Source organism: Manis javanica, chromosome 3 (assembly GCF_040802235.1).
Source record: "Manis javanica isolate MJ-LG chromosome 3, MJ_LKY, whole genome shotgun sequence".
NCBI lineage: Eukaryota > Metazoa > Chordata > Mammalia > Pholidota > Manidae > Manis > Manis javanica.
The window spans coordinates 214,294,840-214,366,928 of NC_133158.1; the positions used below are offsets into that span (position 1 = coordinate 214,294,840).

General features: G+C 40.5%; 2 long non-coding RNA genes across 4 annotated transcripts; both read right to left on the minus strand.

Annotated features, from left to right (window-relative positions):
- Positions 1 to 15,922: 15,922 nt before the first annotated feature.
- LOC118968463 (uncharacterized) lies at positions 15,923 to 28,404 on the minus strand. 3 transcript variants are annotated; one of them, XR_005056119.2, is made up of 4 exons: positions 28,320 to 28,404; positions 27,088 to 27,174; positions 25,850 to 26,089; positions 15,923 to 16,500 (listed from the first exon to the last, which is right to left on the minus strand). It is a non-coding gene; the product is annotated as an uncharacterized lncRNA (long non-coding RNA). The 3 variants fall into 3 exon arrangements; XR_005056118.2 differs by lacking the exon at positions 15,923 to 16,500 and having other exon boundaries at positions 25,135 to 26,089; XR_005056120.2 differs by lacking the exons at positions 15,923 to 16,500; positions 28,320 to 28,404 and adding an exon at positions 27,272 to 27,384 and having other exon boundaries at positions 25,135 to 26,089.
- A 14,510-nt stretch (positions 28,405 to 42,914) lies between these two features.
- On the minus strand, positions 42,915 to 47,816 carry LOC140848260 (uncharacterized). The gene is made up of 3 exons (XR_012128831.1): positions 47,748 to 47,816; positions 47,153 to 47,245; positions 42,915 to 45,838 (listed from the first exon to the last, which is right to left on the minus strand). It is a non-coding gene; the product is annotated as an uncharacterized lncRNA (long non-coding RNA).
- Between the last annotated feature and the right edge of the window lie 24,273 nt (positions 47,817 to 72,089).

Sequence of the window (72,089 nt, forward strand, 5' to 3'; positions counted from 1 at the left end):
GGAGTTAATGATAAAGAATGTTAGGTTCTCATGAACTCCCTTCTTTTCATTTTCCCCTTATCCTGAGACTGCCATGCGGGCACAAGAGTCCAGGCACACCCGCACTGTTCGGTCAAGGACTGTGGCAATGAAACTCTTCCCTGCGACTGTCAGCGGACTGTGCTGTCCCTTGAGGTCCTCCTCAGATGCCGGCACTCCTAGTTTTGTCACTGAATGTGGAGACTATAACCGTTAAGGCTGATGGAGGATAATGAGGTACAAGTCTGTGGCTGCAGCACCTCCCCTAGATCAGGTAGATGGAAGTCACCCACAGAGAGTCCTTCACTGGACAGGCAACGGTCTTGTAGGTCCTATTTGCAAGGAAACCCTACAGCTTAGGAAAACATGACAGACAAATATGAAAGCACAAAGGTGCACAATGATTTATACAGATAGAAACATGCTTCTGGGGGTGCGTGCATGCCTGCGTGTCTCTGATGCTATGTTTGACCTATGTGTGGGCCTCATTAGAAGGCCTTGCAAACATCAAGATGTGTCACAGAGTGAAATCCCTCTCCCTGTTCGGCAGTTCCAGACGGGACCAGAAATCATGCCGTCAGACTGTACTTTGGCTGCTTTTTAAAGAGGATCAACAATTGTTTAATACAAAAAGGAAAAACGCTCCACCACATGGTAGTGGTCCCTTTAAGACCTCCCACATGGCTCCTCTGACTGACAGGGCTGACATCCCGCATATTCCCACAGCATTCCAGCTAATTACTTAGAAACAGATAAACCCACCCAAAGCCAACCAGTAAGTAGGAACGCATGTGGGGAGTGATCTCATCCTGGGTTTCTCCAGGAGACAACACAGACATGGAAAAAAGAGAGGCAAAAATAGTAATTGATGCTTTTTATTCCATCCACTCTCCTTCCCCCTCGCCTGCCCCTCCGTTTTGATCTTATGTATTTCACAGTAAATGCACACTCGAGGGATGCTCTTAGTGCACACTCACTGTACAGGTATTTGATTTTATGATATCACTGACCTTCATCAGCAAACTAAAGCATCAAAATTTTAATAGGCATTATCCTGGGATGATATTTATACCATTGGGAATGTGTCTGGAAAACTAAAAATTCTTAATTGTTGGCAGTTGTTTAGGGAAAGGGTTTCTAAAGGCAATGAGCGATGGATTTTGAGACCTCTTAACAAAGAATCTTAAAAAAGATGATCAACCCTTCTCTCTTTCTGTGTCTTCAGAAATTCCTATCTACATGTGGCATAAAAATGGTATTATATTATCTTAAAATTCTGAGCTTTGCTTTCTCACATTTATGTATTCATAATTTAGAATTCCTTTTTGTCTGTAGCATGATACCCTTTTATTTTTGCAATGGGAAAGGAGGTGGTCTCGTCGGCATCACTGCTCCAGTGGTGTCTCGTGTTACAGCCAGTGATGTCCCCACATACACATGGTTCTACGTCTGAGCCCCTAAGCGTGCTAAATATGTACCTGGAGGCAGATGAGCAGAATTCGCATTTCAGCACCGCTCTTACCAATGGTGGGATCGGCTGCCTGTGGTAGCTTCCAGGGTTCTTCAGTGGGGAAAATCATGACTAGCCTCCTGGGTTTTGTGTTTACAGGCTGAGTGCCGCTGGTGGAGCCTTCGGGGAGCCCAGTCATGGGCCCCTGTCTTCAGCCTTTTCAAGAGCAGATGGACCCTTTGAGCATCTGTTGGGCCCTTTCTGATTTAACCCTTGAGGCGCTGCAGGGAACCTCAGCTCTTGGGGGGGAGCATCTCCTGGGATGCTGTCTATTCTCCATCACCTCAGTTACAAAGATGTGCCTACTGTTCACATCCTCTTTCCCAAGTTCGCATTTAGATTTCCCTGCTTGTTTCTAGAATGTCTCCCATAGCTGTTTTTTATTTTTATATTTTGACTATGCATTGTATGGCTCTACCCTCATAGATATCCCACGGTCTCCCGCATTTTTGGAGGTCAGAATGAAATGAAGTTGCTGTATCTTGCCTGTCTGGGCTTACATTTAAGACTACATCTCGCATCTTAAGGTTGCCATCAACAAACTGAACAAATCTGTTTTTATACCCATGGAAAGAGACGTGCTCCCATGGATCAAACTCTGTCCCTACACGTGAAAAATAAAAGTCCACGCAGCTGAGACCTAATTCTGCCATAAAAATGTCTTCATTTTGCTTGCTCCAGGTTTCATGCATTTTATATATATTTTCACACTTTTGTCAAAGTGTGCTCTATCGGGGCACTTTTAAAGATGGACAATAAATGTTTTTTTTCTTGCCTGGCAGTGAGAAGGGTCAGGAGACCCATTTGCTGACTATATTTACCAGTATCCACATATTTTCCACAACATATGGAAAAAATATTTAAAAAACAGCAAATATAAGTAGTCATTATCCTCTTCTTAGTATTTGGCTAGTTTTGGCCTATTTGCTAACCTGATTAAGAGCTTGCGGTTGTTACTTATTTTGTGTTGTTTTGGGGATGGTTATCTACCTCTTCTGAAGATTTGTTTCCTTATCTCTCAAATGGTGAGTGAGTTAATATATAAAGAATTTATCAATGCCAGAATTGCCATATAATTGATCATTAAAAATGGGAAGGTATTAGTAGTAGTAGCATTATAGTTTACCATTTTGCTGCAAATATTAAGATTTGAAGCTTCTGTATATTATACTCATATAGTTGCACTAGCTATTTATTTAGTGAGAAATATTTATGAATATCATATGGACATTTTATTATTTTAAATTTTTAAACATTAGGAGTCCAATATGTCTTAGTCATATTTTCTCTACCAAGTCTTTGAGTTAATAATCATGATATTGATTTTTTTAACAAGCAAATTGCTTAGAATAGCTACACTTTTTAATAACTGAAGTTGACCGAAAATTTTCATGCAGTAAGTAAGAACAGGGTAGGGTTGAAAGGGGGAAGTTTGGAGAAAGACTAAAGTAATGTTCTATTTGATTATATCTCACAAAAACATAATATTGGTTTGGTTTCCGAAAAATATCCAGGAAGGAATTCATGTATTCTTAAATACTAATTGGGGAGATGAGTTTGCTATTAACCCTCACTCATCCTGAGTGTTTTATAAGTAAAACAACAATACTATCTTGCTGACTTTGCAAAGGGCAAATAGGAGGGGGCTCTTTCCAGGACTTTCCCTTCTGCTGTGTAAATGTATACTTTCTCCTCTGAAGTAGAACTCATGCGTCATCTTGTAACAGGGCAAAACTGGGTTAAGATCAGAAGTAAGGAAAAGATAAGCTTGTTCAAAGACCAATGTTTCAATGAGCCTAGAAGGCTATCCTGAGGTTCTTTAAAATTGCAAAGAAATATGACTTTTTTGGTGAAGAACACTTGGGGAACATGGAAAGACAGAAACGTATCAGAAGCTGTGGAATGCTTCTAGAAACTGGGCTTCCTACAATAATCCCAATTTAGCATTCAGTAGCAGCCCAAATGGCTTGGTCCTTTGTTTCCTTGCAGGAGGGGGCCCCTGTAACTTTCTGCTACTGTCTTTCTAGCCTCTTGTATGTGGACCTTATGTTTTTACTCCCCCCAAGATGAGGGGCTTTCAGAGGAGCAGCAGAGAGAGCAAAGAGAAGCAAGTAACCTATGTAAGCAGAGACCAAAAGATTCCAACAAAATTGTACATTGCCTTTCCTCACCCTGAAAGAGCAAAGACAGAGAAGAAACTTGGATAGGAGAGAATACACATAAACGTGAGTGGCAGAAGGCAAGTCCTCATCAATGCCAGACCCAAGGAGACTGACTATAACTAGGTGACCATGAAGGTACGCTTGAGGAGGTAGCCAAGGAAAACCTGAGGAGAAAAATGGTGGAAAGATATGAACCATGTCTGGTGGGAATGGAGAGCTGGTGGTCATTAGGAGGTGGGAACATGTTGACCTGTCCTATCAGACCAGGTAGAGTACCTCACGGTGATGCTGCAAAGGCACGTGAATGTCCAGCCTCTCCGGAGCTGCCTTTGGATAAGCCAGTCCGAAGGATGGGACTGCAAATGGAAACTGAGAATTTCATGAATGGTCTAAAAGAGCTACCGCATCGTCACTCGGAGCTACGTGCTTTAAATTACTCAGCTTATCACTTCTTAACTAAAAAGAGGTGCAATGAGGCTACTGTGTTGCTGAAAAGGAAATGTATTAGAAGAGATTTTGGAAAGAGGCCTGTCTGATCTCAGCTAAGCCAAAGAGAAAGGAGAAAGCTGTGCTGATGAAACACCAGATAACCCTGCTTTGTTCTGCGACATTTTCTTCCAACTTTCTATTGGCGTCGTCTAGAAAGAAGCTCAGGATATTGGACTTTGAGTGAGACACAGAGATCTGTAGGGAAGAATGGGGAGCAGAGAGAAGCAAGAAACTTCAGCAGAGCCAAACATAGTCAAATAAATTTTGCATCAACTTTTTTTTACCCCCAATGGTAGGAAAGGACAAACTTAAAGGTAAAATTGAACGGTGCGAATCAGGTCTTCAATGCCAGAGGCTGAGGGGCTGAGCGCAACTGGTGACCACAAACATACGGTTGGAAAGGAAGAAGAGAAGAATTGGGGAGGAATAAGTTAGAGGAGTCATGGGCAACGTCCGAAGGGAAGGCATAGCCAGACGGCATTGATTTTAATAAATGTTCCGTGTCTTTAGTCCACATCAAACAAATTCCTAAATATTGTTTTTTGTGACTAGAAATAGAGCAACTTAATATAGGAATCTTTGTTTCCAGTTTGGACAGCTTCTGCTCTAGTTACGGGAAAACTTCCCACCACTTAGTTTTGTAGATTTTCATGGAAGTTGTTTTTCTTTAGACGACTCTTCAGTGCTGACCTCAACAAATGCCCCCGGCACAGTTTGTTTGTTTTTCATGAGAAAAACCATGTTGCTGTACATACACAAACCACTTTCTAATGTTCTTTACCCTTATGCCACTTGGACTTGGACTCCAAAGAGAGATATGTTGGTAAGTGACCCATCACCATCACAGAGGGGCAGAGTGTCTTTGCTTTTACCATAACCACTGAACCCCTCGCTAGACGTCCCTGGAGTTTGTACTGACAGAACGACCTGGAAGCTTTTCAGCAAACGGCAACCCCAAACCAGTGCGAGTTCCAGCCCTCCATCATCCAAGCCCAGCTCCCAGCAGACACTGTTTACACTGTGGTAATCAACAGGGTAAATTTAGAATATCCTAGAATAAATTATGATAAATTTCCTGCTTCAGAATGATAACTTAATGGAGCAGACAGCGACTATCTCCTAGAGAGAAAGTGAACTGATGAACCTTCTCCTCAGTGAACAATTGGAACTCTTTGCAGTTTATGAAATTCATATTCCATTATTTTCAACTCGTTTGCCTACATTTCGCCTCTTTTATTCTGAGTTCATGTTTTAAAAGGATCATTTAAGATAATTATTCTTTTAAATAATTTTAAGAGAGCGTTTAAAAAGAATAATTTTGGCCGCTTGTAGGTCGAGGAATAAACTGTTTACAGCAGGGAAGCAGCAAGGTCTTCGTGGGAGACGGTTCTTCCTGGTCCTCCTCCCCCCAGAGTGACCCCCTGATCTCCAGGAAGCACCCCTGAAGACTGCGCCAGATACGCAATTTCTCAACAGCCTTTTTTTCTCTCTACAGTTAGGGTGACTGGCTAATATCCCCCGGATCTATCAAAGCAATGTTTTCTATGTCCTCCTGGGGATTTCATTGCTGCACGTGAGGCCCAGTAGTCGGGACGGGTTTCGCAGCTCACCTCTGACCTCCCAGCCAGCGCCTGCAGCCCCTGGGGAGCCGCAGAGCCGCACGGCAGGGATCCAGCCCAGCCCCCTTCCCGTCCACCTCCCGCCTGGTTCAGTTCCCATCACTGCAGCTTAGCAATGTCATTTTTCACTCCGAGGCCTCTATCCATTTGAGCAGAGGTTACATTTCCCAAAATGTACGTTTTCTCCAACTGTGTTTTTTTTTCTAAGATGGAGATCATGGAACAATGCTGTTTTTAGTTTCAGTGCTTAGTACCCGCAATTCTGGTGTTGGAATGGAAGCTAAAGGCATAAAATCAAAGCTGGATGTATGTTCTGTGATGACGTGCACGGTCCTCTACTTCGGAGCTACCTGGCCCCTCTCCTCCCTCTGTGGCTCCACGGCGCAGGCGGGTCCCTGTGAGCGGGCGGCGCGCCTGACACGAGGCTTAGACAATTCGATTCGGGACTCGGGTCCACCAGTGTGGTCTTAGCATCTCTAAACCATTATCTATTGCATGGGATTAATAGCACTGACCTGGAACAAATGCTTGAAATGTAAATAAGAACAATGAATTTAAAGGAATTTGGTGGTTCTTGTTAGACTGGCCATCATAAAAAAGACAAGAGATAAAAAAATGCGAGCTGATGTGGATAAAATGGAAGACGGTTGGCGGGATTGTGAGCTGGTAGAGCCACTAGGCACCGTCACTAGGCACTAGTATGGAGGCATCTCAGCAATTAAAAACAGAGCTACTACATGAACCATTCCACTTCTGGAAATACATTTGAAAGAACCAAAACGCTAATGTGAAATGATATCTGTGCCCCCATGTTCACAGCAGCATTATTTACAACAGCTAAGGTGAGGACACAACACGTCTACACATGGATGAATGGATTACAAAGTTGTGATATATATTGTATACATATATGTATATAATATGTAATACATATATTTAATATCCAATGGAATATTATTCAGCCATAAAAGTGCAGAAATCCTCCACTTGTAACAACACAGGTAGACCTTGAGAGTAGTGATGCTGAGCAAAGCAAGTGAGACAGAGAAAGACAAATACTGTATCATCTCACTTACACATGGAATCTAAAACAACACCCTTACCCCTGAACACCGGATGGTCAAATGGTCTCCCTTGTTCTGTGAAGCGGGACGAGCCTGCATCCAGACCTGACAAGCCTCCTCCACATTAAAGACATTTTATTTGTTGAAAAACTGATAGTAATGAAAATTTCTCAGGGTACAAAAATCCCTGTTGAGCAACTCGATAAATACATGAAGCAACTCAAAAAACACATTAAGAAAATTGGCACATTAAGAGCTGCCAATACAGTGAATTAGAGCTATATTTCACAATTATGTGAAAAGGTGCAATATTCAACTGATGAAAAATTTAATTGCTGAAAGTGGAAATTTTTCTTCAATCCAATATAAAATACGTTTTAACTTGTAGGTCAGAAAACAAGTTAAATGAAGATCATTTTATGTACTGAGCTTCAATCACAGTAGAAATTTGATACATATTTCTTGACTCCTGTCTTGTTACTATTTACCAAGTACCATCACTTCATCAACTCACCGGATAATTACCATGTATGTGTAAATCGCACTCTTTCTTAGCTTGCTTTCCATACATTCTGTAATTGTGGAATGAGGGATCATATTTAATTGGATTTCAACATAATGCCTCAAATTTACTTTGCAGTTTCCTCACTCTTTCCCTGAGACCACTTTGTCTATTATGCACATTTGGTACTTAAAACTGTAACTTTTAAAAATACTGCAATATTTCCTAAAAGATCTGGAGCTTATTTCTCTCTGAGGCGAGTGGCAAATAAAACATGAACTCCATCGAAATGTAAGGGCTGTTTGCTGAGAGGTGTGGGCAGGTCCACTCCAGTGGTTCTTAACGTTTGGGGATCACTGAAACTTTTGGGAATCTACTGAAAGTTATGCATCCTTTGCCTTAGAAAGATCCACGTGCACACGCCCTTCTAAACATGTGCTGTTTGTGGAGCAGTCTGAGTAGTGCCTTGGGTCTGATCCACCTTGAGCCCTTCTGAGGTTTCCCTCTACATTTTGGAGAAAGTCTTTGAGACCTTCTTCCCAACCCCAAGCAATTTCGTAATCCTGGGTTAATCCTCAGGCACCCACTCTTTCCATCTATCTATTCATCTATTCATTCTGCACGTTAGATGAGTAACTCCATTGTGAGAAGTCCTGTAGCAAGCGTTACATGTTCTGAAAAAGTCATTCATTCGGTGACAGCGTTATTATATGCCGTACACTTTGTCAAAAAATTCAGTATGTCACAACTTGAGAGGAGAACTACGTGAGTATCAGGCCTCCTTAGGAAGTCAGATGGGAGGAGAGGAAGACAATGTTGCGGATGCCTACAAGCTCCCAGACACCACCCTAGGGATCTCACCTACATTTTCGATCTCAGTCCTACAACAGCTTTGGGAGGTGGTCACTGTTTTCACCATGTCTCAGTGAGTAGATTGAGTTTCGTGGAGGTTAAGTAACTTGCTTACAGTTGCAGGTGGCAGGGCCAGGACACCAATCCAACCATTTGAATTTCTAAATCCCAGGATACTCGGTTGCCTGCCTGGGTAACATAAATTTAGGTCTACTCAATGACAGAGAAAAGTCAAAGTTCTCTGTCTGGTTTTGTTGAATGCATCCATTTTTTATATTTTTAAAAAGATCAGGTTTATTACAGTGAGAGAGAGAGAGGCCAGAGGAAAATACACTGGCCCAACAATCAAGGAACCTCAGATCAAGTTCTAGTGTTGCCACTGCATGACTCTGATGATTAATCGAGCCTCTGAGGGCTTTGGTTTCAGATCTGTAATTGGTGTTGAAATAGATGATCGTTTATATATTTTGAGCTTAAAACTTTTGTGATAGATCTACCCAGGTCATCAAATTATTAATAAACTTCAATAATTTGAAGGCTGATTAGTAGATTCCATCTGTGTGCCCACTTTTTTCTCAGCCTAGTTAATTAAAAAGAAAACCCTTTAATGTCAGTGGAATGAGACATATTGAAAACCCTCAAGAAAGAGGAGAGACCAAGAGGCTACTCACATACAGATCGTCAGGTTCCTGGTGAAAGCCCCGCCTGGAAGCCTCTAGCACGTAATAAAGGGATCACTTAGGGGTCTTTAGTATTTAATAAAGGAACTACTACCATACCAAAAAAGGTTATATTTTCTAGCCAGAAACATTAACAGGAAAACAATCTAGTTATTTTTAAGTAGAATGATCAGTAGATCAGAAAGATAAAGACTTAAAAATCATTTTGTCCAGTTTTCTGTCCTTACAAATGAAAAGATTAAGTGTTGAAGAGCATAAAAGATTGGTGCAAATTTACAGGGTAGTTATACAGACCCTTAGATGGAGCCTCAGCCCAAAGCCTGCCCCCAGACGCGCCGTTTACAGACGCGCTTTGCTCGGCCACCGCCCGGCTCTAGAGCTTTTCTCTTTCAGCCTTGCTGTGCTGAACAGAGCCTCACCTCAACTTCAAATTACCTTCCTCCGAACTTAACTTTCCTATCTCCACCCTACTGCCTGAACCTCAAATGCCCTTCATTGCCCACAGAATGCAATTTAAGTATGTTATATTTTAAATATCTTACATTTAAAGCCTACCTGGTCTGGCTCTAACTATCTTCTTCTGTTGGGGTATCTCTTTTTCATCTCTAGTCCCACACAAAACCTGGCTTCAAGACCTGGCCAACATGCCTCCTCCTCTAGGAAGCCTTCCTGGACTTCCCATGCAGTTGTGTCCATGCTTGGGAATGCCCCAGCATTGCAACCCCTATGAACAACTCTCATTTTTACCTTGTTACTACAGTGATGGGTGTGCTTTTAAATTTCTTTTACCAGCATGCAGGCTTAGTGGGTATGGTGTCAAGGAGAAAGCAAAGAGAGTTAGTAAATATGAATTCTTCTCAAACACATTCTTTGCCACACACACTTCCCATGTCTCAGACAGGAAGAGCCCGGTAGACTCTGCTTTTCCTGAATGTGATGCAGCCAGTGGGCCTAGCAGCAAGCACACCTCTAGACTCCAGCCTCCGGGCCTGGTGCTGCGCCGTCCTTCTCTGCTGCCTGCCCCTGGCCCGTGTCCGCTGGCTTCTAGAATCAACTCAGACCCTGGCTCCTGGCCATCCACGTGCCCACGCCCCGCTGCCGTCTCCCTTCCTCTGAAGCCTGCCGGCGTCTACGGTCTGTTGGAGCGCATTGACATTTGCTCTGGGGTTGCAGAATCTGCTTTTGGGAAATCCTCATTTGTCCGGTCTCTCTAGATTTAAGGCCTGTGGGCTGCCTTACACTTCTTGTGCTTTTGACGATGTCTTCACATCTCGAATGAGTCATAATGAATGAGTGTAGAATATTTTAACAATGCTTTTGAGCCTACTACTGTGTAGTAACAGTCTGAGACAACTTCCTGGTCTCCTGAAATGGTTATTAAAGCTCCCCAAAGCTGCTTGGTTTCTCTTTGTATGTGAAAAAGAAAGGTGCAATTTCATTTTCTCTTCATTTTAATTTCATTTCTCTGCATTTATTGAAACCCTACGTATGAGGCACTGGAAACCGCCATGTAGTAGGAGAAAGAGACGTGCATCTCCCTGCCAGGACCCCATTCTCTCCATCTTCCCAGAGCTGTGTCCCTTCCAGACAGGCGGAGAATTTATTTCTGTCCTGACACAGGACTGGACACTGTGAAGCCAGGGCATGGGCCTCCCCACAGGATTCTAAATCTGTGCTAAGTCGCGGCCCTCTTCTACCAGTAGGATAAGCAAAATTGAAAGGAGCAGGCGGCCTTCCAGGGCTACTTTTACTCCTAATTTGATTTGGCCAGAAATTCTCCTTCTAGGAGCTTTTCCCCTTCAGGGTCTTCAAGATGGAAAAAACTGACTTGGAAAGAAATGATGAAAGGAAAATATCTTTCTATATGGTTTGGGAGCCATAGACAACATTGGCAGGTCGGCGATGGTACGGAGCACGTGTGGGGGGTGGGCCGGCAAAAGAGTAAGAAATCTTGGCAAAAAGAAGTTGTTTTATGACTGCATAAAGCTGAGAACACAAGATTTTTAGCTGCAGTTATGAAGCTAATTATTACCAGGAAATCCTAGCTGCAGTCTCTCATTCAGGCCTCGAGGGGTGGATTAGTTTGTATTTTTTTGTTCCCTTTTTACATGAAGAATTAGCACTGATTCATTGTTTGTCTCTTTCCTCTTTCAGTAAAACGTTTTTTCATTTCTCTGCTACAATTTTCACACAGACACATTCATAAAAAAGTCATTTAGCCCATCTTTTGTCATATTTTAATCCGTGCACTGGTAATATGGGCATTTGTGGTCAAAGAGGTAATGACTCAGGCCTGATTTTTGTGTGTAATTGATAATTTGGGAAGATCCCAACAAATATGTGGCTACTATCATTGCAAGTTAGTCTCCCTCAGATAAATCAACATATTAAACATTTTTAAAGGCTCACATTCTTATGTGGTGCAATTTAGAAAGTATCGCCATTAGTTGAAAATGATTCAGGAGTGTCTGTCTGTCTGTCTATCTACCTGTCCACATATATCTCCTAAAGTTTACTCTTGCTGTTATTTTTTCCATTCTACATACTAAGGAAAAAATTATAATGGAGTACCCGCATATGTGAGGGAGAATTTTCCTAGTGGGAAAGTCTTCCACTGTTGAAACCCTCCCAAGGCCGAGCTGGGCAGTTTACGTTCAGAGAAGGGGTGGTTGTCATTTGCATGCACCACTCCAGCTTGCCACATTCCAAATAAAATTAATGGCTAAAATATTCGACTTGACTTTAAAACTAAACCTGAAATACTAAAACCTGATCTTTATCAGGCCATTAGAGCAGAAAACAACATCTCTGTGACAACTGCATGTATCTATTCATAAAAGAAAGGAGTTGGACTTTGACAGTTCTATCACAGACCAATAAAATGCCAATTTTAGCCACTCCGCAGACAATGTCATCTGCATTACTGCATTAGGCCATGACATGAAAAGGATGAAAATACGTGCCTGTTCACGTGCGTGCTGGCCTGGAGCATCAGATGGGAGTTACGCCGGGTGTATCCGCAGGGACTCTTCACGAGCACGTTTTCACGGCGCTGCTGCAGCTGGTTAAATCTCTTCCATTGGTTTCTTATTTCAGTGAATTGCTGGACATTTAGGACGGGAAACCGAAGCAGTTTCCACAGTGATAACAACAAACCACTCAATTTCTAAAATTAGGACTTAATTATCCAAGCAGAAAAGCCTTGAGCACATCCAGTATGTTATCCAAACTCGATTGTTTTATATGAAGTGTTTTTTAAAAAGCAGGGGAAAAAACCTAGTAGTACTATTTTAAGTAAATGCCAGTGAAATAAGCTTGACAGATATTATTTTTGTCTGATCAGGGATTTATACCTCTTAAATATTTATACTGACCCAAATTAATAATGAAATCATTTTTTCAAAGCAAATACATGTTCCCATATATACACAAACTATTATGCTCATAAGTATGACTCTTTAATATGTGAATTTTTGATATTTGCATGTATAGATTAGTTTATATGACAGTGGACTGATGTAAAAAACGCTGAGAAATTCTCTGAAAAGTGTTATAATTACGTTTTCCCTTTCAGAGTTTGTTCCAACCTGTACAACTGTTACAATGTTCAAACGCAGGTCCATTTCAAAATTAGACACTAGGTGGCGATGCAAACCCCCCAAACTGGACCCGCTGTTACCTTTGTCTTTTGCCCTTAAGTTTGAAATCCAGTCTCTCGCTGATGGCTTTTGAGTTTCACATAAAAATCAGAAACAGAAAAACGGCACTCTTCCCGTTACTTGTCTGTCACTGTAATGGTTTCTTTCTTTCTTCTTGATGCAGGATTATATTTCAGGGGGACCAAAATATTTCATGTCTTTTGACACAGGACTTGGAAAATCACTTCAGTACCTTTATTCATTTAGTTGTCGTATGTGTACTTAGTTGTGACGAAGCATTGAAGAGGGCACACTTGTTCGCAAGTACTAAGAAAAGTATTAACATTTTATTGTACCAAGATAAGATGTGTGCTTTATGCTTGCGTCTGTGTGTGTGGACATAACATGCACTTATAAAAAATATTTTTAAATCGAGGTACATACAAATCTTGGCATACAGCTTGACTGATTTTGACGTGGGTATGCACGTTGCTCTGATCAAGATACCAAACCTTCTCTCTTCTTCTTTCCTCTTCACCTATTAAAATATCTTGGTAGTGGTGATCTGGATACCCTTTACAGCACTTCATTTCTAATAAAGTGAAGACTTTCTCCCCAGGGGCATGATAAACAGTAAGCTTATGGTCAATAAAGATGAGCTTTTTGAAAAACATGTTAACTGTGAAGAAGAGAAGTATTCTGATAAAGAACATAAATTCAGTGCAATAATGTTCTTTAGTAATAGTCATGAAAGTGCTGTAAAAATAAATTCAAATTCTTGTGTAAAATGACATTCAGGGTTTCTGTGAGAAGGAAGGGCAGAATGTTTGATCAGTGAGGTTCCAATGAAATGAGTGTTTATTTTGTGGGTCAGCTCTGCTGGGTCTTCGCCAGCACATTTACCTTGTGGTGCATTACCTGGGCTGACTACCCATTGAGTTCTGGGGTCAGTTTAACCTGCTCAAAACCACAGATGGGGTGTGCGTGGCGTGAGCACCTGGCTGCTTTCACATCTGCTTCTCATATTCTTTCCCTCACAGCAGCTGAGTGGGCTGAATTTGAAAGGAATTTTTCTAGTGAAGTGATCAGGGGAAAAAAAAAATTAAAGTTAGGTACAAGGCCAGGTTTTTAAGGTTGATTTCACGATTATTTGCTGTCAGTATTAGTTGATGATACTTGAGAGACTGAGTAATCTTGAAAATATGAATTTTCACTTTATCAAATTGAAAACATTTCAGATTAAGGCAGTCTAGATATATGGCAATTAAATATGATGCCTAATACCTGCTTAGATCCTGGATCAAAACAAATTAGAGCATTGAGGACTGTATATTAGCATAAATTTAAAGGAGAAATAAAGTTCTTGGGTATGTTACACTATTATAGTTTTGTTGGAGAATGTTATTGCTCTTAGGTGATGTATTTTGAAGTATTTAGGGTTGAAATGTTACACTGACAGTAACTAGCTTGCAAATGAATAAGCAGAAAAAGTGTATACTTATACACACACACACACTTACATATATGTATATATAATATAAATATTTATAGGCACACAAAAAGAATGAGGAGGAAAGTAAAAGTAAATGAGGCAAAATATTTAAAAAGGGTGAATCAAAGATGTATTGGTGTTCATGCTAATATTCTTTTAACTATTCCTGTAGGCTTCATAGTTCTCCAAATAAAGAGTTGGAAAAAGTCAGTCAACTTCATCTCCGGAAATACACAATAAATAATTAATTTCACTATTCTTTTCAACTTGCCCAGAATGAATATCCCATTTTCTCTAGATGACCTGTCATCCAGACAGTCTAAGGTTACTATGTACTCAATTTCTTCTGACGAAAAGTTTTGTCTTATGGATAAGATAGGAATGTTACTTGTTCCTTAAAGAGATTGCAGGAATAAACATAGAAAAACACAGTATTTTATAAAAAAATTTCCCTCCTCTATGACACCGTCAGCCGCCCTGGGCTGAATCCCTGGAGTTCAGCGCACAATATGCCATTGGAGGCTGAGTCATCCTCGCTGCAAATGGAAATTGTGGCTCTAAAAAAGAGTTTTCTAATCCAAACCAGAGCGTCTGCCTCCTAAGTGATGTCGTTTTTATAGTGTTATCAGTCTAAAAACTTTCCTCACAGAATGTATGTTTATAATAACTTCAATGTCAATAATCCACTTGAAGGAAAAAGAAATTTGGAAATACAGAATACAGAATGCTGATGGCCATACTTTGCTATTGAAAATTTAAACTGGCTTCTGGGAGATCAGGTAAAGAAAACAGCTGGTAACTGCTATAATTTTAGTCAGCAAAACAGCTGTTAAATGTTCTTTGCATACATGTACTCTACCTTTATCAAAGAAGAACATGAGGCAAAACACTCAATCAGGGTGAATATTTAAGATATGAATGGGTGAAAAAAAGAAATTATATCCATTTGTTACATTTGCACATGTTGGGGCATAAAAAGAAATCTAAATCTGTGTGTCAGGCTTTTAACAAATGAATAGAAATTCAGTGTCAGTATCTCTCACATGTCTTCTGAATGGAGAAATAGAAATAAAAATTATATACACTTAAGCTTCATTTGTTATGAAGAACACATTTAAAAATAATCGATGTGTTTTGTTTTCATTACACGTTTCTTAGCATACACCCACAAATGGAGCAATTTTTAAATTAATTTGACTTGAAGTCTCATCTACCTTTTGAGCCATTTAAAGAATATGGGACTTTATCTCAGATAAATAACCATTTTGCCAGCATAAGAACTTACTAAACTACCTTTCTCAAGCCCTGGTATTCTTAGATGCATTTTTTCACGACTTTATTTCTATTAATTAGGTTTCAGAAAAATTGAAGACAGCGCCCTCGTTTCCAAGTACCCCCACATCATCGGCTTTCCTGCGGCTTTAAATCTCCTTCTGAACGTGGACAGGGTGTGTCTACTTACTCACATTTGGATCTACTTGAAGAAAACATTTTTATGAGCTAAACATATATATCTATTTTAATATCAGCTGCACAGGTTATCATGTTATAAAGGACATAAGTGAAAAGTTTAAAAGCAGAACAAAGCTTTAGGATAGAACTTTAAATAATTTTAAGGAGATGTTTTCAATCATATTTATAAGTGGGCATAAAAGGAATTGAGAAAAAAAAACCTTTAGCATTTTACAAACCACAGTGTGTATCTTACATCCTAAAGCTCATTCATTCACACAGTCCCACTATGCAAAAGGGAGGGAGAGGAGAGGGGGAAATCCTATTACCTCTAAGGCAAAAAAAGAAATCAGAACAACACACTGTTTTATAGTTGGCTGCTTACTAAGCAAAGAGAAGGGGTCTAATTTCTATGCCTTCCTGATGAAAAGAAAAAAAGTCCAAGGGAGAGCAGTTAATTTTTTATTCTTCTCTCCTTAAATCATCTTCTGGTTTTCTGGATCTTGCACCTATGTGTTAGACTGGAGGATGTACAATGTTTGCTTCTTGCCAATTTTAGGTTGGCTGCTCTGTCCTCTGTGGTCAGAGAGCAGAGCACCCCTGTCCCCCACATCCCCACGGTCCAGCTGCTGGTCCCTGTCATGTTTGCTGCAAGACCGGGAGCTGTGCTCCCTCCCCGAGGCCCTGCCCAAGAGGGGCGGCACACTGACATCCTCCTGGAGCTCCCAGACGTGGGGCTGAGCTGCTGGATCCTCAGAGATCGGGCAGAAAATGGTGCATTTTAGTTGTTAGCGGACCCAGACTTAGCTCCGCCCTTTGTCTTGATAACATAGGATTTATTTTCTGAACTCAACAGCCAGTTCAATAGAGAGCATGGAGTCCCACAGGTAAGGGCTGGATTCTCTGGAATAAGCCGTTTCTTGTTTCCTGTGGCGGCCCCAGCCTGCAGATCTCCATGCAGCGCACCCCGGCCTTCCCCATGTGCTCCGGTCTTCCTAGTTCAAGAGCAAAAGCAAACTTTCCTGTATTCAGAGAAAAAAGGAAAGAAAAAGAGAATTTGACTCACTTGTTAAAAGCCTGAATTCTTTTCTATCATTTCAAATTGCTCATCAGGCTGAAAGATAGTGACAGCAGATAACAAGACCGGAAGGGGCCCCTGGGAAGCTGTAGCATGAGGCGTAGTGCTGAGGAGTGAGGTCTGGGTATGGCTATGCCCGTTTAGCTCTTTATTTTCCTATTTCGGTGTTCACCTGGTTTCTAGGTTTGTCCCTTCTGCCTACCGTGTATTGTGCTTTTACTATCTGCACACTTATAAGACATTCTGGGCCATGTTTCGTAAAGCAGCCATCTGTCTGACCTTCCTTGAATTGTCTACACTACCAAAGAGTTTCCATATTAAATGCGTTGTGTGGACCCTTCTCCAGGGAGAAAAATACACTGACATCCATTTTACTTAGGATCATGGTGCCAGTCTAAAAAGTAGAAAGTTAAGACAACACGATATGGGGTGATAACTATCATTGGCCAAGCCAAAATTCCAGTTTTCTTCAAAAGAAATACACAGAAAGCATTTGATCAAGCCCCTCCCACCTTTCAATTTTGACTAAGGAAAGACAAATTATTAACTAGTCAAAAATCACTGGGTCTTTATTCCAAGTCTTTAATTGTTCTTGATTAGAGAATCCTCTTCTATCATTGTTAGTAACTGGACAGTAAGAAAAGCATTTTTTTTAAAGAACACGTCTTTAAATCAATACTCTCCTTGGGGATGTGCTTCTCCAACTGGTTGAAGCGAAAAGCTTCCCAGAAGTTGTGATGTTCTTCAAAGCGCACCAGGAAAGAGCGCCTCAGACAAAGTAGGAACCGCCTTTCCTAACAGAATATCTGACCATAGATGAATTACACAATTACAGCCTGGAGTTAGGAGTCCATGGAAACAAGAGGTGTGCTATGTTTTTAAGCTAATGGTTTCATTCTGGTTTTTTATTTTGTCCTTCGCCGGCAGTTGCTAGCAGACAGACAGTTGTGTGTTTTAAAAGTTTAAAAAAGATTTATGGGTATAAAATTTGAAATTGAAAACATATTATCCATGAGAAATATGTCCTTGAGAAAGGGACAAAGACTGCAGCGTTTTATCAGTAGGAAACCTGTGTGGCCCTTGGGGAAGTCGGCGTCCTGCGGGTATTCTGGGGAACTGCTCGCGTGGGTGGTTAGGGTGTGGAAGAGGGAGGCACCCGCGTCCCCCCAATGCGGAGGCTCTCTGCTGCTCCTTATATACTTGCACCCCTCGTTTTCTTTGCATCAATTGTTTTGAAGATATATTTTTGCAATGAAAGAAATCAGTATAATTTCTTCTCCTGTCATGTTTCTTATTGTCTTCCTTATTAATTTCAGTCTTTTTTTATTTGGTCTTTGGTTTTACTTGGATGCTTCACATCGAAGAAATGGGGAGAAAAAAATCACATTTTCAACAGATGGCAAATGAAGTGAAATGAACAGCAGTGCCTCAGGTATGTATCAGGAAACATTTTATTTTTCTTCAAACTGCTTTCAACTCCACTCTGTATGCAGTTATCTTACATTTCTTTTTGCATAGTTATTCCTTTCTCGGTATCATCCCGGGGACCCACTCAACGCCTGCTCAGATGTCACCCGTTATCACAACCTAGGCTGTTAAACAAAAATTGCAATATAGAATGTTCTGTCGGCTTCTTCTCTGACATGCGGTTCCCATTCCTCTACCTCATAACCAGCGGTCCATTCCACCTTTTTAAAAGGCTATGGATATTTTAGTAAAACTCAGTGAAAAGCCTGACCTTTCCATCAGTGGCCAAGCGCGGCTGTCAGCTTTCACCTTTTGCTCAGGAAATACTGAGCGCGCTGAGGGCCCAGGTTGGGCTTCAAACCCCGTGGAAAAGCTCCACCTGCCTGTTTGCAGAAGCTCTGCTGAAAGCAGTAGCCGGACCACTGCCAAGGAAGGTAATGAGTCCCTGACCAGAAAGGATTCGAGAATGTTAAGAAATGAGCTTTACTTTAAAAGACAATAAAAGTAGGATAGATGGATGTTGCAGGTGAGGGAGGAAATGGCCAAGGAAGGGAAATATTTCCACTTTTATACCTTTTAATGCTATGTCTTACCCTATTAATCATTATTATCACTCAGATTTTTGACATATTTTCCCCTTTTAATTTCACTAGGAACCTTCTATCGTTCCACATTGGAAGCATTTACAATTGAAAAAAAAAATCCAACAAATAATTTTAAGTGAAAATGGAATTAAGAGTGGAATCTAATATGTACCGTGGCTGAAGACTGATTCACTTCCCACACACTTCCCGTCCTGTCATTTTGTTTCACTTTATCTTTTTTATGGTGTCTTTTGATTTTATGAAGACTGTCCTTCAAGCCCAACTTTCCAGTTCATTCTGTCACCAACTGAAAACTTTTCAAGAATCAGCTGTTGTAAGAAAATGACTTCCATAGCCTTTCAGTTTTTATTTTGTACCTAAAGAGAGAGAAATGAAGGAAGACAAAACAACCTAGATTCATTCACAGAATTCTAATTTGCTCACCTTAATGGTAAAGAAAAGAAAAGCAATTATTTTGCTTGTCTTGATAACCTTCCAAGGAATTTCCTTCTCTGTAATTGAGGATGTTGTGTATGTTTTGGGTCTGGAGACTTCCCAGAGCAGCTGTGGTATCTAAATTCCCCATCCCAAGGAACAGGCGTGCAGCTTGAGAGATGCCTTTGGAAAATCATTGCAGTGAGTGATCCAGTATTCGTTCTCTTACGGGCATGGTGAGATTTGCATCGGTTGGGTATCTGTCTGCCTTAGTGTTTGAGAAATAAGCCCACTCTTGCATCAGTTCCACATCTAAGATGTGCATTTTAGCATTGGATGAAGTACCCAGAGAGTTCAAAAAACAACCAAGTTCTGCAAATGGTTGACGTCCTTCGCAAGACAGAAGGAAAGGGAAGGACATGATTCCCCAGAGAGATTCAGCAGAGGTGAGCGCTCACATGTATGTGGGGTAAGTCTACTACAAAATAAGAAAACTTTAAAAGAAAATTTCATGCCAGGAAAGCATGGCGCTTCGTTCACAGTATGACTTTTTCTGGATGACTATGGTTTATAGCGCATTTATGGCCAAATAAGGCAGATAGGGCCTCAGTTTATTATCAGAGACCATCAACAAAGTAAGTTAAAGATGCATTGATTGAATGTGATGAAAAAGCATCCCCACTTAATAGATAAAGATTGGCCCAGAGAAGGAGGACATTGGGTATGTGGGCCTGAAATTAGAAATAAGCTTGCTGGACTTTAATTCATGAATGTTGCAGCCATAAACATGACTTTTGATCTGAGCAGAGCATACTTATCTTTTGAGTTTGGCTTGAGAGGTCACGTTCCCTTAGAATAAGCTAATATACAATGTTACAATGTTAATATACATCATTCAAATCATCACGAATTTTTCTTAGTCTTTTACAGGTACAGGTTGTATGGTGCTTAGCAAATAATTGCACAGTTATTTTCCACTGTTCCCACAGAAAATAAAAATATTTCATCTTTCTTGAGAAATCTTCATCAATCTAGGCATTCCCTGGAGACACTAAACCTCTGATAAGACCTTTGATGAATGTGGGGAACACGAGCATTGAAGATTTCAAATGCATACAATGCTCTCAATCATTTTCTTAATTATCATTAGTGTTTTTTCTTTCAGGTTTATAAAACTGCCTCTGTAGCATGATTCTGTAATATTGCATATTATTAGCATATGTGACATCCTAGTATTTGCTAAATGAATCACCATAAGTGACAATATTTGTCAACCTGAAATATGGATTTTATTTATGCCTTTAGAAAAAAACAAATGTTAGACTTGCAGAACATTGTGGGAACCACTTTCTGGGAAGCAGTGTAGACGGATGAAGCCAGTCTGTTTTTGATATCTGTCTGTGGGGCTTTCCCTAAAATGTGATTTGCCAAAGAGCTCTGTGGGTGGGTGGCATCAACTTATTTTATTTAACATGTAACATGGAAACTAGTAACACAAATGATAGGGGGAAGATGTTTTAAACAGCAGTTCCTTACTCAAATCTATTACCGACATTTTAATATCCAAGCCTCAAAATAAGGGCATAAATGAATATGCAAAGCCTGCCAAATCTTAAACATTTCAAAAAATAAATGCCCAATTGCATTGAATCAGTAATTATCCAATAAATGTGCAAAAGGAGAGAAACCAATTGATAACATTTTAATGTCTTAACCAGTGAAAAATATATACCACTTGTTGCTTTGTTTTGTAACTTAAAAAATGACCAAAATCAAGCTGGGAAACTCTTTAAAGGAAAATGATAAAAATATTCCTTAAAAACACAGGGTAAAAGCTGACATGTCAGATTCACAAGAAAGTTGTATTTGGCAAGAGCCTACACTCATTATGAGTTAGTTATGTTTAACTCTGCTTTAATTTTTTTTTTTTAACAAATGTCTAAACCTGTACCTTGCATTTCTTGGGCCAAGACATCATCTTTTATGACACATTTCTACACAAACATACTCCCACCAAGGTCATCCCTCACCTTCTTAAACACCAGGGGAGCACAAGCCAACATTTTCATTTGCAGAGCAAATTCATACGCGGCGCTGCGACCGAGGGCTGCGCTAAACACCAGGAACATATGGAGCAGCTTGGGTCGGGTGGGGGGCCTTTTTCACATTTTGCCCATGTGTGCACACTCACATTCTTACTCCCTTTTAACCTTTTTTTCTCTTTGTAACAGTTGTAACCAGTGCTGCCACACTGCTTGAAAACGCACAGGTGTGGTTCAAAAAAGAAAGTGCTGGAATCATGGGTCCCTGCTGCACGTGAAGCCGGAAGGGAAATCATAAGGAATGAGAGAAAATGAGTTCCTTTTAATTAGCACACTGCACCCAGAGTCTGTTCTATAGACTGAGCTCTATATCCAGACGTGTGACCCCGTGAAGTTGGGAAGAAGACAACCTTTACAGCTCCTTGTTTGTTTAATTAGTACCTCTTTATCGCCTTCAGCTATTCCGCCCATTCCTCTGTGGCAACTACCAGTGTGTTCTCTGTGTTTATGAGTCTATTTCTGTTTCGTTTGTTCATTTGGTTTGTTTGTTAGATTCCATATATTAGCAAAATTGCCTGGTATTTGTCTCTGATTTATTTCACAGCGTAATGCCCTCTGGGTCCAACCATGTTGTCACAAATGAAATGGAAAGACTTCGTTCATTTTTATGTCTGAGTAATATTCCACTATATATATACCACTTCTTTATCCACTCATCTACCAATGGGCACTTAGGTTGTTTCCATATTTTGGTTATAGTAAATAATGCTTCAGTAAACATAGGAGTGCATGCATATGTCTTTTCAAATCGTGAATATTTCTGGGAGTAGCTTTAGGCTACATATAGTTTTTCACTTCTAATGTCCATCTGGATGTCTCTTTCACCAGAAATATCTTTGATCCATTTCCCTATTTTTCTGATTTCTTCTTTTTATAATCTCTTTAAATCTCATTTTTCTTTTTTAAGTGTATTTTTTTATTGAATTATAGTTGATACACAATATATTATATTGGTTTTAAGTATAGAACACAATGGTTCAGCAGTTACAGACATTATTAAATCCTCACCCCAACTAGTGCAGTTACTATCTGTCAACATACAAAGATTTTACAGGATCATTGGCTGTATTCTCCATGCTGTTCTAGCATCCCTGTGACCAATTTATATTACGCTTGAGATTTTTTTGTGATCCCTTAACCCCTTTCCCATCCCCACCTACCCATTCCAACTCCTCCCCAATGTTAACCACCAGTCACTTCTCAGTGTCTACAAGTCTGTTACTGTTTCATTCATTTTGTTTTGTTTTGGTTTTAGATTCCTCTTGTAGGTGGAATCATATGGTATTTGTCTTTCTCCATCTGGCTTATTTCACAGAGTTTCCTTCCATCCATGTTGTTGCAAACAGCAGGGTTTCCTTCTTTTTATGGCTGAATAGTATTCCACTGTGTATATGTACCACATCTTCTTTATTCATTCATCTTTTGATGGACACTTAGGTTGCTTCCATATTTTGGCTATTGCAAATAATTGTGGCAATAAGCACAGGGGTGCATATATCTTTTCGAGTCACAGATTTTGTTTTCTTTGGATAAATTCCTAGCAGTGGTCATATAGTAAGCACCACATTTTCTTAGTAAGACAAGAAAGGCCAAGTTGAGAAATAACCAAAATAGGTTTTGAAGGAAAAACAGGGGGGAGAGCAGAGAATAAAAGGATTGTGGAGGAATGAAGAAAGAGATATACTAGGAAAAAAATATGTCACAAGCCACATGACCAAGTGTCTTTGCTCATTCCTTTTTCTTTTCTATCAGTCCTGTCTAAAATAAATTTGACATATTTGTGACTGAATAATCCAAAACCATATAAAAATCTCTCCATATGACATAGGTTTTCCTGCTCTCAGCAATTTCATAGACAGAGTGAAAATATTCAAATGTTTTCCAGTAGAGTAAGGACATTTGTTTTCAAAACTCTAGATGCTTGAGATTGGTGTGCCTGTATGTGTGTGTGCATGTGTGCATGTGCACACACGTGTGATCTCTATTCCCTAGGGTCTGGTCCCTTGGGTCTGTAGTGGTGTCCCTTCCACAAATTGTCCCCCTTCTTCTTGCTCTGAGTTTCTTTCTGTTCCTTCATCAGGTATTTGTTAAACAAATGGATAGTCTTTAAAAATTTTTTGCATAAGTAAATTAATTTTAATAGAGGCACCAACATTTTGAAGTGTATAAGTGTTTTGTCATTTATTCTCCCTTCCTTTCTATGACTCTGATTCTCCATAGGAAGAGGAAAAGAAACACCGATACATTTTTCTTTAAACAGAGCAACTGGCTCATATTCATCTATTGATTAGTCAACACGGATTAGCTGAGTCTCTACAAGTAACTGGGCCTGGTTCTCGCCTCTGGCCTGGAGAAGTTAATTTCATTAGTGTCTCTATTAAAATGCTGTCCTTTGGCTTAAAGGTTCCTCTCGATAGTCTGATATTTGTGTTAACTTGTTCTCAACTTTTATGTGCTTCCTCATTCTGTCTGGTCTTTTTTTTTTTAAAGGCAGGATTTTCTAAACCATGGTCTGTTGAACACCAGTGACTGGTGAGATGTTAATGGATTGAAATAAATCTCTTGTAGCAAAACGCACTCTGGCGTGGCTGTGTATTCTGCACCCTCCTAGGAGATACACAGCGATACTGCGATAGACAATGTTCTGAGAAGTTGTGCAGCAGAGCAGCCAGTTTAACGGTCTCATCTAGAGTTCGACAAACGTTTTTGATTGCAGTTCTGTTTTCAGAGGACATCTATTCATACCTCGCTGGACACCTGGGTTCAGCAAAGCTGCTTTTTAACATGAGTGCCAGCGAGTTCACACTAAGTGTAACACCGCATGTGACAATTATTATGAGAAGACATTGTTAGACAGAAAGTGAGTGGGTAGCAGGCTGATGACATATATGAAGTTGAGTGTGGCCCCGCTGTCTCTGCTGTCACTACTTTCAGCACACTGCAGCCTTAGACATTTGAAAGAGCCAGATTTAGAAATAAACAGTGAAAGGCAAAAATCTATTAAAATTATTCTTTGAGTCACAACTATGCCTCATTGGCAAGAACCTACTCTCTTTGATCCTATTTTCTCACTTTTAAAAGGAGAATCTTAACCAATTTGTAAGGTCTTTGGAAGATCAACTAGGGAAATGTATCTTTTTTAATCCTCTAGTATAGTGCTTGGCTTATTGAAACTGTTCACTAAAATATCATATTCTTTCCTTCCTTCTGGCCTGGTTTCCTGCTTCCCTGTTGGCAACACAAATAACAATGGCATAATCTTTTCCCTTCAGGGAAACTTGGGGAGAAAGGAATCAAAATATGGAAAGTTAAATTTCAACAAAAGAGATTTATTTTATTTAACAAATATCTATGCTGTTCTTATGTACCACGCAATATTCTCAGTACTTTAGAAAGAAAAGTAGCTCATTTAACTCTTCTAACAATCCTATGAAAAAGGCTCCATTTATTATTCCCATTTTACGGATGAGGCAACTGATAATGTCATTTGCAGGGAACCAGGTAAGAGATGCAGCCAGGAAACTGTTACTGTAGAAACATGCAGTTTGGGGGCACATCTATATTGGTTAAAATTTTTTTTAATTTAAAATTTTTTATTTTTTTATTTTTTGAGAGGGCACCTCTCATATTTATTGATCAAATGGTTGTTTATAACAATAAAATTCTGTATAGGGGAGTCAATGCACAATCATTAATCAACCCCAAGCCTAATTCTCAACAGTCTCCAATCTTCTGAAGCATAACAAACAAATTCTTACATGGTGGACAGGGCAAGGGCAGTCATCACAGAAATTTTCGGTTCTGATCACGCATCATGAACTATAAACAATCAAGTCAGATATGATTATTCATTCGATCTTTATACTTGATTTATATGTGAATCCCACATTTCTCCCTTATTTTTTTTTAAATAAAAATGCTGAAGTGGTAGGTAGATGCAAGATAAAGATAGAAAGCATACTTTAGTGCTGTAAGAGGGCAAATGTAGATGATCAGGTGTGTGCCTGTGGACTAAGTATTAATCCAGGCTAGACAAGGGCAGCAAAACATCCACGGATGCAGAAGATTTCTCTCAAAACAGGGGGGGTGAGGTTCTAAGCCTCACCTCCGTTGATCCCCAATTTCTCACCCGATGGCCCCCCTGCGACTGTGCCTGTCTTAGGTTGTTCCTCCCTTGAGGAATCTTACCCGTCTCTGGCTAACCAGCCGTCTTCCGGGGCCATACAGGGAAATGTAAATTTGGTAATATATTGGTTAAAATCTGAATGCAAGTGTCAAATTATAAGGACCTGGACTCTAAACACGTCTCCAGAAGGGGGAGCCGAGGAGAGCCAGTGACCCATGGCCTGTTCGCGGGTGCGCGTGCCCCGGTCCTTCGGCGCGGAATGCCCAGCACGTGGCCAGGGCCTCACGCATCGTTCTCAGCATGACTTCGCGGTGCGGCTCGGTTTCCGGGAGGCGTCGCGCGCGGAGGCTGTCTTCCCCCCATTTCACTCTCTTTTATTTCTCCCCCAGAATTTCCTTCAGCTCCTCCAGCCATTCTCTTGTTGATTGAGACCTGCTGGTGGCTGAGTTGGTGGCTGTGACCCCCCGCCCGGGAAGGGGTACAGCCAGGAGTCTGCACCCACGCACGTGTGGTTAAGCAGCTGGGCGAGCGCACGGCTCCCCTCCGGGCCCTGGATTCCGGCTCTGGGGGCGCACTCACCCGGGGCGCTTGCCTGCAGTCCGAGGGGAAGTACCGAGATGGGCGGCGGGCCTTCAGCCCAGCGGGCATGAGAGATGCGGTGTCTGCCCTCCGCGCTGTGGGAGGGACACGGAAACCCAGAGAGGCGAAACCTCGCCGGCACCAGAAGCCGTGTCTCTTGTCCAGGTTCAGGGCCGTTAGTTCTGCGTTGCTGTGAGTTTTGGATTGACTTCTATGAAGCCAAATAGTAAAATGTTCCACCTACATAATACAAATTTACCACGTAAATTTGCATCTATTTTTAAAAGTCAGAGAAGGCATTAATTAACTGAAAATGCTGGCCTCCAATTTTGGTAATTTGAAGGGTACCGACCATGCCTCTGTATGTCCTGCAGAATTCAGAATGCTCTCACGCTCAGTACATGAACCGTCTGACCTGCCCCGACGGTAAACCGTGGGACCAATTTGAGCCACGTTCCAAGTAGACAGAGAGCCTGGTGATTACGATAATGTGCATAACAGAGGTTCTATGATAGGTAATCTCAGACCGTCATATATCCGGATGCCAGCCGCTCACATGACGTGGCGGCTCTCCTTTCTGCCTTTTCTTTCCTCCTCAATTTAACATCATCTAAATTCAAAGACTGTCTTCTGTGTTTGAAATGTACTAAAAGGCCCAGGAAACCTAGATGAACAACTTAACCCTCTTCCATTGAACACTTGGGTAAAATGCGTTTTCACCAGGAGAATTTTGTGGATAAAATGTGAAGCTGGGCTTAGTAGTCCTGACTTTAATTTAGGATTTGCAGAAGTATCAGTTGTAGTAACTGTGTTTCTGTAGTGTTGGGAAGCCCCTGTGGGAAGGATTCATAGCATTGTCAATACATGCGGCTAAGGACCCCTCGTTTCTGACAGTCTGTGGTCGCAAGCTGCTTCTCTAAGAGCCGCTCGGCTGGCACTTTCCTATTATAGCTTTTCTCCTCTGTGGGCTCTTAAGTGTCCCAAACACATGTGAAAGCAAATGCAAACGTACTTTTCAAACATTTCCTTTTTGGATATCCTTCATTACATAATAGATCTTATTCGTTTGGTTATGAAACATTGCCTACCGTCAATACTTCAAGTAGAAATTAATGAAAACCCTGAGTTTAAGTCCTAGCTCTCATCATTATGAGCTGTGTTGTTTTGATCATTTACTTTCCCTTACTGAGACATTTCAATTGATCAAAAACAGGGGTAGAAGATTAAGTGAGACCCACCTGCTAGAGCTGTGAGGCCTGGGTGAGCAATGGAGATTTGGTGCAGGTCCGCTCTGAGCTGGTCTCCCACAAATACAAATTTTCCACCTGAAAAGAGAGAACAGTGAAATGATTCAAGCAAAACCAAACAATACACAGACCTGTATGGATACTTCACAGAGGTGGTTATCCAAGTAGACAGCACCCATATGAAGAGCTGTACAGTCTCCTTGGCCATCATAAAACTCATGTGCTGTGTACACCACTCTGTCCCCATTAAAGTGGCTAAAATGAGAAAGGCAGCTTCAAGTGGGAGAGAAGATACACGGCAACTGGACGTCTCATAAACCGCAGGTGGGAGTGTCATTTCGCAGGATCACTTGGAAAACTGCTGGGTGCTCTCTACTCAAGTCAAAAATGAGCCTGCCTTACGACCAGAAATCCCATTTCCAGGAATACTCACAACAGAAAAGCATATAACAAGCACAATTATATTTAGGATAGCATTCATTGCTTGTGATAGCTGGAAATGACCCAAATGTCCATCAGCAATAAAATGGACATGTACAGTCAGTCACACAGTTAATTTGTGAATTTACACAGTTGAAAACTATATAACAATGAAAAAGAGCAAGGATCCATGATGTGCAGGACCCCCTATAAATCTCACAAACGTGACATTGAGGGAAAGAAGACAGACACAAAAGGTACACGCTACCTGATGCCATTCATATAGGCTTCCCAATTTACAGTGTTTGAAGAGGATGGGGTAGTGGCTTGGAGGAACCTTGAGGGAGTCTTCTAAGATGCAGGCAATGATCTATTTCTTAATTTGGGTGTCACAGTGTAAGAGCATTTATTTTGTAAGAATTCACTTTAGAGCTTTTGTAAGAATTCATAAAGCTCTGCACACTTTATAACTTGCATTGCATACATACAAATGATATGTAATACTTCCTTAAAAGAGTTTAATTAAAAAAAATCCTAAACAGCATTAACCTAAGCCACATGACTTTCCAAGTCGGCCTGCAAGAGTCACCTAATGATGACTCAGTGCGCGGCAGTCACTAGATTATCAACACTGATTCCACCCCCTGTCCGCCCCTTGCTCAGGCTCTTAAAAAGAGCATTTGTTCTATTCCTTGTTTAAAAGCCTTTCCCCTGCTTTTTTCTGGTGCTATCAACTCCATCTAAGATAAACTCCTCAAAGTAATATTCCAGGATCTCTATGGTTTTTCCTCTTTCAGAATTACCTTCTGTAAGATTAGCCAGTCCTTAGGAAGACTAACTCAGTGACTTTTCTGCGGCGGGTACTACTGACACCCAGGAGAGGAGCTGAGATGTTTTGGAAGCAAAACCTGGTGTAGCATGTGATTTGCAAACTCCATTTTCGGAAAGCAGTTTGTTTAATCCTTTATATCATTCTATTATTTATATATGGCTTCAGAACAAGTGAAACATATAGTCTGGGTATTGTCAGGATGTGGTGGAAGCCAAAAGAGTGTGGAAATGTAACTTTGTAAATTCTTTCGTGTGACAGTGGTGAGCATGATTTCTCAGAGTGTGCAGCAGCACTTAGATATCCTGTCTCAGGGAAAGGGAACTGTCACCTTCCAAAAGGAAGAAGAAAAAGCAGCTCTGGAATGATGCCACATTATGCTAGGGCCACCTCTTGGCAGAGCTGGTTTATTCAGATTATAGTCTCCAGTGACTAATGAAAGATGCCAGGAAAGCTTGCCCTGCTGTTCAGCAAATCCTGGTATTTGTCCTCTTTGACTGTTGGTTACATCTTCATGGCACCGTAGAAAGTTTGGATTTTACTAGGTTGATTTGTCACTGTGGCAGCTAATCAAACATATAATCAAATTTCAAAATACAAGTTCAAAAATATCTTGGGAGACTGGCTTTCTTAATTGACTCATGAGACTAATCAAATTTAAATTGTGATTCATCAACTTTGTCCTTTGGGAGCGCTTTATAAGTAGCTAATAATTTAATTTTATTAATATGCCTTGTCATATTCTATCCAACCATCTTTCCAAAAACATGTTTTAGAAGTCAGAACGGTCTTCCATTACACAAATACACAGAATTTAAGATCAGCTAGGGAAATTCGTGTGCACATTGATGTAGGCTTAATATCCTGGGCACGCACAGGAAGGCACAGATGGTGAGAGCACAGAATTCGAAATCACAAGGCTAAGTCCAGACAGCCCGGCCAAAGCACAGCATCCTGGTTCTCTTTTGCCAGATGGACCCACTACTGTGGGCTTAATGTAAATACTGTTTCCCTGCAGAAATAATTTCATCGTCGGTGTTCCCAGTAGGGAGATGCAGTGCGTCTCCATTTCTCTGTGGGCTCCACAGAATGAGCGCAGGTAGACCCTGGAGGTTCAGCTTGGCTTCAGCCAGGATCCACATGATTAAATGCTCATTCAAAACCCTTTCATCTAGAAGTCTTACGAGAAGGCTTGTTTGTTTTACTGCCTTTCTTAAAGGGTTTCAGTATTTCCAGTTTGACTTCCATCTCATACCAGAAGGTGAAAAGACATTGGAAATGATTGCTCTTTCAGTGAATTTCAAAAGAAGTTCTGGGTTTGATTTGGAGTAAACATTTCACTTTGTTTTCAATTTTCTGAACCCGGATGGCTCGTCCTTTGAGGTCTCTTTATAACAGATATAATTTTATCAGTCTGATGTTGACTACATTTGTAAAATAAATTGGAGAATTGAGTCAATTATCACCTAGTTCAAGCTACACTGTCATTTTATTTTAAAAATATAGATATTTCACAAAACTGAGCATTTGGGGAGGACACATCTTTTGATAATTGCTCAATTCTTCACTTAACTTGGACGCAATTTGTGCTGCTCATTAAATTATTTAGTACAATTTTAATTATATTTTCTCTCATGGGCTAAAAATATAATAATAAAAAACTTGGAAAACCTTGAGTGATAAACCATTCTTCGACTTTAAATATATTCTCCCCCAACCTACACATACTACTTAAAATGCTGAAAAAAATCTCATCTTTAATTTTGGGAAGTTAGGCAACCTTTAATTCGTTTCTTTCTTTTATGTGGGATGATTTCCTATAGCTTGTTTTCCACGGGTAAGAATTTCTAAGGCTTCATCTCTCTGTGGCTGGGAATGAAATGATGTCATATAGCTAATACCTTGTCCCAGGTGGTCACTTTATGGCAACAAATGAGGGTGAGGTAGGCAGATATCCTACATGAAGATTCAGAAAGCTCTCACATGCAGAAAATTTCAGCATTTAGTCATTTGGAATTATTAATTATTAAGGAACCACCCCATCACTCTTGGAAAAGGTGACATATTAAAACATAGACTTTAATGTTTATTAAAACATACAATATTTAAACTAGATAGTACCCCAATTTATCAGCTAGTAATGGTAACATGAGTGCAACTATCAAATCTTTTCCTGGGGGTTTGTGAGCAGCTGGGGGTGCCTTTTGCTGGAGGGGGCTCTCCTCTGGAAGGCAGGCTTGGAGCAGGGTAAGTGGTGTGGGGCAGAGTGGTGGGGGTGTCCCCACCAGGCAAGTATACCCTAAAATAAAGAGAGAGGGGATTAGATAAAGTGATGGGAACAAGGTTTGCCAACTTCTTAGCTGGCACTGCCTCAAAGAATGGAAACCCAGCCTTTTAAAGAAGTTCAACCATCAAAAATTAAGTTGTCCCAGTGGTAAGATCACATAATACCTCTTTGATATAATGCAATGTTGTTATATCAGGTATGTTGGTTATACTACATGGGTAATTTTTTAGTGGAGTATAACCTTTTTCAATCCCCTTAATCAATACTTCCGTTTAAAAGACATGAAACGGTATTCGTTTTGTCTAATTTCTTCAAGTCAGCTTTAACATGCAGCTGTTTTGGAGGGACTTTTCCTACTCTACTTATTTTTTTGGGGTTTCCTTAAAATACTCTTTTTTTTGTCAATTGTTTTCCTGCTCTAGTATATACAAAGTTTTTGAGTTTCAGGGGCCCTAAGCAGTCCTGTGGCCATACTTCAGTTATCTATATTTTGTCCCATTCAGTATCAATATTTCAGGACAAATGCTTTCAACTTTGGTAATGAAAAGATAGAAAATGACAGAACTTTATTCCTAAATAAATAAGAAGTACAAGATGCTAACAAAAGATAATTGCAAGGACAGATAACTAAGATAAACATTTTGATTAAGAATCTGAAGAAAAGATAGAGATAGAATAAATGTTTGCACTGTATAACATGTAAAGTAAAATCCTTACTTCAATCTTGAGAAATTCTAAGAAAACCAGTCATAAAATGCATGGATGTATTTCCTCAGCGTTGAAACCTAGATATTTTATTCTGGTGGAAAAAATTCCACTGGTGATATGAGTTCTTGAGTTTAAGGATAAACTGTTAGCTATAAAACCTCTTGAGAGGATGAACCTTAGGCGTTTAGACTAAATAAACACTTTGATGGTGGTTTGCAGAATGCAGCAATCAAAGGATTTCCATTACTTCACTTGGGAATTGGTGCCCTTTCATGAATTCTGAAGACAACTGCTCACAACCATGATATAAATCAACCCAAAAAGTAAATTCCTCCTCTTTCCCAAGTATGATTGTTCACAGTTATCTGTTATTTGGAACCATACTCATATTTGTTCAGGGAAGTAGAGAGAACTATATTTGGAATTGCTTTATGGTGTTACGTCATTTAGAGATAAGGGCATAGCATCTCCCTATACTTAATCATAATATTTATTTTGTAGCTTTTATGCTATGCCCTCACAGAACTGATGCTGGTTATGAAGGTGATTCCGGTATTTAATATTTACTGAGCATTTACTATATACCAAGTGCCATGCTAAGCACTTTAGATATATTTACTCTCTTAATTCTCTCAGCAATCTCCCAGAAGGCACTGTTACAGAGCAGAGAGCTTCCGTGACTTCTCAGTGGTTCACCATCAGACGGCAGCAGAGCCAGGACTGGATCTGAACTCAACACATGTGACTCCAGCCCAGGTCGAACTGTCTGAACACCATGCCATTTTTAACTGCTTGAGGACCCAAGGATTAAGAAGGAAGGGTTAGGAATTGGATGAGAAGTGCGGGCTTAGGGAGAAGGAGGGGAGAAAATGCGAAAAAGGAAACAGGAAGTAGTTTCCAGATCTGAATGATGTTAGAGACCTCTCTGCATCTGCTATGCTGAGCTGTCTTAGAATAGTCTGGGTGCAGAGATTCCCTTGGACTTTCTCAAAAGCACTCATGAAAAGTGTCAGCACTTGAAATATGGACAGAAGCATAAGTTTCCTCCTGCCTGGGAGGGTGTGGGGCAGCATCACTCTGGTGGGATGCTTCCATTCCTGGGTCTCTCCATGGTTAGGACATGTGGTCAGGAGGGGGTCGGGATTCCAGACGGTATCAATCCAGGCCGGGTCTGGTATATGTCTCAGGAAAGAAGATGCTAATTCACATTAATTATTTTTCTTTCTACATTTCTGACAAAAATGTGAATGATTTTAAAAGATGTTGCTAGCAAGAGATGCTAGAATTATAGGACCTGGAGAAACATTCACTGAGTCCCATCTAATACTGTAGCCAATTAATTCAGTAAAAATCTCTGTTGTTTAATTCAGTAATCAACACAATGGATGTAATTGCTCACAGTGAATGCTCGGCAAACTACCCCAAAATCAATAAAAATATTACATAACATGAACATGCTTGAATTATATAATCATTTATACTGGTAATGATGTTATTTTGAATGAAATTTAACTAAGTGAGGGCTTCGTATTAGTTGACTATAATTCAATGTTGCAGAAATTGTATCTACTTAATCTATGTTGTGTATATATAGATATAGATATGATATATATATATAATTTTGAAGTGATGATTGTTTGACTTCAGGTATTACAGCTTAATATTCTTTTGTATAAAACTGGGGAGATTGATTGGGGGTGAAATTTAGGGTCCTGGACCATTATCTTTAAAAAACATATTTTTTTCATTGGGTAATTAATGACTTTGTAGCTATCCTTGACTTATCAGGACTACCGGGGAATAAAGAGGACTGGGTTTGCCAGTGTCATGGGATCAGAACAAAGGCAAATGATGTAGGGCATCTGGATCTACATTGTAGAGGAGAAAAAACGAAGAGGCAGGTTTATATATGTCAGAGGGCTAATCCCAAATAATAAGGCAGTCACGCCAGTGTGGTATCTCTGCACACCACAGAAAGTGATGTAGAAAGTTGAGATTTCCTATTTTTTAGTCTATTTGGCTATTAAAATATTTAATATCTCAAAAAGCTTTGTTCTGGTCTATTTTGTTTGGTGGTTTCAACTATCTGGATGATTGATAAAACTATTGGCTCAGCTCCTATGGAAAGATGCAGTGCATAAGCTGAGATAGAAATGCTAGTTTGGGCACAAAATGAGGAATCGAAGCTCCAAGTTAAAAACTATTAAAGCACATACAACATTAAAAAGTTTATACTTCGGCAGAGGGACCTGGCGGTGCTCTGCTTTAGAACAGATAGATTGTATACAGCTGTCCCTGCATCCCTGGCAAAATGATGATTTAATGTTGATTAAGGGAGAAAGCCTTTGAAGCGAGGGGGGCAGCAGCCCCCAGTATGCCTTTGGTGATCACATCAGTCTCCCCTGAAGGATGCCTCGGTGCCAAAAGTTCTTTTCTCCAAACTGACAAAGGTGGACTCGGGAGCCAAGGCTTTGTGTGGCTGAAAAGGCCTTTTCATTCACAGGCCTCTGGTGTCTTATTCCTTTAGGATCGTGAATGTCTGAGAAGAAGCAGATGGAGCCCTTTGCACAAGGAGGGCAAGGCCCGCAACTCCACGGCATCATATGGCATCATTGATTCATCATGAGAACGGCGGGCGAGCCTGCGGCCTGCAGAAAAATCAAATTAGTGTTCGCTTGGCGAGCAGCTGCGCTGGGCAGAGAGGCAGCACTTGGATCTAACTTGGGCAACTGAACCATTACAGGCGTCATTAAATTGGAGATGCAAATGAGTGACCACATTTTCTTCCAAGTGTGTTGCATTTCACTTGCAGTGCTTAAATTAAAACCGGCTCAAAATTTGTCTAAGTCGATTCCTGAAAGCTGAGATAAGTTCTGTGCATGTCTGTATACCAGTAGTTTTATGAAAAATATTTATATATCAGTTAACCTCGAAGGAGCACATCTCCATTTCTTCATGTTTACAGTTAAATGGATTTAGTGCTGAAGTCATCATGTCCTTGGTGCCCAATGAAGATTTCCTCACAAGCAGGGATCCCAATAGTATTAAACATACAAGCTTTTATGCATTAAAAGAAAGGCACGTATTGTAAGAACGCCTATAGATAATTAGGTGATAGGACAATGCTTCACGTTTTCATATATGCCCCAGAAAACTTGGTTTCATTCTATTTCTTAGTTTTGATTTGAATTTTAGAAGGTAACTGCAAATGGAAGTGTCTTATTATTATTAACTCCTCTTACATTTTTAAAAATACTCTGAAGAAAACCCAACTCATTATCTTAAAAATCCACACATGTGATCTGGAATCAAGGCTTCGTACTTTGGTAAATACACATTATTTAAGCAGTATTTGTATATATGTTATCTGATTTATGAAATAGACTGAGATCACATCATATTCAGAGAAATTTTCATCAGTTGCCTAGTTTTTCATCTCAGTCTCTCCATTTACAAGCTCTGGGACCCTGGGCAGACTTTATCTCAGTCTCTTCACTATAAAATGGGGACAAGAATAGTATCTACCTCTCAAGTTGTCAAGATGAGTAAATAAACTCATTTATTATATATAGTAAATGCATTATATATAGAATTACACCAGATACTTAGTGACTGCTGGGGTGTATGTGTATAAATTGAATGTAGTTTTATCTAAAGGTAAGGCGGCATATAATAATGACCTTGCTTTCTCTCTCTCATCTGTCCATCTGTCTTTTCCTCCATAGTTCAGTTCAGTACAGTTTGGAGGAAACACAACACATCATAGTTCATGACGTTGCTCAGTTTGTTTATGCAAACAGGCTACTGTGCATTCCCAGGGACACATTGTAGCTTTTAAACTGTAAAACAGTGTCAGTTCTCATCTAGGAATCCAAAAATCAAATCTAAAGAAAATTTTTTCAGTATTTTATCCATAAACTCTCACCATTTGAAGTCCACTGTGATGCCTGGTGAATTTTTGGAATGATGGTGAAATTATAGCCAAGGAAGATTCCCAAACCAGAGAGCACCAGAGCAGCTCCAGGCCCTGTCTTCTTCCCATGGACGTGCATCCACGCTGCTGACTTCACCGAGTTCCAGTCATAAACCCTCACTAAATTCCTGGAAGTGACTGGTTCCTTTAGTTCAGGCTCTGATCTGGTGCGTAAATCTTGCCTGTAGACTTCAAGTATTTCAGTGACTTTGCTTTTCCCATGGTTTATTTCTTATCCCTAACAACTAATTACTTTACTTTTTTTCTTCCATTTGGACCCTTTTGGGTCTCATCTCTGAACTGCCAGGACTATGTTTTACTTTCACTTTGAGATTAAGCTTGAAGCTCTCCACGTGTAAAATTCCCATTAAAGTGCATGGGAAGTGTGCATTCTAGAGCTGATTATAATATGCGCTTACACTGTGGACTGCAAAGCATTTACGTATGTATAAACAGACACATTTAGAATTGTCACAAATTAAGAGCATCTTTAGTCCCTTTACGGACAAGTGAAAAAAATTTGTAGCTTAAATATGTGCGCCAGGGTTGGTAAATGTTTGTGATTTTCTAACTATGAACATCTCAGAATCGCTGTCTGCAATATGTTAAACATTTTGTACAATTCTTGTATTTCTCAGTGATATCTCTCAGTGATAGGACAATGCTTCACGTTTTCATATATGCCCCAGAAAACTTGGTTTCATTCTATTTCTTAGTTTTGATTTGAATTTTAGAAGGTAACTGCAAATGGAAGTGTCTTATTATTATTAACTCCTCTTACATTTTTAAAAATACTCTGAAGAAAACCCAACTCTTTATCTTAAAAATCCACACATGTGATCTGGAATCAAGGCTTCGTACTTTGGTAAATACACATTATTTAAGCAGTATGTGTTGAAGGATAACTGAGAACTTTTTTTTTTTTTGAAACTAGATGTAAAGGACAAAATGATTTTTTAATTGTTCAGAGATTAAACAAAAGTTCAGCAATACAAATTCCACATCTGCTTCAGCAGCAGACATATAAAACCAGTGCGACCGAAGAGATCATTAAACAATCTGATTTTCTTGTTGGGAGGGGTCTAGCGCTGTTGGGTATAGTATTAAAATGCAGAATTTGATAGCATGTCTTAAACTTTTAATGATGTGTCCATGAATATAAAACATGCTTCTTTCAGTCACTTTACGACTTCTCTTCTGCATAATTAGTGGTATCTGTTTTATGAGCTTTACTGTTGTTTCCTTGATCCCATGAAAATGTGAAACCACTGTAATGATTTACACCATTCCAGAGCTTTAAAGATATGAGCTGTTTCTTAAACTAAATAACAAAAAATAAAATCCAAAAGTATACTACTAGAATTAAAGTCATAGTGGGGTCTTTGGATCTTAACACACACACACACACACAGGATTTTGAAATAAATATGTTTTTGACATTTTCCTTGTCACATTTGATTTTTAATAGACACCCATACAGAATATATTCATCTTTTATTGCATATGTAAAGTTCCCCTTATGTTTGTCTTTATCACTTACACTTGAGACATTTAAAGAAAATCTCATTGACAACTGTTTTAAAAATAATTATTTAAATCATTTGCAATCTTGAAAGTTGTAACTGAAGTAAAGAAGAAACACTTTTCACTAAGCATTAAAGAGCCACAAAATTCCATGCCAATTATATGCTTTGTTCTTTTTACATTGTCATTAGAAGGGTATCTCTGTACTTTTGATTTTTAGATTTAATCTGTTATTTTACTTGTCATAATAAAGTGCATATTATTTAAACAAATAGAATTTTGTCATGTTGTCTCAATAACTGACATAACTTTGGCCTTTTTTGATTATTTTATTACTGTGATTTGATATCCTGAAATGTAAGTTTCCTTATTTTATGGTATTTTTTTCTTAGTTTTCTGACTGATAGGAAAATTCTACAGATAAATAAAGAAATAAAGAAAGTGTCATCTATTCACATAAGAATTTCATCCAGAAGAAGAAAATAGCAAAAAATTGGCATAATCTGCATATATCTTTGGAGTACTGTCTCCTCTGATGTTGGAATTAAGCACTGGCTCGTGAAGGTATAAGCAACAGGTTTTTCCCACAGTAAAACAATGTCTGGATTATCTTCTTTAATTTGATAGGCTTTTTAAAAATGAATTGACCAATTATTTGATGCCTCATGATTCCTACTTAGTAATAAAAAAAAGTTTTTGTAGCTATTGTAAGTAGTTATCCTTAAGGTAGCATTTAATTAGTATGATGATATCTACAGAATAGGCTTCAAATGGTGAGGTTGCATTACATTCACCAAATAAATATAGCATTCTAATTCTTAATTTTAAAAATTGAGGCACTTCAGCAACAAGAAGTCACATACTTGGAGGACTTGCATAATTCCTTGTCACATTTTAACAAACTATTTAAACTTAACTGTTTTAGGGTTGTCCTGAAATTATTTGATTGAAATAAGCATGATTATGAACAGGGGAGGAGCCCTTGCTTCAAACAGGACAAGCAGTTTTGCATAAGAATCTATTTTTTATTCCCATCAAGGGTATTTCCACTAGGAGAAATCATTTTCAACAGATTGAGTTAAAACTTTTTGACGTAGATGCATTTAAGATGGAAGCATGGTTCACATATTCAATCTGTCATATTCTTGGAAGTATTTTGATACACTTTTTTGGATTTCTTTTTTCTCTTCTTGCTGTTTCAACCAAAGGCAATATTCCAGCACCCAGAGCATGAGGATCTGCTGCTTCTATGATGCAGCTCACTTCCCACCCAGCAGTTCTTAGGAATTGTACTCTAGGAACACACTTAATAATACTTACCTAAGTTTCCCTTTTGAAATTTGAAGAGATAACCGTCCTACATTCATTGAAAAGAAACATACTCCAAATTTGGTGACATTAAAATCAAGCATTGATTGATGTGTGAGCTTTTATATTTTGGCTCTACCCTGCAAGACAGATTCTACTACCCCTCAACCCCTTTTTATGTGAACATTTAATAGCCATTTTCCACGTTCACTATAATACACCTTTGATCCATCTAGTTTCTGAGCTCAGGTCCAGAAGTGGCAGTCTTTGTGATTTGAGAGACAATAGGAAGAAAAGAAAATTCAAATGACTATGATGTCACTTTCAAACACACTGCAGGTGAAATTTGGGTTCAGCTAAAGTGGGCAGAATTGTACAGTAAAGAAATTATTCGCAGATTCCCAGCGCCCTGGCTTCAAGATGCAAATTTAACTGATAGAAGTAACTTTAGCACATTACAAGATTTCAATGCTAACGAATCTTTTCATGTTGAGTTTTCAAATATAATCTATATATTTAATTTTTTTCAACATAGATTAGGAAATGTATTTTGAGCTAATTGCTATATCCATTTGCTATACACACCTCTCATATTTGAATTCCAATTACCTCTCATGTAAAGTTCTCCTTTAAATACATGATGTTTTATTTTTCTAATCCAACAATTATTTCTGGAGGACCTCTTTTTTTTATTGAGTATCGTTGATATGCAATCTTATATTGGTGTTAAATATACAACATGTTGTTCAACAATTATCCATGTTATTAAATCCTCACCCCCACTGGTGCGGTTACTATCCGTCAACATAGGAAGATGGTATAGAACCACAGCAATGGAGCACCTCATCCTCAATTTCCTGTATACTAAAAACGATATGGCAAGAGATCCCAGGGCAACCCTCTTGTCAGTGCACTTAGCTTGCGCCCCCCTGACTCCCAAGCAGGAGCCTAGTGGACAATCCCCATTCCCAGTAGTAAGGTAGAGGACTGGAACCGGGTCCTGCTCATCCTCTGTCGCAGTGTCCAACACATCTTCTCGTTAACGTGTGAATGAGTTAACTGGTCCACCTTTGTATCTCCCGAACTTAATGCACGTAATGGTCCATAAAACATAATCGATATACTCCACGTGTAGTCACATGCTTTGTGAAGACGTATTTTATTTGAAGAAAAATTGGAAAATTAAGCTTATCAATTAAAAAAAATCCCCCTAGGCTGTGAATCACATGAAAGCAGGACAATTCATTCAAACGAATTGTTTTAGGTGGTGGGTCATGACATCACCAGCCCATCAGAGGGAGGCTCCTCTTGGCACGTGCATGCAGATGCACTCTCCTCTCCACCTCTACCAGCTTTGCACAAAATGAAGCTCTCTCCCACATCCTTCAAAATTCATGATGGGTGGTAGACTGAATGTTCATGTACCCCTAAAATTTAAATGTTGAAACCTGATCCCGATGTGATGGTATTTGGGAGTGGGTATTGTGGGAGATGATTAGGTCATGAGGGTGGAGCCCTCACCAATGGGATTAGAATACTAATAAAAGAGACTCTAGAGAGTTCTATAGTCCCTTCCACCATGTGAGGACACAGCAAGAAGATGGTCATCTCTGAACTAGGAAGTGTGCACCTTGATGTTGGCCTTCCAGCCCTCCAAACTGTGGGAAATAAATTTCTGTTGTTTATATCACCCAGTCTATGATATTTTGTTATAGCAGCTAAAATGAACTAAAACAATGGAAACCAGAGGTAGATGGTGGACTCACAAAAGCACCTAACAGTTGATTCATGGGAAGAGCATACATCAGAAAAGAAGTCACGGCAGTTGAAAATGGCCCATCCTTGCCTGGACCCGCCATCTGGTGGACCCAAGAAGCCCTCCACAGGACCGCCAGTAGCACCTCATCTTTTCTGCATGTCTTCTGTCTTGCCCTTTCCTCCTGTAATCGTGTGACCTACCTCACCTGAGTGTTTCCTGACTGTGGCTTCAGCACTTTTGGTTGGTGGCTGAGGACCACGGTACACCACATGGACTATGAGATTTGGGTTAGGAAAGGCAATTAGTGAATTTCATTCACTGAGGCAAGAGACGATGAAAATTTGGGAAGTGGTATTAACCCAACACGGTATGTTTTAGACCCTATTATACTTGTGCTGACTGATACTTGAGAAAGTTAGTATCTTTTATTTTTAAATATTTCTAATAGAGATGAAAGAAGAGAGAATAGCACAGTGAATCACATATAATGCATTTCCCAGATTCAACTATTATTGAGATTTTGCTCCGTTTGTTTCATCTATTTGTTTTTACGGGAGTATATTTTTAAATCTCAAACATTATCTCATTTTACCTCTACACACTAAAACATATGGACATAACCACAATCACACCTCATAAAATTAACAGTAACCCCTGTGTCACCTAATGTGCAGTCCATAGTGAAATTTCCCTGTCTGAAAAATGATCAAGTGCAATTCATATTAGAAAGTCAGATTAAAGGCTCATTTTTTTTCTCTTTTAACAGTGAGGGGTCACCATTCCATTTACTTCCAAAAGTATCCACACACAAGTGGTTTCAATTTGGCTTTTTCATTTTTAAAAATAGTATCACAACAAACTTACTTTTTAAAATTTAATGTGTCTTAATTGATTTCATTTACTTTTGTGGTTGCTCAATTTGTCCCAACTTTGGCCAATGGAAATAATATCGTAATTCATGCTAATTGCAAGACTACTTCCCTGTAGTACAGATAGATTTTGTGAATATAAAATACAAAATATAAAAAATCTTGCATACAACTATCGTAAAATTCAGTTAAAGGAGAAACTAACTTTTACAATAACTCATAAAATACATGATCTACAATATTTTGTAATTATCATTTGAACCTTAAAGCTTTGTTAAAATTTTGATGAAAAATTAAATAATTTGAGTCTATGAAATAACTGATTTATAATACTCTTAGATATTGTTCTATTTGACAACTCTAGGTTTTGTTGAGGAAATTTCCTAGAGTATTTGATGTTAAGGTTAATTTTTCCCAAAATAAAGGTCTGTTATCACATCTAAGTTCATGTTAGAAGTTCCTTAATGTCTCCTTTTTTTTTTTTTTTTTGCCAAACATGTTAGTCTGGATTCCTTTCAGATAATCAGTGTCTGATAAATATATGAGTGAGAACAACATGGAGCAAAATGAAGCTCGAATGCCTGGCATCTCACAGCTTTGCAGCTTTAAGTGGTTTATTCTGATCAATCCTCATCACACAAATGCATGAGGGCTCTACTTTTTAGAAGTAACAGGAGGCTCAGACATCTGGCCCAACCCCTTCTTAGTTTCCAAACCTTCTCTGTTACCTGCTGAGCGCTCAGTCTTAACCTCAGATGGTGGATGGTGGTGCGGGGCCCTGTGGCAGGGCTGAGGTGTGTTTAAAGTATGAAAGCTGGGTGTGGTTCCCACCTCACAACATTGCCAGAGATGTGTCCCTTTCTGTACGAACTCATCTTTAGAAGCTGAAGATTCAACCTTAATTTTCTTACTAGGATGTTCAGTGCAAGGGACCCCAGATTTTAAGGCTGGGCTCTTTGGAGCAAAGCTTTTTCAGTTCCTTCTTGACTCACAGAAAGAGATTTTGATGGGACAAGCCAGTGACACTGGACTCCGAAAGGCCTCGTTCTTGGCACAAAGCACTCCAGGAGCACCGGGAAATTGGAATCTTCAGAGCAGGGCCGGGAGGCTTCCCAGAGAGCAGGGGCAGCCACGACTAGCAGAGGGAGAAGGTGCTGCTAGCAAGTGGCGCTCTATCCGCGACCTGGAAGGGAGTATGGCGGCTCTGGCGGGAGCTGGCGGGATGGGGACCTCTGATCTGCCTGCTGCCCCTGCGACTGGGAAAGCCCCTGTGCCGTGGCCCTTCCAATAACCCGAGCCCCTGACCAGCCAGTTGAAGTGTGAGGTCAGCACTGACTATGAGGCATGAATCCAAAGTGTTACAACTCCTGGTGATGGCTTTAAATTCACTGGCACAGACTGGCCCCAAATCCTGGGATGGTGGTAGAGCCAGTTTTCCGCCCTTTCTTTCCACCTGCCCTCCTGTGATGGCGTAGCTCTGAACATGCCCTAGTCTCCGTCGCCATTCATCTGTTCCCCTACGCATTTGCTGAGCAATGTTTACTGAAAGTCCTCTCTGCGCCTAACCCTTTGTCAGGTGCTGAGCAAACACATTTGAAGAACAGGACAGAGTGTCCAACAGCTGTTTTCAGGGAAGCTGGGGTGCAGGGGCTGCATGAAAATGACAGCGAGCCTGGATTAGAGGAGAGACTCTTCGGAAGGCTGTCGAGGCAGTGGTGGTGAGGTTTAAAGGCAAAGGGCTCAGGCAGAAAGGGGTTCTGGGAAGGAAAGGCCACCTGAATGGAACATCTGGACCAGCCCTGAAAGAACCTGTGGGTTCTTTCAGCACCCCAACGCTGAGTTTAGAGTGCCAGGAGGGGGTGGCTGGAAATGAGGCTGTTTGGGGGATAAAATCGAGCTCACCAAGGGTCTTAGTAAGTAAAGGTTGGATTTTATTTCAGGAAATCCAGTTTAGGGGCAGCATGAAGAATAGTTGAAAGAGTGCAAACCTCTGAGAAGAGCATATGAGGTGCTGAGCAGTAACGCCTGTGCAGGGCCTTGGGGGTAAACCCGGGACGTGGCGTGGGGGCCGGGGGAGGTGGGAGGGCTGAAGAAGCATTTGGGAGAGGGAGTCATGGGACTGGGAGTGATTTGCTGTGTAGGTGGTGATGGGGGAGCGAAAAGGAGGCTTACAAATGGCACCATATCCCGGGCTTGGTCCACTCTGTGAATGGTGGTGCCATTTAAACATGGGGGGAAGGCTAGGTTCTGGGAAGGAAGATAAAACTTTGTTTAGAGATGTTCATTTGTAGGTGTCTGTGGTCCATCAGGGATAATGACAGAAGGAGGGAAAGCGAGATAAAGAGTGTGTTCTGGGTTGGAGATGCAGACTTATTAGCACCTTATGATGGCATAGGAGGCATTGAGCGTGAGTGGAATCGCCTAAGAGGAGTATAATGAGGGGACAGAAGGGAGAGCAGAGGGTCTGAGAACAAAGCGACACCGACCGGCATGGAAGAGCGACCAGAAAAGAGGCTAGAACCGGAGCAGAGAAGGAGGGGCCGGAGAAAGGAGGAAAATCGTGAGACCTGTGAGCGTCCCACCAGCGTGGGGAGGGGTCTGCAATGCTTCTGGAGCCTCTGATTTGGAAGCTGCATGCTGGTCCCTTGGACCAAACTGAAGAACGATGGAGGGGTGGAGGGGAGGGGGTGTTCGCCTGGGATGAAGATGGTGCTCTGACTTGGACCAGCCGAGTGTGAGGCGTGTGAGACATCCCGGCAGAGCTATGTTGTGAGCTGTCTTGCCAATGGGTTTCAGCCCAAGGCAAGTTCACTAAGGATTCAACAAAACCAAAGAATGAATTGGAATGTTCTTGGGGTGAAAGGGTTATACCCTACTTTATTCCCACGCTGGCAGGTCAATCACTAGAATCCCGTCCACTCAGAGCGAGTCTGCAGGCAGCGAGCTGGTCTCTGCCTCTGGGCCTCTCTACCTGCCCAGCCGTCCCAGTCTCTGTCCTCGGCGCTGCCACCACTCCAGCCTCTGCTCTGCTCTCCTGCAGCCTTGCAGCTGTGCCACTGTGTTGCCCAGAGCACTGGGCAGGACTCTTTATTTGGAGTCAATAACGACATATTGCACATACATGTACAGTGAGCGAGCTGACCAGGGCCAGGGGAGAATCCTGGCCACAGGGACCCTCGCTTTCTCCACATGAGCCATGGGAGATTTAGATCCCCTGAGAAAAAGCATCTTGGTCCTTAAGTAAAAAATACGGCAAAATATAACCCCGACTTCAAAATATTTTGTTGGGACCTGCAACTCTCTCTATTATGACATTTCTTAAATTATCTTGAGTAACCACACCCTCTCTCCCACAGACTAACACACACAGACAAACGAACAACCCCCAAGCAAAGCCCGAGAAAGGTTTTCTGAAGTTGGAGCTGACATCTGCAATTCAGGGTCTGACAGTACCGAGTTTGAAGACTGGCTCTACCATGGTCTTGAACAAGTTGGTCTCTCCAGTCATGGAATTCTTTCATCTGGAAGACTGGTCTCCAATCCTGTAAGGTGCTTGTGAGAATGAAATTAGAGGATGTATGCAAATAATCTGCTATGGTCATTTGTACCTTATGAAAGCTCAGTAAACAGTGACTATTATGATTATTTAAAGTCATCAGACACAGAAAATTTCAATTTCTTTACACTTGCCTTAATTACTTCCACATTTCATCCTGACATCTCCTTTTTCTCCTGCCTAGAAGCCCTCTTTTAAAGTCCTTCTAGTATCAGCATCATTCCATGTGCAATAAGCTCAAGATTTTGTCACAGGCAGAATCATTTTTTGGGGGTGCGGGGGAGAGAAGTGGGCGACTGCAGGGTGAAGAAGCTGGAGAGGGGGTGTAGGCTCGGTGTGTGCCTCCCAGCCGGGGAGGCTGGAGCGCCCTTACCTCCACAGCTAAGACCTCGAAGAGCAGGGCATCCAGGACAGGAACTGATACTGGGCAGACATGACACTAGCGGGATGGCAGAGAGTGAGGACTCCCTGCCCGTGCCCTTCCCCTGCCCTGGTCTGTGCCTTAGAGAGCACCCACCTGTTACTGCATCTCCACTCGGGACCAGAAATCCAGGGACCCTGGGACTGGGGCCAGTCCACTCCTCCCTCCAGTGTCGGGAAGAATGCGGGTGTAGACAGCACCAGAAAGGTGGTTTCACTGGGAAATAACCTTCATGCTTCAAGTTAGCCTCTCATTAAGGCACGTGCGACCGAGAGGTTGCCACCACGTGTTTGGGCACCGTGGCACCCTCTGGTTCAGGCAGAGTCCACTTCAGGTCCAAGTCTAGGAGGGTGTAGGGCGCTGCCGTGCTGTCTGGTCCCGCCACCTCCCTTGCCCCATCGCGGCTCCACACGTGCCAGGACTCAGCCTCTGAGACTGCCCTCGGCTCCATTCATGGGAACTGAAGGACCCTTTCTAGAAACAGGCTTAGGTTGTTTTTTGACATTGCGCCAGGGTGAGCTATTTGCACAGCAGAACTTCAGCAATGAAACAATGCTTCTCTCGGGCTGATTTGTGCCCGTCTGAGGGTCCGACCACGGTGTGTTATGCTCAGGGTCTTGCTCCATGGGCGAGGAGAGGAAGGAATAAAGGCTTTGAAAGAGAATTAAAATTCTGCTCTACCCCATGATATTCTCAACACGGACGGAGGGACTTCCTCTGACTCTTGTCTCTGACCCCACAGAAGGGAGAGGTCCGAGGCGTTCCCAGCTATCTCAAGTTTTGAATGACAGTCAGCAGAGAACTTCACTGTTTCTGCTCTGAAGAAAGCTCTTGGGGAAGCAGTATTTTCTGGTAGTTCCAAGTGGAATAGGAAAGCATTCCATTTCTGAACCTCTGATATTGGGAATGTACATCCCATCAGCAATGAAGAGCAGAGAGTGAGACGGACTCATCCGGTCCAGTATTAACAACACACTTTGTTCAACAAGGTTTAAATTCAGTGCAGATTTTCAAGTGCCTGTTATATGCCAGTCGCACAGGTCCCGAGGTTAACAAAGATGAGGTCCTCGCCTCCTGTAATGAACAGTCTAGGTAGAGAGACAGACAAGTAAACATATACTATAAGGGGCTGAAGGCTGAAATAGAGGTAATTCGAACTGTTAAGGGAAAAAGTGAGGTGTATGGACGCACTTGCGCACGTGTCTGTGGAGGGAGTGTAGGCCTGCAGGATGTCTGGGAAACATAAAGGAGGCAAATTAGCAAATAAATAAGTAAATACAGTGATAAGCAGGTTTGAGAAAATTATTTCTGTTTATACTTATGAATTTACATTAGGGGAATGTCCACATATTCACCACGAATCCGATTGCCGGTCACTCTGTGCAGTTCGAGCGGCTCAAGCATGTACTATCCCATTGATTTTCAGTTCTTTTGATCCACTTATTTTCCTGTGCTTGTTCCATTTATGCTCCCATGTATTTTTCTTCTCCCATTTATTTTTCTATTCTCCTTTTTGGAGAAGGAAATGCCGATTTCCCTCCCTGCGTGATTTCATCTGAGACATGGGGTGTTGTCAATGGGGACAACACAATATGGCTAAAATAAACATGTTCTTGCATTAACCACTTATACTCTTTAGAAAGCCGTTTTCTAGTCCTGCTGTTGGGCTGCGGTCAAGGGCAGGGCTTTGGTGTACAAGAAGTCAGGTTTCCAAATGCAAGACTCTGTGCAGATGACTGACACATTTTAGACAGTTGTTTCAGAGAAATATTCCATATCACTTGGAATAATTAAAATACTATGTTTTAAGAAACTATTCTTTTTTTTTGGAGTTGAAAAGAGTTAAAATTTTTTTTCTTGTTTCCAAGAATAGACTACTTATTAAGAGATCAACTATACCAAACAGCTCAGATTGTTTCTGGTTTTAATGTCTTTCCTAATTCTGATTTACAGGGTCACCTTTGGATATATACATATATATTATTAGTAAGAGTGGGAGAAAGGGAAAATTATACTTTGCAATACCTGAAAAATATTGCCATGGAATCCTAAACTCCACTTCTCTTCCTCTTTGAGGAATAGTTTACCTGATATCTAGCAGAAATGGGGAACATGTGGACATTATGTCAGAAAAATACCTTACAAACAGGTACCACTGAGGTTCACAGAAGTCTAGAATTGTAATCAAAGAGCTTTTTGCAGTAGGTACCCAATAATGAGAAGCAGCAATGAAGAACAGCTTGGAGCAGAGAGTGGAGTCTGCACAATGTGGCCAGAGTGGGTGTGAGGGTGTGGGGAGCGTGTGTACAGTCGGGCATTTGGTTTGGAAAGACGGTGGCTTGACTTTCTCCCGAGGGACTGTGTTGACTAAGAGAACCCTTAACATGTGGCCTATTGCTTACCTTGAAATATGGAATTTCAGAGCACAATAGCATCTAAGAGTTCATCTGTCCTGCATCTTTCTAGAAGGGTCTGACCTCCAGGAGTTAAGTGACCTGGTTAGAAAGAGAAATGGGACTTATCTGAACTCCAACTCCCAGCTCTTTAGATTTCACCGTATTTCTTAACGTACTGATGAGTGAGAAACTAAAACCCAGCCATGACATTTAAATTCTAACTACCGTATAATAATTTGCCAAACCAAGATCCCTCTACATTAATGAATTCATTTGATTTTCTGAAGGAAAGGCGAAGTTGCTATGTACTATTAAAAGGAATTAGCCTATTTTCTGCCACTAGGTGGCATGATACGTTTTTTTTTTCCCCAACCCTTTGAAAAGCCGTCTATCCCTCCCTGCACACACACAACACACACACACACACACACACACACACACACACACACACACACACACACACACACACTCACCATCCAGTCTTTGCAGACTTCTGTCGTTTCTTCTGCTCTGAAAGTTGACTTGGGGGTGTCCCTAAAATACTGACCAGCCAAATGAAACCCATTGCTTTCCACCTTTTCCATTACCCGGTTCTGCTCACCGATTGGTACGTGACTGTTTTATCTGTTCTGCGTGAGAGGAGAAACTAGGTCTGGTCTCAGCTCTTGGCTGCGCTGTTTAATAAGTGGTGGACAAAGTCTTTTCTTTTTTTGCCTATTGGAGAGAAGAGGGAAAGTTCTAGTTGATTCTTAAGTGGCCATGTGTTCATCCATTTACCCTCCAGCGGGTGTTGATTAACAGGTAATTACCCATTGGCAGCACTGGCCCATCAGCCGGCGCTCGCTGTTCTCGGTCCAGGTCCAGAGTCCGGAGGAGCAGCTGCCTTCTGGGGCGGGCGGGACGGGCCATCGCCAGCATGGGCTGGAGGCACCGGGGGCACAGAGATTCGAGCCACCAGCGGACCAGCAGCTGCCCCACAGGGCCGGCCTTGCCTCCCTTTGGGTTTTCTGAGTCATCAGAAACTTCAGTGTGTGAGACAAAGAGAACAGACCGCAGGAGCGGCCGTGCAGAACCTGTCCTTTCCTGCGTAGGACCCAGGAGACTAGCAGATGCCTTTGTTTCTTCTTTTTGTGTTCCTCCCTTCATCCTCTGCTTTAATTTTCAATCCCATATTACTAGATGTGCAGTTTTCAAATTTTCTGTACCCTGTTTCACTCTTTGAAGTAGAAAAACCCTTTCAAAATAGACAAACAAGCATTTCACTGGGAGATCCAGACACTTAAAATGAAGTTCATTCCCAATCCCACCAATATATTAAAATCCAGGAGGGGAGGTTTAAAAAAAAAACACCAATGACAGAACTGACCCCTCACCAGTGAGTCATAATCTCGGGGGCTGAGCCAGAGCCGGGGGGTGGGAGGGGCACGTGCATCTTTAAACACTGCGCAGAACATCTTGATGGACACGAGGATCGAGACTGACGTGCTGCGTCCGGGACTGACCGCCTTTCCCTTCAGCAGGACTCCCGGTCTCGAGTGGCCTTCCTCGCGACTCACACAAAAACTCCTATCACCCTTGCGTCTTCCTTATGCTCTGTTGGTAATTTTTCCCTAAATTCTGCAGCTTCCTTCTGAATCTTCTGAGAGGGAAAGTCCTCTACTTTCCACGTCGCTTCATCATCCATGCCACCCCCTCAACCCAGAGCTCCCCACCACTCTCTCTTCCCATGAATTTAGCTTCTTTTGCTGATGTTTGAGTTCACAATTTTTGCAGCACTCTTGATTAAGAGGGAAAAAAATCAGGATGGAAGAAAGCAGTAATCTCATGGGTGATAAAAAGTCATCTCCAAATCTCATTCTTCAAGAGGAAGGAAAATCAGCTCCCAGAGGGCTGCAGAGATAAGTTTGCTTGTTTGTCTGTTTTTCCCTTCGCAATATTTAGGAATGACCATCTACTGGCCTCACCATGAGACTGAGGGCTGTTTCAGTTGCTCTTCATGCGTCCCTGCGAGGAAGCAAAATGTCTTGTTTTGTTAAAGTTATGTTAGTTGCAAGTAACAGGAACTATCCTGAGGTAGCTTAGGCAAAACTTAGGTAAGGTAGAGACTAGAGACCTTAGCGGTATAATTCAGCCTGGGCTGTGGCTGATGTAGGATTATACAGCCACCCTCTGCTTCCAAGTACATAGGGTACAATCCGAGTCATGATAAAGGATCGACTGGCTATTTGCTAGCAACCTTCTTGGGGACAGAATCTAGTTAGAGTGACAAAATAAATTCTGGTCCATTCTGCTACAAGCTCATGTGGAGAGACTATGGCTTCTGCAGGTCCACCCCTCACGGACGGGGGTTCTCAGACAAGGAGAGTCGGTGTGGGCTGGGCAGACACCCCAGAGGTGTCTGTACACTGACCTGGGGTAAGGACACAGTTCATAGTTAGAAAAGAACTCAAAACGAACGAGTGAGCCCAGAGACTCCCTTGGTTTGGGGCCGTCCAATAAGCTCAGATGGACAGGTGCTGGGCAGTTTATTAAGGATCTACTTTCCTAACAGAGACTGTTAGTAATGCAGGAAACCAAAGCTGAAAAAGAAGAGCTCCTGACCCCGAGGAGAAAGGCAAGAAGAGGTGGAGTTAATATATATGGAAAATACCGACAGCGGTAAGAACATCAAGTGTTACGGGTCTTCAGTCAATGGCAGATCATGATTTGGGTTGTGTTAGTTAATATCACCTGCCAAGAACCCAGAAATCTCAGTGGATGAACACTACAGAAGTCGATCTCTTGCTATGAAAAGGTGAGCGGGCAGCCAGGGCGGGGACGGGAGGGAGGCAGGCTCCCGTGGGTCTGCTCCCACTCCGGCTTTGTGCCCCCCAGACGGGGCTCGTGCTATAACCGCAGTCCAGCCAGCAGGCAGCAGCGGCTCACCCAGGACACTGCAGCTTCTGCTGCCAGCCCAGCGGTCAGCCTACCACCACCATGCCATCCTTCCCTGAGGCAAAGACAGGGAGGTGTGGTCTTGCTGTGCTCAGGAGGAGAGGCATCCCCCTTCTGGGAACTGCTAACCAAACAGCACCGCAGCCAGGGCAGTGCAGGGGGAACGTCAGAAAGAATGTATCAGAGGGATGCTACGTGACATCATCTTCCAGGCAGAGGTCTCCCCGGTGGGAAGGAGAAAAGCCATTCTTGGAAGAATGAAGCAATGTGGGCAAAGATCTGCAGCTGGCGGTGGGGGGGGGGGGGGGGAACAGCCGTGTTTGGGGAGTGCTGGATGTGGAGGAGTGGAATTAGGAGTTAAGGTGTAATAAAAACTGCATTTATTTGGTTTTCTTTGGAAAACATCTGTCTAGGGATCCAAGTACATCAGTGTATTTTCCCAGACAATGGATTTTTGAATAGAAAGTGTGCTGATAATTAAATATTGAGGAGGAACTAATGTGTGGAGGAAAGGAATGGCAATACATGCCCTGAATACCGACCTTGATCATGTCATGCATCCCATTCTGACCTTCTGTATTCTGAGTTGAAACAGCCACCCTCATTTTCTTCTTCAAATATTAAGTTGGCTTGATGATTGTGTACAAAAGCAGTGCAAATTTATTTGTGAGGATGTGGCTCTAAAGCAATCAAGATCAATATTGCTATATTTTTACTTTTATTCCCTGCATCTCCTTACTTAAGCTAAACATATCCATACAACTGTATTAATATATACATCTTATTTTTCCTTGGATGGTATTAATTTCAACTAAATATCCAAAGAGGATAATGGGAGGGTTTTTGCTTTGTGTTCAGAATTTCTTTTAAATCAGACATCTGGTATTTGGCCCTCGACTTTTATTAGATCAATTGAGCACTTTTAAAGGAGTATAAATCATGTGACTTTCATTTTAATTTTTACTGTAATGGTTTAATGTAGCCAACATACGCAGAGTAATAGCATTAAAATAAAATCAGTAAATGAAGGATTAAAATCTGTCTGTGTTCAATTTGGCAAAGACACTAATTAGAGAAAGTTTTTTCAGATCAGAATTGGATAAGCCAGCAATTAAAAAAATGGTAATAATATAATGAGGAATGCTTGGATTTTAGCAGGTTGTTATTGAGGAAGAAAAATAACGAGGGAAATTAACACTTTAATTCTAGGCTGTGGAGAGAGTAGAGTAGGGAAACGCTTCTGTGCCACCCTTTCCTCACTGTCAGAAAGCATTTGGACAAAAAATGTAAGCCCTTTCACAGGTATGCATTTGAATTAGAGATGTTAACTTGAAGACTGGAATAATTCGAGCTGGTCAAAGGATGACGGGTATTTTTTTTACATCATAAGGAGCATACACCTTAATTTTCTCAGTTCACTAACTTGGATATGAGAAAGCCTTTCCATCCCGCTCTTTCCTTTAGGCAGTCAGCCTGCTGTTTTCTAGGGTCTGCTCACTGAGGTAGAGAATAGTGTTGGCAATCATGTTGGAATTTTAGTTATAGCTTTGGAATGTCTTGCTAAATGTTCTGAAATATGGCACTTTTCTGTAAACTAGAGTGAAACCTCAATCATTTCCACATAGAAATTAAGTGAAGAGAATAGTGAGGCAATATCTGTTAGTTCCTTTAAGTTCCTCCAGTTACGGGTAGCATAAATAAGGAAATTAAATGGACCAGTCTTAGCATGAAGATCCCAATTATAAATATTTTGGGCTCACATATATGCCCAATAATTCAAAGGAGATTTTGGCAAGTAACCTAAAACATGGAAATCATACTATCAAGAGATAATTTTACAATGAGTTGTAAGATCATTTGGAAGGTGCTATTCTGATTAAAAGAATAACAGACTTTCTGTTCAGTGAAGTCTAAGATCATTCCACCTAAACCCATTTCAATGTCATGAGCAGGACAAACACACACTATATTCATCTTGTGCTTTTCAATGAGTGAGAAACCTGATTGGTGTACTTTGCTATTTTTAGGCATTCGTTAGAGTCATAATTTCCTCATATTACAGGAATCCAGAGCAGAACAAATCAAATCACTGGTTCAATATGCTAATTGAGAATATTCAGCATTTGAAGAACTTTGGAAAACAGGCTTTCAAAAATGTAAGCATTTATTTGCCCTCCTTTATTTCCTAATTAGTCTCCCATTCTTCCTCAAATATCCTAAATTTTGTATTCATTTTCACTTTCATTTTTGCGCCAACTCTTTTTTAGATATTCCCAAGAAAGAGGGTAAAAGAGGAAGAAATAGATTTCAATGAGACTCCTAAATAATTGTCATCTCAAGATTCCTCTTCTGTCGTTTGCCAATTTGATCTCTTTTCTTATTTGGACAGTAATTTTCACTACTAGATTCATTAAAAATTAGGCAAGGAGAGAAGGATTATCTTTAAAAAATCAACATATGCAATGAGAAAGAAAGTATTGTGTCTGCTGTGTTCATTCAATCTTTCTACTTTCATATTAATTTTCATTTCTCTATTGTTTCTGGTGAAACAAAAATACTGTAGTATACATTTTGTACCCTCAAAGAGTTTCTCATGAAACAATCAATATGTTGGAAACAAAAAAATCTGTGAATAATTCAAGAAAACAAATAACAAATTGAGAAACTAAATATAATCATTTCAAATGTGTATGATACAGAGAGTAGCCAGGACAAGGCGGGTATCTTATGGGTGCGAGCTTATGAGTGACTTGAGTTGGGTCTCGGCTTATTCTATAAGGGAGAAGTGGGGGTCCAGAGATTGTCACTGGATGGATGGAACAGGAGAATCCACTAGTAATGGGTGACCACTAACACGGCAAAGATAAACTCGGGAGAAGCCAGGGCATTATCGTCTTGAGTATGCCAAGTCCGAAAAGAAATTCCTGTTTACTTAGCTTCCATCAAAGACTCACACGAGGATCTGGAAAGCTGTGTGAACCCAATCCAAAGAAGAATCAAAAGATAAGCCCTGACTGTGTTAAAATTTTGGCTTATTCCCGAGTTGTTCCAAGTGTATTTCTCTCTCCTTTTCCCTACTCCCCTGTTTTCAGACACTGTGTCTGGTAGAACAGAATACGATGAGATGTTTCTCTAAATCTTCCTACACATCCTACTGCATTACCTATACCTCGGTAGAGACACCTACAAGCAGGAAGGATGGATCTGTACCACTTGCTCAGCCTCCCAGGCAGTTCTTACTGAACCACTGGGAGCTTCGTGTATTTTTTCACACCTGTTAGTCTCCACACCTGCCGGGGATTTGGAGCACGTGACAGTTTTGTTCAATGGTTCTTCTTTGAAACACTTCTTTGAAAATGCAACCACTAGTTATCGCCCGATAAAAACTTTTCTCAAGCATAGGTATATATTTTGCATGCAATATTTTAACTCTTTTTTTCTCCCTAGACTCATATTTTTATGACAGCATTTAGTCTCGACAAGTTTGGATAAATATTTTCTGACCAATATTTATTATCTTTTTGGTCTCCTTATACTTGTTTTTCTTCTTATTAATTCTTTTTTTCAATTTCAGAGGAACCTTGAGAATAGATGAAAGCAAATGGAAGCATTTGACACCAGGAATTCCCCAGTCATAGGGAGTCAGATAAGCTTGCTCAGAGCAATGCCAACGAGATACATGCATTCACCCTGCATTCACCTAAACCTTGTATTGTTCCTTTTGACCAGTTTGAAAAGCTTTGGTTTCCCCAGTGAGATATAAATGAGTCACAATATGCAAGAAAGCTCAAAGAATGGTAAATATCCCTTTAATGAACATTTTCTCCTATATTAGTTTCCATGTTTTCTATCCTACTTGTTACTGGTTTAGAGTGTCCACATTTGTATTAAATTGAGGAAATGTGAAGTTCTGACTACTGAGTAATCCCTGATAAAAAGATTGGTTCTTTTCTCTGGACAATGTTATAGGTTAATAAATCTAGCATAGATTAAGATGTAATTTTGTATTCAGTAACAACCTTTATCTGATTTGACTGCTTGTGGAACAATCATGAGGATTAAGCATTGTGAAATATAATCTTCATTACTCACTATGCTCACATATTCTAAATTTAGCTTGAAAAAAAAATACCATGATTCTACCACATAGCCCAGAGTTACCATTTCCCTCTCCGAGGCCAGAAGAACCTGACTGAACATTTGCTAGGCCCAAATACAATTAGAATTTCCTTCATAGACTTTCCTGAAAACCCAATAAAAAAAAAAAAAAGAAAGGTGAGGCTGAGCCTATTACATTTATTATAGGTCCAACGCCTGGTTTCTATTAAATTTGCCAGCATTTATTTTTGAAGCTGGAGTAATGTACTAAAAAAGTGTGGTCGTAAATATTCCCCCCCCAAAATCAAATATCTAATGTGCAAAAACTAAATAATAATGAAAAAGGAGAAAAGGGATAAAGCTGATGTTCTTCTCCCCACTTCTAAGCCCCAGAGATTCCAGAGGGGACAGACACTGACATTTCCTGCCTTCCTATGAAGTCTTTTGGTGTTTAAGTTTCTGGTTTTAGTCCATAATGGCTTATCAGTTGTATTTAACTAATTCTTAGCTGTTCCAATAAAACTGTGTCATCAGTTATAAAACTGGGGCATAGTTTAGGAAATGACGAATATTTGTATTACTACCTTTTAAGAAAATTCTAGAAAATTCAAAGGAGTTGTTTTTCACTTAAAATGTAATGTTATGACATTTTCAGTGTAATAGCAACCCTATCTTAAAAAGTTTTCACTTGTAAAGTCTTTCTATGTTGACAGATACTAGCTACACTAGCTGGGGTGAGCCATTAACTCTGCAGATAACTTTCAAATTACTATGGAACACACTTGAAACCAATATAATATTGTATACCAACTATATTTCAATAAAAATTTTAAAAATTATAAACTGAGGAGTATAGAACACTGAGAAAAAAATAAATACATATAATTTTTAAAAGTTGACACTTATAAAACAGTTTTCCCCTATGAGATACCCAAAGTCTAGGTCCTGTTCCAAAACTTAACATTTCTCTCTTACAACAATCTTTCTTTTGTGAAAAAAAAAATGCTATGTTTCTTTAAGTAGAATGGTTTTTCTGGTGAATAAAATTTTAGTGCGATGTTCCCAGGAAGAGCCTGAACAAGTAATCTTCTTGGTATTTCGTAGAACTCCAAGTTCTCTTATGGGCAAAATTTTCTCACGAATGTAGCAACATTATTGTTCTTATTTTTCAATTTTTTATCTTTTCTTTTTAATTGGTAGACTGGAAACTACCAGGCCTGATTTCCTTTCTTACGGACTGTATTTGTTATAAGACATAACTTAAAACTATAAGCTTCGTGGTTATTGACTGGGCTGTTACTTGGGGTATCACCTCTTAGGCTAATGGTGTTCATTTACATTTGGGTTCTGTGTATTTCTGGTTTTACAAGAACCCTTTGGCTTCCGAAAGAGAATGAGAACATCTCTGGATTCTTTCACTGTGGGGCTCCATGCATTTTCCACTGAAGGAGTGGGCATTGTTGAGGAGTGAGCATTAAGCTATTGGAAAAAAATCTCTGAACTTTGTCTATGGGCAGAATAATTGCACACAAATGCATTCAGGAATCCTACGGGAAATACAGTGCTGTTAACTGGCATGGTTACAGCACAACTTAGCAAGTATGTTAGAACAAATTACCCCCTTTAACCGTAAGCCATTCTGTTTCGTGCTTTTTAATGAAGGCCAGTGCCACACACTAGAATACTTCTCACCTCATTACGACTCATAAAAAGCAACGATCCATTCAAAGGCTCCTCATATCTCCCATATGAGTGGTAAAGAGCATCGCCTCTCACTCTGGCTCAGAAGACAAGGACGTGTCTTCCCGGCTGGCCTTTGAAGTCGATCATTAGAATGTTTACTAGATAAAAGAACTAAAAAATTCATCTGTGTAATCTCACTGTTGTCATGTGTTAATGTTCTAATTTTCCTTTAAAAACAAAACAAAACAAACACCACAAAATAAAACCTGAAGACGTCTCTGTTCTTGTTTAGAGAATACAGGACACTTGTGAGACCGTTAGAGCAAGTTTTCGCCTTCAGTATTTGCAAGATATTTTCAAAGAAACTTGAAAAAGCAGGAAGAATTTAACGGGCCACTGAAATACAAAGTATGGATTCAATAAAAAGACAGGCAGGGAAGCAAACTGATAGACCAGTTTGGAAGAAACAGTTTGATTTTTGAATCAAACTACTTTTTCTCTCCCTAGAGGATCATTAAAAAAAGAGTTGGTTATCCTTGGAAATACATTATCCTTATGTCAGTTACTGACGAACAGATTTCACCTGGAACACTGTCCTCCCAGTTAATTTCTGGGACACTATATATAATACTATTTATTTAAGATACATTGTATATGTTCAATAAAATTTCAGAGTGAATGAATGCTTTTTGGATAGGGTGGTGACAAAGGAAAGATACATTTATACTTGTATACACACACACACACATATGTACATATATACACACATATACATATTTCTTTTTTGCAAAGACCTATCAGGACTAATCCAACTACAAAATTTTGTATTTTTTTTTGAAGTTCTGTGTAATAGGAATAAAAAAGCCTACATAGATGAGAAAGACCATATCCAAAAACATTGTGTTAGCAACTTTACTGTATTTCCACTAGCAGGAGAAATGGTTGTTTATCTCTATTACATAAGAATTTCCACTTTGACCATTAACTTAACAGTGTGCAGCAGAATAACAAAGCTTGCAATTCAAGGAAAAGCCCCTGCCAGAACACTAAAATAATTTGAAAGCAGAGAACTAGCATCTCCATTCTGTCATGTAACAAAACACTGCAATCGGGCACATGTTATAAATTTAAATGATGTTTAAAATCAATTCCTTTGTAGGGAAAAATACATTCAATGTCAACTTTTTCGGTGACATTTCCAGCTTTCTCTGTGGTATCCCTGAACATAGATCGGATCACCTGATGCACTGTCAAACCCTACCAAACACGTAAGCGGGGCGGTTTCTAAATTAAATTGGTATTCTCCAGGCACCTTCCCAGAAACGCAAACTCCGGTCGGATCACAGGCCCAAGGCTGCGAGAGGGAGATGTCGGCACTGTACTTTCATAGGCTCGACAAATCACGTGCTTGCAGAGGCTTAAGTCGGCCTCTGCAAAAATGACTGCACAGCTTTGTTTCATTTGAAAACATAAATCTGTACACACATACTTAGTTAGACATATATCCATGTATATAGAAAAAAAGTTCAGCTAATAATAAAAGAAAGGATGAACATGGGCACTGTAGATGTTGACAGCATTATGCAAACTTTTCAATATTCCCCTGCATGCTCAACTTTAACTTTTGTTTATAAAGTCCACTTAGACATAATTTACAACTTCTGTTAACTTAAGCTGGGTTCTGTAAAATCTGTCTAAGAAAATCAGCACAGGCTGCCTTGAGATGTTACAAATATATCTAGATATCAAACACTGAACTGTGCAAATTGTATCCATTTTGGAAACGCTGGGTTTGTGTTTGTGTACATAATATATTTTAGCCCTGCTGTTTTAAAATGATGAAGCAAAGCATTGCTTTTTTCTTTTTTTTCCCTGTCTTTTGCAACAACTGCTCTCCTATCTGTGAAAGAGGCTTAGGAGCCCAAGAAAAATAAAATGATAGATTTGGCAGGTTGTCACTATCTAACAAATCACTGGAGTTTCCACTTTGAAAGGTGGTTTGGGAAGAAAAAACACAAAGGTCAAACAGAACTTTTTGCAAATTACCTGAAGTCGTAATTTCATTCTGGTATAAAGTCTTCAATGCTTTTTAAGATGTTATAAACCTGCATCTGTTGTTTTACCCAATATGGCTATTGCAGAAATCTGACCTTCTCATCCTCCTTCAAGACTAGTAAAATGTGTCAATCGAGATTAAGAGAGGGGTAAACCCCACCTCTTTGTTTACTCTTTCAATTTAAATTGCTTTTGAGATCAAAGACTGTGAAGCTCTTCTTAGTGTCCACATTTTAAAATAGCAGAGGAGCAAAACCCTCAGCTCCATTTTTTTCTTTCCTTGCTTTCGTGGAGAGGAGAGCCTGAACTTTTCTCCTGGAAATAGTTGTGAAGAATGGGGCTCCCGCATGGTGCCCCTTTAATGACGGGGCTCAGAAAGAGCAGGCTTGGTAAGTAGCACACATTTACAACAGGCTCTGCTCAGAGGGAGCTATTCGTGACCCACGGTGGGAAGTGAAGGGATGAAATGAATGGCAAAATAATGGAGACTACAATAACAATAATATTTTAATGAAATAGTCGTTTTTGACTGTGCAAAGATGGGTGTAAATCAACGGCTAATATAAAAGGGGGGCCAATTCCAGTTACCAAATGTAATTGGATGAGCACGTGGAAACCTTCTGGGGTGGGTTCTCAGTTAACTCTGGTCGGTAAGTGGTGCCGGAAGAGACTGGAGAAGAGAGGACAGACCTGCTCCTGCTTTTTTCCTGACGATGCACCAATAGCTCTTCACTTTTGAAGCAGTGGGTCCAAGCCGCCAGCGTTTTCCCCAGACCCAGTGCCACTGTGTCCCCTCAGATATGATCGGGGTCTGCTGGCCGGCGTCCCTTCCTCTGAGGTCTGGATTCCAGCGCCGGCCCCTCTGGAAGCTTCCAGGCACTGCTCCCTGGCCTTCTCCCCCAGCCCTGGGCCCTGCTGCCTGCAGTTCCGTCTCTGTTGCCTAACGCTTGTGAGGCAGCTCCCATTCTCTTTGCTGGAATAACCGGGATGGTTTCTCTTCCCTGCGGGCCCCTGGCTGCTGCAGCCTCTTTGCTCCAGACAGATTTCTTAAATTCCTCAGACCACTTAGGGTTCTGATCCTGACTTCCCACATCCACTTCCCTTCCCTAGGAATTTTCCCTGCCCTGTCCTCCTCCACCCCCCACCCGCCTCTGTTCTCTCAGCTTGGGTGCAGGTGACGACTCCCTGAAATGTCACCTCCTGACCCTCCAGGCCACGTGGACCCCATTTTCTAAGGCTGATCACCTCCCTTTGTTGCCTAAAGCCCTTCTTCCCTCCTGCCCCCGTGCAGTGAGAGGGCAGGGGACATGCCTCATTCCTACCCAGGGCCGTGCACATGGTGGGCCATCAATCAGCACTGATTGATCATAGATTACATCATTTACTTAGAATAGAAAAGTTGGGTAGTTTTTTCAGCTAAATGTACAGTTTTAGAGCTTGATTCTCCTCTTATTTTAGCTAGTACAGGTATAAGGGCAAGGAATGTGGGAGGTTTTTTTCATTTTGCAGAGGATTTAGCTCCCTCCAGCTCCTGGTGCCCAGGTGCCCTAAATCAGTACATTCTCTAAGCAAAAACGGTCTCAGAGAATCGCCTACTGTCCCCTCCAACCTTAAGGCTGCCCCTGAGCCTCTGCTGTGTAGACATTCTGGAACTACCACTGCTTTTGGTTCAGGACTTTAATTTTCCATCTGGCTGCTGTTTCTTTTATCTGTTATTTCAGGGATTCTGGCTCATACGTTTTTTTTCCAGAGACATACAAATGCGAAGGAGAGATATTAGTAACTCAGTGGACGCGCGCCTTTCCTGCTAGCTACCTCAGAAGATGGCTCTCTGCCATTAAAGAAGATCCTGGGCAAAAACAGTTACAACATCATTGATATTTCTATGCTAATGAGAATATCCAAGAAAATGCTTTTTGTGGCTCAAGAAAAATAGTGATTGTATGATTGTGGCCAGTAGTGTTTTCACAAAAAACTGCAAAATAAAATAGTTGCGTTTACACAGTGCCTTTGTTTTTTTCCCCACACCCCTGTCTTAGGTGCCGGATGCCCCCAAGCATCGCTCCCTGCTTGCCCCAGGTAGCGACCCTCCAGGTAACAGGAGCCTCACCTCCAGGAAGTTGCCTGTTATTGCTCTGTCTCCTCTCAGGAAACTAAATGAAAAATGAATACAACCTAAGGAATTGTGGGTCTGAGGGCTAAGGAAATCTACGCATTGGACCTAGGTTTTTCTACTGTTACCATCCTAAATTGTGCCTTTTGAATGCCGAATGGCCCTTGTAGTAGCAAATAGCAGATACTCAACGATCTCTACGTTCTTTGAGTGTTGCGCTGTAACAGGCTGCAGGAATCTACGGTGCTCCTGAAGGTCTTGTACTTGATGGTGATCAAATACAGTTTCAGAATCTCAGATTCCGTTTGCATGGCCTCAACCCAAAGGAGAAGCCTAGTTGTATGTTTTTGATACTGGGGGCCTGCGGTAGCCTTGGGAGCTGATGCAAATCTCTGCTTACTTTGCTTTGGATAGAGTCTGCCCAGAAAAACACTCTTGAGTGCATCATGCATGTTTATTCTCTAACGGGCCCCCACCTCAGTCTCCCCTGCTCTGGTCGCGCAGGAAGGAGCGTGCTCACATACTTCCCCTTACTGCTCTGCTGGTCTGCGCCAGGTCATGCACATTTATTCTCTTATGAGGCCATAATAGCACTGTCAGTGAAGTACTGTAATCACCACTTTAACTTTGCAGAAACTGAGGATTAGACAGGTTTAAGTGCTTTCCCAAAGTAACAGGGTTAGTTAAGTGACTGGACTGGAATTTCTACCCGAGCCCACTTTGACTTCCGCCCTTGGACCTTCTGGGTCCTTCTCTACTATGTCACTCTGTCTTCTTGCTTTTACGCAGTGTGATTCATGACTCAGCGTTTGACGCACCTGTGAGTATTTTTTCACTTGCTTTCTGATGGGGTTTGACATCACCTCATGGAATTCTGGCCAAACTTTGATCTGAAAATCCAAGTATCTTGCTTACATTTGAGAAGATGTGGTTTCTGTAATTTTATAGGCTCTGGTGTTTTATAGTATAAATAAATTTTGTACTGAATGATTTCAATGAGAATAAGCAGACAATTTACCTGCTACCTCTTTTCTGATCACTGTAATCGTTATAACAAAGAAACAGAAAATCTTTAAACCTGTAAAGGATGTAAACCCTCTATTGCTTGTGGTGTATAACTACACATTGGTATAAGATGTTTATAATGTCAACAAATTGGCTTTCAAAAAAAACATTTGTCAAGTTTACAACGTATTTACTATGTGGTATAATCTCAGATGAAGTTAAAAGAAGTTCTCTTCTGGTAAATCCAGTAATCATTTCCCTAGGTAAGAATGAGATCCACAAAGCTGGGACAAAATGCCAAGTATTCAGGCCCCTGGTGACTTTTAACAGGAGGCTGTGTTGTGCGGAAGCCGATTCACACAGGCTCACTAGAAGAGACTGTGAAATATAGAGGAATTTTGTGAGCTGGTTGTTAAGCATAGCCATTATTAAAAATTGGATTATATAAACTTGGTTAAATATATTATGCTTAAAACAAAGGTAACTCTTAAAATTCATTGCTTCCTAATTAATTTACTACATTATCCTATCATCCATGCTCCTGAGATAATTCGTGTCTTTTCTGTCTGTACGGGGGAATACCATGTAACGGTGTGCTGTTGCATATTTCTTCCCAACTCTGCCTTCAGAGATGGGTGTTCATGGCTTGATTTCCATCCCAGTGGAAGTACTTAAACCACGGAAGTTGGCAAATGCTGAAAATCAGGACTTTATTTACTGTTTGGTTGTGTTTTTGATAATCTACACACTTTTAAAAAATGGTAAAGAAGACATTAATAATGCAGTGTGTAGTTTTCTGTAGGTTTTACATTTAGATTAGTGCAAATTTTAATGACATTTTCTTCTGGTATTTACAGACGTTCTGAGATTCAGAAAAGGAAACACTCATGTCATTGATCAATAGTGAAGTTCCAAATTAATTCTTCCATGTTTTTATTTTCATCTTGTTTGTTAAGGTGAATGAAGCTAGGAACCAATGGTCCTGTTGGACCTGCATTCATTCATCAGCTGAAACCAGAGATTGATTAAAGATCTGAGTTTGGCAACAATTAACAAAAGCCTTTTGTGAGAATTAATTGGCTATAGGAAATGGGAAAAGAAGAGTTCTAGATATTTTTTTACTGTTTGTAATCTGTATCCTATATTCCTTACAGCAGTAAAATTTATAGTAAACAATAAACATACAGGCACACGTTTTTTTCTTCTTCTAGAGAGCTTGTTGATAAACATGTCCCAGCTTACCACTGACAAGAGGCATTTGCAAACCTTATTTAGATTGCAATTTATTCTCTGTGGGTTGTAAACTTACCATCTGCCTTTACAGGGCCGAGGATTTTCTCTGCCATTCCCAATTACAGTCTTAGTATGGCTAACTGAAGTAAAGCAAGTCCTCCAACGGCTGTTGGTAGAATCTATCACAGCATATTTAAAAATCTTCTAAACGTCAATGGCTAATTTGCTCAGAGGGCACAAATATCTCATTCCACACATTTTTGGAAAACTTCTTTCCACCCCATAGTCTATGACACCCAAGGTGGCCTTAAAATTCCTGTTGAATTTTGTTTCCCTCTGGGTATAGTTAGTGAATTGAAGCATATGTGAAGTTTGTCAAATACTTATTTTCTCTCATCACTGTCACTCTTGAGTGACAGTCTAGAAGGGTTTACTTTTCAAATGTTAGATTCCTTCTTTCTTTCACTTCTATTCTCTTTTAGCGTGTCTTTTTCCTTGTATTGACATTTTTTTCAGTCATTGAAGATTGAGAACAGACATATTCATAATTCAGAAATACATAACAATTCATGACAGTTACAAAAAACCAGAGAGAGCAAATGTAATTTCAAAAATTATTATTTTAGGCATTTATTGTGAAGGGGAATTGTAAAATGACACCTGAGTCATTACTTATGAAAGATTTCTAACTTGCTTATATACTTAGAACCTCTGTTACTTTAACCACAGTAGAGAAAAAAGTAGGAGTTGTTTCCAACATAAGAACGATGAGTGGTTTAAAGGGCCCGTCCTGTTCAAGATTTCAGCCCCCGCATGTTCCTGGGAAGATTTGCTACAGGGTAATAAGCTATTCTGCACAAACTGTGAGACCACCTTTTCCCTCATTTCCAAGGCGGGTTGTATGTGTGTCTGTGTGCGTGTGTGCACAACCACCCATGACAATGATCTTGAGAATCTTTGCAAGAGTCTGATTTCCTTTCTGGCTACTTGTGAAATGTTTCGTTACATCCTACAGTGGGAGGAAATTGAATATGACAATTCATATTGTTTAAAGCAAGAGAATACTGGTGCTCATCGTATAGTCAGTAAGGCAAAACTCACTTTCATTTATTTTATTTAATGAATCCAAATTCTTAGTATTGTCCCAAGACCCCAGCAGTTAAACAGTGGTCTTTGTTTTCCAAACAGCAGACTTCTTCTCTCCAGGATAAAATTTAACTTACCCGACAGTTTTAATGAGCCGATGTCAGGTAATAGTCAAAACAATGAAAAATACCGTGATTATCAATTGAACTACCTTGACTCGTAAGATGTTTGATGTGTGAAATCCAACAGCAAAATAAACTTAAGGAGAAATGAAGTTGCTCACTACGCCAATATTCAGGAGATTTTCTTATATGGCTCTAGAAAAATTTCCTGCTTTAAGAATATTTCCAAAAATAAAATCCCTTTAAAATGTTTTTCTTGCACTTTAAGTTCTAAAAGCAATATGAATTTTTGCTAGAAAATATCTTGCATTTTATTTTGAATCATTCTTCAGGATATATGCTCTTCCTGCTTCTTTTGGAAGAAATCTATCATCTGAAGTTTGGCAGGTTTTAAGTTGAGGCTTGAAGAGAAATTAATTTCTCCCAAAGACTATTTGCATTTCTCGTTTCACTGTTAAGAAAAATATGACAAATTTCCCACCTTTTCATTGATCTAAGTTGCATATGTGCTTATTTTTCAATTACCTTACCTTTAAACTTTGCTGGTTTTGAGATCTGTGACATGTGACCTAACATCCTTTTATCTTCTACACAAAATGTGAAGCCTGCCCTTTTGCTTTCTTTTCTAACAATGGTGGCAGGCCCAAGACGAGCCAGGAAGCCAGTTCTTCAGTGAAATGTTGCTTGAGTTTTCCCACTGGGTTCATCTAGGATGGGTTTTTAGTATGATATGATTATTTGTATTTCTCAATTTGGATCTTATTTTTCATAGATTCAAAGAATTTCATGATTGTCAGGCATCCTGGAAGACCAACAAACGCAAAGCTTTCATTCTTCTGTGAAGGAACTTGCATCTAAAGCTCTTAATTGACTTGCCAGCATTACACAAATAATTTGGGGCAGAATAGAGAATAGAATGTGCATTTTCAAGCCTCCATTTCTGGATGACTCCTACGACTTGCTCCTTAGAAATTAATTAAGTACAAATCAGGAAATTTCAGTCATTTTAATATTCACCTGATTGTCTTAGCTATTGAATCAAAGAACCTGCTCCACATCAGTAAATTCAGGTGCATTCATTTCTGATCTGTGGTGATAACTACTGACTTTCTGGGCCCAAAATAACCTCTTGTGGGAAGGACAGAAAGCACTGTCATTTTCCCTGATACAACTAATTGTACGATACAAATGCCTAAGGTAAAGGGGGGTTTGGAGTTTGATTTGGTTTCTCTCCCTTCCTTTCTCTCTTTTCACTTCAGTTGAGTTTCTGCCACCAAGATATTCAGTTCCTGAATGAAAAGCCCCTTTGACTCACAGGGACCAACGAGCTTGAGGTGACAGCCTCATAAAAACCCTCAGAACATTAGAAATGGGAAGGATTTTGAGGTTAATTTGGTCCACATCTTTCATTTAACTGACGAGACCCAGAAAGATGACCTGGTTTGTCAAGACCACAGACACTGGTGGAGCCGAAGCCAGACCTGGGATGCCTGCCGTATGACCCACGTCACACCGCTCCGTGATACAATGAGGCAGCTAATACATATTTCTTTTCTCTTGGGAAGGAGGTAGAAATAAAAATAAATGATGGTCTGCATACTGTAGACCTTCCTGTTTGCATTGATTTAGAAACATAGAGGCAGATATCTCTGAGTTCATTTATGCACATAGGTGCAAATGCAGAGAAGTTTTGAGCTCCATTTCATTCACTAAGTCATTTCTTTGGCATTTTTGAATTATCACAGTAATAATGTAATGGGCTCCTTCCAAACTCTAATAGGTACTGTGGAAAATTTTCAGCATAGAAAACATCTCTGTTATTAAGTTGGTTATGATTTAATGACAAAAAATATGCAATCAATTAATTTATAGCTCACCTTGCTCCAAAAAGTTTGAGGCGACCAAAGTATGTGTAAATACCAAAGAAAAACGACTAGGTAGGCGCTCTTCTCCTGGTCCCTGGCGGACGATCGCCTGTCTTCACCTGCATCCTTTTCTTCCCAAGCTCCCAGTGTAAGCACATCTCCCAGCCTCGCCTGCCTCTCCGTTTCTATGGGGCCGCGACACGGAGTTCCGGCCAATGAAACAAGAACAGAAGTGGTAAACACTGTCAGATCCAGTATCTAAGACCAATCTTGTGATCTCGATTTTATCTCTGCTTGTCTAAGATATAAAGAGTGTGCCCTGGAGTGACAGGAGGCCCTTGCACAGGTGCTAAAACCACAGAGATCAAAGGCGTGGAATCTTCGACAGCACGGAGAACCATCCCTACACCCCCTCAAACAGCAACTGTTGAGAATAAGAGTAAGAGACAAACTTCTGCTGGGTTCAGATGCCACATTGTTAGTTTGTGCAACCTGATTAATACACCCTGTTCAACCACAGAGGAATTATTTGCTTTGGAAGTCTTGGGATTAAGAAATAATTGCTTACACCTGAAATAATTCTCAATAAAAAGTTTATACTGGATTAAACTTCTCAGAAAAATCATGTTGTCTGAAATTCTCTTTGAGTGAACACATTAACAAATGAATGAGTTTATGGTATTGAACGATATATCTGGAAATGATAAAATGTTTGGAATGCAAAGAGAATGGAGATCATATAGAGAACAGCAATCAGCACATGTTTAACTTTATAAGAAAATGCCAAACAATTTTCCAAGTGGTTGTACTGTTTTGCATTCATACCAGAAACATGAGAGAGTTTTGGTTGTTCCATGTTTTTGCTGGCACTAGATATCATCGGCATTTTTTATTTTAGCCATTCTAGTGGGTATTGAGTAGTATCTCATTGTGATTTTCCTTGCACTTCCCCGTTAAATTATAATGCTGAAGATCTTCTGTGTGCTTATTTGTCATTCATATATTTTTCTGGTGAAATGTCAGTTTAGATCTTGTCTTTTTATTTTATTGTATGAGTTCTTTATATATTCTGGATACAGGTCTTTATCAGATTTTATTGTGCAAATATTTTCTCCTAATCTGGGGCTTGTCTTTTCATTTCTTTGTAGTGTCTTTCAAAGAGCAGATGTTTTTTATTTTGAGTAGGTCCACTTTATCAATTTATTCTTTCATTTTTTTTTTGCATTTTGTGTCCTTTCTAAGACATCTGCGACTAACCTAAGTGTCCATCAGAAGATGAATGGATAAAGATGTGGTACATACACACAGTGGAATATTATTCAGCCATAAGAAAAAAACAAATCCTACCATTTACAACAGATGGAGCTAGAGGGTATTATGTTCAGTAAAATAAGCCAGGAAAAGAAAGGCAAGTACCAAATGATTTCCCTCATTTGTGGAGTATAACAATGAAATAAAGCTGAAGGAACAAAGCAGCAGCAGACTCACAGACTCCAAGAAGGGACTAGCGGTCACCTGAGGGAGGTGTGGGTGGGGTGGGGAGGGAGGGAGGGAGAAGGGGATTAAGGAGCATTATGACCATCACACATAATGTAGGAGGGTCCCGGGGAGGGCAGCACAGCACAGAGAAGACAAGCAGTGACTCTAGCGCATCTCACTATGCTGATGGACAGTGACTGCAATGGGAGGGAGGGTTTGATAATATGGGTGAATGTAGTAACCACAGTGTTTCTCATCTGAAACCTTTGTAAGATTGTATATCAATGATACCCTAATAAAAAAAAATAGAAGAAAAGATAAGAAATCTGCACCTAACCTAAAGTCATAAAGATTTTCTCCTATGTTTTCTTTTGGGAATTTCATAGATTTATCTTTTATATTGAGGTCGATGATCCATTTTGAGTTAATGTTTAAATCTAGTATGTAGCAAAGGTTGGAGTTCATTTCTTTGTACATAACTATTTGTTCCAGTACCATTTGTAGCAAAGACAAATTCCCATTGAATTACCTTAAGTTTTTTTGTCACTAATTCTTCTCACTATATTATTCACTAATTCCACACTGTAGCTTTGTGATCGTCCTTGAACTCAGGTAGTGCAAGGCATTCAATTATATTGCTTCAAGAAATCATTTTGTCTCCTGTTTTCTTTGCATGTCTGTATATATTTTCAAGTTGGCTTGCTAATTTCTATACAAAATTGGTGTTTTGTTTGAGACCATGCTGAATTTGTGATTCTTTAATTTCTGGAAAAGTTTGTGTGTAATTAGTATCATTTCCTCCTTAAATGTTTAGTAAAATTAACTAGTGAAGCAATCTCCTTTCATAAACAGAATAATCATGGCATTGGGAAGGCTGTTTTTTTCTCGAGTGAGCTTTGGTAGTGGTGTCCTTCATAAAAACCACACGTCATTTTAATTGCTTATTTATTTGTTTGTCTTCCGTATTAGACTGCTATAGACTCCTTAAAGGAAAGGAGCCTGCCCCTTATTTGTAAGACTCCAGCTCTCAGTATCACATCAGGCGCATGGTAAGTATGCCATAAATATTGCTTCAGTAAATGAAGAGGTGGATGGGATGAATTTTTGGTGGGAGCATGAGGAGTTTCCTAGGAGAAAACCAGAAGTGGATCAAGAAGGATTAAGATGAAAGCGGAGGAAGAAGCCCGCGAAGGAAGGAGAGCGTCAGCGCCATCAGGAGGGGGCCGGGCAGGGCACGACTGGGGGGTAGCAGCGAGCACAGCCTGGGGGACCCAGCTGAGGTTAAACTGGATTATGATAAGCCAGAACTAAGCCCAGGGGTTTACTGAACTGAGGAACGTGGAGGCCGGTCTGTGTACATTGTGAAGCCATTTAAATTTCCTGCAAAGAGGAGGTCTGAGAGCTGGTCCGCATTTAGGAGGATGTTTCTGGTGGCACAATGTGGGACTGATTACGGAGGGTACAGACGCGAGGCAACGAAAGCAGGTAGGCTGCTGAAGCGCCACATTAGTGAGTGAGTGTGGGGACTGACACCGGACCGGGCTGGGAGTGTGAGGGACACGACTCTTCTCAGAAAACGTAAGATGTTCTCACTCAAATGGGTGGTAAGTGAAGACGTGAACGATAATCCTGAACGTGGGTGGACAGGAACGCCATTAACTAAGATGCCATTGCGAGCGAAAGAGCAGGTCTGCGGCCGAGGAGAGCGTTACCCACCGCCAAAGAGCGGGTCCCGGGGCTCAGGAGAACCGACCAAGGTTTCGGAGCCACGAGCACAGTAGTGAAGAGTGGGAGCCACTGAAACAAATGGAAACAGTGGAAGGGAAGAAACTGTGGGAATGGAGGAAATCCCCTACGTATATACTGAGGTGAAAATAGAAAGCTGGTAAAAGGCTGGTAGAACAAAGTAGGAAAGCCAAGAAAGCACAGAGGTGTGGTTGTCCAGAAAGAGTTTCAAGAAAATGCTGACCCCTGGGAGGTGGTGTAGCAGAGTCATTCAGAGACTCCTGGCTCCGCTGTGACATTTGTAGGTTGCGTAATTTTGAGCAAGTTCTAAGACTTTTATCGGAAGAGTGAAGGCAGTTTTACAACCTATCTCCTAGGGCTGTTGCAAAGAATAAGTAAGCAATACCCTTCAGGGGTTCCTCCCTGTGTGTGGCATTACAGTTATCAATCAGTATTATCTACTAGTATTGACAAAAGTAAAAGATACTTCAGGGAGTGGAGGAGAATAAGGGAACTACCCTTATGCAGACAGAGGGTTTCCAAGTCTTTTTATAACACAGGAATCTTTGTAATTCTTCCCTGCAGAATGTTTATGTGTGTGTGTGTGTGTGTGTGTGTGTGTGTGTGTGTGTGTGTGTGTGTGTTTGCCTGAACAAAAACAGCTAATTTTAAAATGTTTTGATAATTTTATATGAAAAATTTCCCAGGAAAACATCAAAGAGACAACTATTTCTCTATTTCTTCCAGAAAGATTGATGAAGAAATACTTGAAAGAAAAATGAATCAAGAGAAAATACATGCTCATTTGGTTTTATTTATTTGCTGAAACAGACTTATTTTATCACAGTTTATTATGCTTGTTTTTATTCCTTCAAAACAAATACATAATTTAGATTTTTTATCATGTTATGCACTTAAGCCACTAGGCTTATGAAACAAGCCAGCAAATCAACAAAGGCAAATCTCGGAACTTTAACGTTCAAATAGAATCGATAGAATTGGGGATCATTCAGCATTTTGATTTACCTAACCAGGTTAACATTCAAAATTTTTTCTGTGGAGTTAAGAAAGGAGATTGCAGAAAAGATGCAATCTCAAAAGTTTGAGCATGGTTCTGAAAAATGTATTTTAAATGTCCTTGAATGTTAGGAAAGTCTTTTGGTCAAAATAAAGTAGCAGGTATAACCGGCTCCATCATATAGCAGATGCATAATTTACACACATGTGTTAAGGCCACAGAGTCCCTTTTAGAGTGAAAGCTTACAAAGCATCCTTACACAAGAGAACGTCAAGGTTTTCAACCTATTTTGTGATTTCTGCAACTTAAACACAACTGTTTACCTATTTTTCTTTTTGTTTGGATCATTTCAGCAGCACTAAATGACTGATTTTCCTCCAAAGCACCGACGTGATATCTCCAGACTCGAAATCCTTAGTTTCATTCTCCCGGAGAAAGAAGATAAAGACGAAAGCTATTTCAAGCCTCCTCTCTGCTAACCTGCGCAGGCGCAAAGCAGAGCCTACCTTTGCTTACTGAGGCGGGCCTACCGTGGTCATCAAATATCATACAATAACCTGTTTACAGAGCAGCCCTTTTTACAGGCTTTAAATCTTCTCGAGCTGCCAGTTTCCGCAGCCGAGCCGGCCAGCGGGCACACAGAGAGGGGCTTGTGTTCTGAGGTAATTAACAGCCCGAACTGTCAGAAGGTGACAGCAGGCAAAATGTTCTTGCCCCGGGGTCACAGCTGGACTCCAACAATTTGCTCCTGATTTACCAGTAAAACTAATAATATAAATAATATTGGTATTAAATTATAAAACCGAGGGTCACATTGAAATTCTGGTTTGTACCACACATTCACCGGCCACAAATTAGCGATAATGTCTTGTAGTTACTCTCCCCCTGAAATGACCCCTAGAAAAAGCAGCACGTGCCTATTTTGGCAACGATATGGATTTTGGTGCCCTTAAATAAGCGAAGTGATGTCTTTCCCTTTGATTCCTTTCCATAAATGTAGCGATTCATAGGATAAAGGGTGTTTTTTAATGTTGAAGAAAATCAAACCCTCAGGCATGAAGGTCAGACCAAGAGCATTTTATTTATTTATTCATTTACTTCTATACTTATTTATTTATGATACAGAGTTTAGTTTTTATTGTGTGTTTGCCTGGATGCAGGTATTTGTTGGTAAGCAGTGGAATATACTGATACTGCATCTTGCTTAGAAGTTCAGACTAGGCAGCCCCTATTTGCACAGCATTTTATTTTCCTGTAGGACCGTTGGTGAAGGAGGGGAGGGAAAGGGAGAGAGCAGATAGCTGGATAGATTGATTGATGGACTCAGATATGTATCGTAAGCATTCCTTTTGAACTGATCTTGGCTTTTAAGGTCCGATCATTATAATCAGAAACTCTTTAAAATTTTAAGAGAAAGGTCCAGGAGGCTTGCTAATGCGAATTCAATCTTGGCCTCCCAAATCGTATGCTACCTTTCTAACAGAGTCGCATCTGATGTTACAAAGGAAATATGCAACTGCCACTTCATGTAGAAATTGTTAGATTTAGGGTTTGGATTACGGTGAGGTGTGGGTGAAGGTGAGTATGAGGGTGAGGGGTTAGGGTGAGAGGCCAGCTTAGGGTTAGGGTTAGGTTTTGGGTTAGGTGTCTGGGGAGGATAGGGTAACAGTTAGAGATAGTGTCCAGGTTTAATGTTAGGGTGAGGACGAGATTGAGGTTTAAGGTTATGGTGAGGTGTGGGTGATGATGAGGGTGAGGGGGTGGGGGTACATGTAGGGTTAGGGTTAGGATCAGCCGCAGGGTTAGGTGTAGGATGAAGTCATGGTGTGGGTTAGAGTTAGGATTTGGGTTTAGGCTAAGGGATCACGTGGAAATTAAGTTAACGAGCTAACGGTTATATTTCCCTGCAGGTGAAGGTGAGGGGGAGGCTCAGGGGCTCAATTTATGGTTAGGATTAGGATTGGGGTTAGGGTTAGGGTTGTCCTTAGGTGTAGGGTAAGAATATGGTTACAGCAAGAGTTAGGTTTAGGGTTCATTGTTGGGATTTGGGTTATGCTTAGGTGTGGCTGGAGGTAATGATGGGTCTGAGGGATTTGGTAGAGGGGTTAGGGTCAGGGTTAGGTTTTTGGTCAGGTGTAAGGGGAGGATAGGGTTATGTTTAGAGTTAGGGTCCAGGTTTAATGTTAGGGTGAGGGCAAGGTTGAGGTTTAGTGTTATGGGGAGGTGTGGGTGACACTGATGGGAAAGGTGAGGGGTTAGGGTCAGGGGCACAGTTAGGGTTAGGGTTAGGCTTTTAGTAAGGTGTACAGGGGTGATAGGGTTGCAGTTAGAGTTAGGGTCTGGGTCTAATGTTACAGTAATGGTGAGATTGAGGTTTAGGGTTATGGTGATGTGTGGGTGAGAATGAGGTTGAGGGGTTTGGGGGATGGGTAGTGTTAGGGTAATGGTTAGGTGGTTGTGAACTTACGAATCATCTAAAACTAATTGTTAGGTTTGTTTATATATAAAAACAAATAAAAATAACTTT